General features: G+C 41.6%; 2 protein-coding genes across 6 annotated transcripts; both read right to left on the minus strand.

Moving 5' to 3' along the window:
• Positions 1–4,583: 4,583 nt before the first annotated feature.
• Positions 4,584–26,176, minus strand: sdcbp2 (syndecan binding protein (syntenin) 2). 3 transcript variants are annotated; one of them, XM_056586480.1, is made up of 9 exons: positions 25,986–26,176; positions 16,298–16,349; positions 16,028–16,127; positions 14,519–14,619; positions 12,068–12,226; positions 10,688–10,863; positions 9,090–9,261; positions 8,840–8,931; positions 4,584–6,253 (listed from the first exon to the last, which is right to left on the minus strand). In XM_056586480.1, the coding sequence occupies exons 2-9, from the start codon at positions 16,346–16,348 to the stop codon at positions 6,199–6,201; spliced, it is 906 nt and encodes a 301-aa protein (XP_056442455.1). In that variant the 5' UTR covers position 16,349; positions 25,986–26,176; the 3' UTR covers positions 4,584–6,198. The 3 variants fall into 3 exon arrangements, with proteins under 3 accessions (XP_056442455.1, XP_056442446.1, XP_056442436.1); XM_056586471.1 differs by lacking the exon at positions 25,986–26,176 and adding an exon at positions 25,204–25,974 and having other exon boundaries at positions 12,068–12,223; XM_056586461.1 differs by lacking the exon at positions 25,986–26,176 and adding an exon at positions 25,204–25,971.
• Positions 26,177–26,426: 250 nt separating this feature from the next.
• fkbp1ab (FKBP prolyl isomerase 1Ab) lies at positions 26,427–37,302 on the minus strand. Of its 3 annotated transcripts, none has more exons than XM_056586519.1 (5): positions 37,194–37,302; positions 37,030–37,077; positions 35,428–35,540; positions 28,552–28,706; positions 26,427–27,686 (listed from the first exon to the last, which is right to left on the minus strand). In XM_056586519.1, the coding sequence occupies exons 1-4, from the start codon at positions 37,228–37,230 to the stop codon at positions 28,578–28,580; spliced, it is 327 nt and encodes a 108-aa protein (XP_056442494.1). In that variant the 5' UTR covers positions 37,231–37,302; the 3' UTR covers positions 26,427–27,686; positions 28,552–28,577. The 3 variants fall into 3 exon arrangements, with proteins under 3 accessions (XP_056442494.1, XP_056442485.1, XP_056442477.1); XM_056586510.1 differs by having other exon boundaries at positions 26,427–27,689; XM_056586502.1 differs by having other exon boundaries at positions 26,427–28,706.
• Between the last annotated feature and the right edge of the window lie 34,787 nt (positions 37,303–72,089).

Here is a 72,089-nt window from a genome sequence, read left to right on the forward strand (position 1 = left end):
AACGCGCTTGGTGTGGCCGTAGCTTAAGGAACCGCCCCTGCTTCATAATAAGGTGACCAGATTTATGAAATGAAAAAGGGGGACATATCTTAAGCATTGCGTTTAGCATTCCATTTATCAAAGAAATAGATGTTACTATTTATTGGGGACATTAAGGGGACATTTAGCCATTTGGCCTTTTCTTATCATGGTAAATGTTGTACTCTAGTAAATTATAGGGCAAGTAGCTCTGATAAGGAATTGTTCTACATTGTATTGAGTCTATTGTTTATAATCCTAAACTATATACCCCTGCTTAGTGAGGTCACATCACAGCCTAGCAGATAGTCCTATTACCAACTGTGTACGGTGTCCCCGTACAACTGACATATTTGTACGGGGACACCCAACTAATTGGGGGGGGGGGGGGGGGGGTGGGGGGGGGGGGGGGGGGCAGTAGTGTACAGAGAAGCATTGTCTTTGGACTGGTGGTCTCTCAGTGGCAGATGGTAAGACTCGTTTTATCTAAATTCGGGAAGTCAAATCTCCTAACCTTTATGCAACCTTTCCTGAACCTTTGTTCGAAAATGTCATCGGGTCCAGCAAAAAAGCGTTCTTTCGATCCATGAGTTCTTATCTCAATCAGGTTGTTACCAACAGTGAGAATTACTGTTGGAACTACTTGGCCGACGGGAATATGTTAAGCCACTCAAATCCCAATTCACGTGGGAAAAAGAGGCTAAACTTATGTTGATGTTGAAATTAACTACCCCCAGTAGTCTTTCTTAAATGTGAAGTTGACGTTTTATTTCTTTATCTTCTCTTCTTCACCACGTCTCTCATGCGTCTTCGCTTAGAGTCGCTAAACTTTGTCGGTGGCCTGTTGCTTTAAATATTAACGCAGTAAAGGATTATGGGTTGCAAACATCTCCTTTCCTTTTGGTTGGTTAGGGGTAACCTATTGCCCAAGGTGGGTTAAATGTTGCATCGAGGCACCTTTCCTAGGCACTTTTAGAGTTTGATTTGTAGGCTTAAGTCCATGGGCAAGACCACATATTGGTACCATCTCAGGGCGTAAAACTTTACCTATACTAAGCTGTTTGTCGGATTGATATAAATCGATTCATATATATAACCCTTGCACAAAAGCAGCTTTTCATATTTTGAGCTATATTACCGTTTTCACTGCTAAGCGCTTTAGCGAAATTTCACAAAATTGCAGATGTGGTAATATCATCTTAACAGTGATATAATTTTGTTCATTAACCAGATTATTTGTAAATTATTTGCATAAATCAAATGTTGTAAAAATAAAGTTACATTTTTCACACACGTTTTGTTACGCTGTATACGCTTATGTACGTTGTTGTATTTGGATGACCATAATCGTGTGCAGTTCTGCATTTACTTACAGCAGAAGAAAAAATAAAATGTATTTACAAAGAAACATGCGGAGATAGAAACTTTTGCCTAAAAAGGGTGCTATTTCATGCACGCAAGGTGAGCTTCGTTTATGGGACCTTTCTGAAGATGCTCATCCTGCACTGGATTAAATCGGTAAGTGTCAAAAAACTTTCATCGCCTTCATTTCATTCATAATCATTACCTCTTTTTTCTGCTAATCAATCAAAACATAGCCACACCATATTCCTTGGTGCTTTGCGCATGACAAGCTGAACTACGCCCGTTTCCTGCCCTACTACTAGGCATCAATGACAAGACTAGCTGTTGACCAACCTGAAGTACATGCTCACTTCCTGCAATGTGGTTTCTCGGTCCAGATTGGTAGCATGAATCCCTTTGGGGAATTCCTGTGGACCAGACAATTGAGGACGCACAAACACCTGGTGGAACAAAGGGGTTCAGCCTCAAACCAGCAGCTGTCACCAAGTATTACATGACATCAGAGTACCGAAGTGACAACCTGCGAAAGCTAATGGGCATGGTGCGTCATGGTGATTCACATCTCACTCACCCAGATCTACAGTTGCCTAGGATCAGAAGAGATGAGGCTGATGTCCTGACTCTGTTTAGTCAAGACCACTCAGATGTTGTCAGCTTGTCAACAGCAACTGTTGCACCACCAGCTATAGCAGCAGATCTCCTTGGTGCTCACAAGCTTTCAAACGAGAATGACTAGAAGCTGGAACTACAAGTTCCATGACGAAATGTCAAAAATGAAGCTGAAAACATTCTCTGACATCCAAAAAAAGCCATGCATCCTAGGACAAGTCAAGCAAGCAGTTTGGAAGGCTGATAGAAACTTGTTTGGCCACATGATCCTAGTGGCTGAGAGCCGACAGCTTCACATGAGTGATGTCTTGGCTCATCCCCTTGGCCCTCTGCCATGGGCCCTCGCCAATGGCGATGGATCTTCGCGCAAGACCAATAGAGCTGCTCTAGCGAGAGAGCTGGAGAAAAGCGTTGCTCCTGCATACGTCATCCCAGAATCATCAAAAACCATCATCGATGGGATGAGCTTGGTGCAGTAGGGGAATGAGGATGAGAAGACTTTCGCACAGCTGGCAGAATCAGCCCTAGCCAAGGTCTTCCATGAAGGAGCCAAGAGCCAACGCATTGATGTTGTCTTTGACAACTACAAGGAGACATCCATAAAAGATGCGGAAAGAACCAACAGAGGTACACCAAGCATTCAGTTCAAGAACATAGCACCTGGCCACAACATCCAACAATAGAGGAAACTGCTCTGTAGTTCCTCGAACAAAGCAAGCCTTATCAAATTCTTGGTTGATGAATGGAAGGGACCCAAACAGAGAATAACTCCAGAACTAGACATTGTATGTTACGTGTGATGAAGTCCGCTACAAACTCAGAAAATAACAATTGGTGGAGGTAACAGAGCTCAAATCTTCCAAAGAAGAAGCTGACGCTCGCATGCTGTTACATGCTCTCCATGCAGCAGATTCTGGCTACAAAGCAGTTGTCATCACTGCTGAGGACACAGATATGTTGGTGCTATGCTTAGGATTCAACAAGAACATTCACTGTCCTATCTATCAAAAATGTGGAACCCAAAATAAGACCCGGTTCTTGGACATAATGAAGCTAGGCGAATCGCTTTGAAGTGGTGTCTCTGATGCCCTGCTTGGCATGCATGGCTTCACTGGTTGTGACACAGTCAGTGCCTTTGCAGGTCGTGGGAAGATACATAGGTGCCTTGAAGCTAGTTAAGTCTAACAAGGCCTACCAAGAGGCCTTCAGTGAGCTTGGATGTTCTTGAGATGTGTCTGATAAGCTTTTTGAGAAACTGTAAGAGTTCATAAGCCGTATGTATGTGCATTCTACCCGCACACAGATGTGAATACCCTTCGTCACCAACTCCCACCGTTTAAGGATTGCCTCTTCATGCATGCAATGCGTGCTAACTATCAGGGTGCAATATGGAGTCGGTCTCTGAAGACCCAACCCTCTGTGCCGGATCCCAAGGAGAGTGGGTGGACCATAGATGATGATGGAAGCTGGAGTGTTGCAGTTGCTCACCTGCAAGTGCCCAAGGTCATGCAAATTGCCAGATTGCACATTTCTCACCAATTGCCTGAAGTGCACAGATATGTGCAAACTGCAACGGTGAGTCCTAGGTTGAGGGTGTGGATCTAATATTTGTATGTAGAGTTCCCAATATGTCAGGAAAAATAAAACAAAACTATTTTACATGTAACATATGTTTGAGTGTAGTTTCATCAGAGTTATTGTGACCTAGGTTGTTTATATACAAACTGAGGGAGTACTATTTAGTTACATTTAACTTAATATTGTTTTTGAAGAAAGAAACCACAAAACATTATTTGAAACTGAAATTATTTGCAACTAATTTTGTAAAAGTAGACTATATATCCTTATAAAATTGATAATTTTAACTGTTCCAGTACATAGGAGGCCACTTAAAGTATTTATTGGTGGGTTTATTTCAATGGAGACGAGATAATAGTATATTGGTACAGTTATACACGATGACTGGAGAATTCATCATTCCGCGTTAGCACGATAGGGATCTATCTGTTCAAGAGGTGAAAACCATAAGCTGGCACTCTGAAAGGGTGATCCTATCAAAACATAATCTAGGGATGTTTAACAATTAAAAATAACTAGAATTTTCCAACCCAGATGGTACCGATATGTGAAATTTCAGGCTTTGGCCCATGAACTATTTCTTTCTTTCGGATTGATTCCATTTCAGCTTTCCTTCAACTTTCAGTGCCCGTTTTCCCTCCTTCAGCGGTGCCTGGTCATAGTGCCATGTTTAATTGTTCCTTATACCCGACTTCTAGATCTTCTGAACATTCTTCTGCCAGCTTCAGAGCTTTGTCTGCGCTTTGTTTTTGTTGGCTCATCTTTATTCTACGAATGACGTCTCAAACAGTTTCTTTGTACTTGAATGGCTCTATAAGAGCGAGACCAGTGCCATCACTCTAAAAGTCCTAGCCGTCTTGTTTTTTTCTAGGATATGCACAAAATAATTCATCCCTGTCTAATTGCTGCAAAAATAAAATAAAATATTTATTACTATTTTTATTACTTTTAATGTTCAAATACTTCACTTTAACTCAATGCAATTTAAGTAAAAATATTTAATTTGCCAAGAAGGGACAAGTAAATAGAAACAGAAATACTTTATTCGTTTATTGTTTGTTTTACAATAACTATCCGGGTTAAATTCAAACGTAACTTTTATGATTCTTATAATATTGTACAGAGTAATGACTACTTTTTCAGATTACTTCTCCAAAATCCAAAATGCCTATCCATGCATTAAAAAATGAACAGCATCAAAAAGCACAGCATTTCTAAAAATGGTTGGAAGGAAAATTGTGACATAGTTAGTAATTTTTAACCACACCAATCACAGAATGAAAAGAGTAGAGGGGATCCCCTAACGATGCATAGCAAAACAGAATGAAATGTATCAACTGGACCCTTGATTTAGAGGTAAATGCATTGATTTGACCATGCTACACTCTGCATAAAAACAAAATAAATTCCCTTTACTTAAAATAGAAAGTACACGTTCGTATTCAGAATCAATAGGGAACACAAATACCTCGATGAAGAAAATGAAAACCACTCAAAAGGTAGTGGAAAGTGCACTTAGTGGATCTGTCCAGCAACAATTTATAATCTCCCAAGCTTAACTATTCCCTTCGCAATGACATTTAAATGTCTACATTTACCATTTAGACTTTCAAATAAGTTGTCTCCGTTACCAATAGCAACCAACGCTAGCATGCAATGACATACTTTGATTTCTTTCCTAAAACGGTGCACTGAGGGCGTTGTTTGAGCTTCACAAGGGGACGTTGACACAACTTTTGTGAATAAGGCCAAAAGCTCAAGTAAAATAGGGTAGTGGGCTTTGGTGCTTCCCTCCATATTCTGTAAAACGTATCCCCTTCAAAATGTGCTATCAACTAATACAATTAAACTAAAAACTGTAACCCAAATCCTAATAATGACCTCAAGGGCAGGGATATGATTCTCCAGCATATCCACAGCCGTTTGTGGAATGGCCCTTGGAACAACAATAGTAGGTGTGATTGAAATGCACGCACGCGCACACACACACCTCAAGAGGGCAGCCAATTTGAATATTTCCATTCTCATAATGGAGTTTACCATAAACACACTCAGGGGCAAGTCCGGGGAATGGAGCACAGCCTTGATTTAAAGGAAAGGTTGGTTGAGGACTGACTATAGAGGATCACCAGCGTTTACAGCATTTTGACACAAAAGTGAAAGGTCACTCGCCTTATGAACCATCTCCATCTCATAAAGGAGGAAGCTCTGGAGTCATGGTAGCATGCTTTAAAAACAACATATAACTGTCCTTTATGTCACGTAATACAAAGGAAGGAAGGCATGTAAAGCGCAGACCACAAGAAAGTCCAAACTTTAAAAAGGACAATAAAGTCATGATTATGAAAGGCAAGGACATGGTAGAAATGGAACAGGCGTGTATGTAAATAAAGTAGATCGATAGCAAAACACATAAAATATAGAAAAGCCATAGTCATGTTAACGACACACAATTGTGATGTCGAACATAATAATGAAAAAAGTTATATGATACAATTACAGACAGGGTCAGGAGTAAATGGTTAAAAAAAAAGTTGAGAGGGGAAGAGACATTGATGAAAATCTCTGCATATACGATTGTGGACGTCCTGACTTCAGACATGTGATTGGGTAGACTTGGTTGTCCTCTCACACCTCAGGCACAGAGTGGTCCATGGCGGACCTCAGAAGACCAGAGGACATCCTGGTAATAGAACAAGAGCACATCAATGTTTAATGATAGTGGGTAGCTTTGACACATGATAACTTCAAATAGCTCAGAAATAAATGTTATACCTCGCAAACCATAAAACAACTTTTAGGTGGAAATGGATTGAGAAGGTTACATAGTAGTGATATGGATTGATCCTATCCAAATCTTGTATTAAATCAAGTGAAAAGAAATGTCAGATAGAACGTAAATATGGCCTCAAAGGGCCCTTTATGGGTTACTGGCAGTTTTCAAGCAGGTATAGAAAAGGTTTGGCGCCGGATGGGAAATGGGAATCCATAGGGACTCCCATTTCCGTTGGGAATCCCACTTTCATTTGTGGTCTTTTTAATCGAAGCAATCGCATTTCTGCGCAATGGGTAAAAAGCCAAAAACATCAGAAATGGGGTGCACAATCATTATTTTGCATGCATTTATGCCTAAACCTTAATGTCCGTCAGGAAAGATTTGGCTATACAGTGGAAATTTCGTAAAAAGTTCAAAAGTCGGTAGCTTCAAAACCATTGCTTTAAATGACAAACCATTTGGATAAACATGATCTATGGACTTGCATGATTACAATTGGTTGAATTTGTATTTATTATGTAACAAATGGTTGACTTATAGCATATTCAATATATGCTCATCAAATGTCACTCCAATCTATGACATTTGCTTGGCTGACAGTGAGGTTTGAGAGTAATTTTGATGGAAGTGACTTTAGTACTAAAGTATGACAATATAACTGAAAAAACATCAACAACTGAACAAATTAGCTTCTACCCCCATGTTGGAGCAGTAGATCAACCAAACACTAGCATTGGGGTAAGTAACCAATGAATGACCAAATCTGACTTTAAGACATCTTGGACATTTTCCTGTAAGAAGACTCATACAGTTTCATGAACTCTGATCAGTCACTATAAAAAAACACTCTCCAAGCATGTAACGATAGATTGAATGCTTGTTTCCCAACCATATTTTCAGACATTTTCTATTCTAGCCAAGCTATATGGAAGCATATATGGAGCAAAATTCAAATGACAATGCAATTTGCAATTTCCAATTCAATAAGTAATTACATTTTGCACTTGACAATTCGTTATGCAATTGAATAATGTAATTTGAAATTACGTTATTCAAAGTGTAGTTTAATAAATGAAAATGAAATCCTCCATTCAATTTGAAAAAGCTATAACAATAAAAATAGAATCTCATTTTTGAGTGCCTTTATTCAAATGGGAAAGCTATAGCGCCCCCATGATTGCACTGCACTTCTCCACGCTCCGTTTGTGTCAAAATTAAAATGACATTTCAAGCCGCAAAAAATGTTTTAAAAAAAATGTGCAAAGCGTATTGCAAAGCGTCTCAGCAATCACGTCTGGGCGGGAACTACGTCTATTCCTTGTAATTTCCTTGTTTATGTTCGTATGCATCAGCCATGGATGTCAGCGATGAATGAGATCGTCGCTACGCACCGAAGTTTGGCAGATGATGCGGAGAACAACCGTGTTGAAGACACAGATGCAGGTGATAGAGTGCACACTCTGGGAGATAGGATAGACGACAGGAGTATACTACTCCGTAATCCTACTCCGTAACTACAGAGACCCCTTGATGGTGGCAATTCGCCGCCCGATCGATCTTATAAGATGACTACCAACTATGTAAATAGTGTTGTAAATAAACTTCAAAAGCTATTCAAATCATATTTGGTGTTTTATTGGTCCTTAATGTGCAAAGTAAATAAGGTGCAAACTGATTCCGGAATTTATTTTGTTTGAGGACCAATCACAGCCCTTGCCGTCTCAGTCTGTCTCCGTTGCGTCGACGGATGGTTAAAAAATATTGGATGCGCACGTAAGCTACGGAGAGGCTCTCCAACAGGATCTCCGGCGACGGAGAGGGCTCTCCGTGTCTACCTACAGCACTTTACGGAGGACCATAAACCGGCCTTTACTAGTTGGGCTGACGAGGAAGTGACGTAGTCCCCGCCCAGATACGATTCGCTGATACGCTTTGCAAAACCTTTCGCAATACGCTTTGCAAAATCTTTTCCAAACCTTTTTACGAATTGAAATGTCATTTTAATTTTGCAACACATGAAGCGTGGAGAAGTGCATTGCAATCACGGGGGCGCTATAGCTTTTCCATTTGAATAAAGGCACTCAAAAAATTGGACTATAAATGCCAGTGGCTTTTTCAAATTTAATTGATTTCATTGAGATTTTGCATATTAATATACACTTTGAATAACGTATTGAATAACATCTATTTTGAAATTACATTATTCAATTGCACAATGTATTGTCATTGCATAATGTAATGACCTGCAAATTGCATTGCCATTTGAATTTTGCTACATATATGCTTCCATAAAGCTAGGTTGCCAACCAGAAATGGTTATCATACAAAAACATAATCTACACCCATATACCTTTTCAGTAATGTTAACCTTGTTTCCTCTCGAGTGGTATTGAATCTGGTCTGGCCCATGGCATATACAGTTCACTCACTATGGCAGGATTTGTTCTAGAGTTAATATTTCCTAAGTTAGGGAGATTTAACAGAAAATGGTACCTTTTGATCATGTGCTCATAGATGAACTTGGGCATAATGGTGATGGTCATTGCAGTCGGAGAGGTGCTCAAAATGTCCTTGATTTGAGAATCCTGAAAATTGAAAAAATTTTACTTTTGAAAACAATTCAAACTGTACCATATTTTTTTATTTAAGGCAAATTCAACCAAAGAAAATGGCGGTAATTTCTACTGGAGGTAAGCAGTAACAATGTACGATAAACATTGTACTGGAACCGTAATCAGCTTACCTTGAGTCCAATAACATTTTGCCCGTTGATCTCACAGATGTAATGGTCCGTCAGCAGACCGTTGCGGGCGGCAGAGCCATCCTTCACCAGAGAGGTGATTTTCCCAGACTTGTAGATGAATCCCACATGGCCGGAGCTGTCTTTGTGCATAGTGATGGTGCGCTGGAAGGGTCTAGAGAGGAGACAAATGGCAAAAGAAAATGCAGATATAAAAAAAATGCTCATTAACAATTAAAATATGCTTACTCACCCAACACAGGACAACAAGCCTTTTTCTAAGTCAAATTTTGTGCAATCTATATTATAGCATATTCAATGTCAGTGTGTTGCAAGGCTTTGTGACACATTCAACTTTTGCACGAGATTTTCTTATGCATATAGGCTACTTCCAGATGGGACCAGAACACCTGGAGGTATCAACTCCCATCTACCCAGTTCGTACTGCTCATTAAAACGGGACAATCTTGGCATTACTGGCCTTTAACAGAGATTTAATCCAACGGCACCTGCAGCACCAACGCAGAACACTGCCAACACCTAGAGGGCCTCAGAGTTAATTAACCACAAGGAATGGGTTCCCCTTTCGCTGTTGTCCTTTTGCAGGTACTGTGTGTTGTTTTTATCCCCCCTATCGCACGGAAGTGTGACGTGTGTGTAGCTCCACCTTTTTGGCAACCATTCAGACCACTTGGTACCCCAACGTAGGAGTACCGAAAATAGGAGCAGCTAAGCAAGCTTATTTTGGGACTCTGCCCAACTTTTGGCGGTGGAAACGCCAATATAATGCCTAGTTTCCAGCAAACGGTACGGTACGGTTCGGTAGGCTGCTTCCGATACGTTTTTGCTGGAGCCAATAACCAAGCTGGCTTTTCCCCCTGGCACTCTATTGGCTGGTTCAACACAATGACGTCACGGAAGCGACGGCAAGCAGCCAATTGCGTACAGAGTCATTTGAACTAGGCCAATTGATCACGCCTCTTGGGCTGAAGAAAATGACAGCAGCTTCCCCAGACCAACGTGCAATCTACGATTGAGCTTGGTCTGTCAATAGCCAGGCTACTGCAGCACCCTTTCAGACCGCTTGGTACCCCAACGGAGGATTGGGGAAAAATAGGTACGGCTCACCACGCTTATAACACAAATTGATTGTAAAAAACATTGAAATATACAGTGTATTTTAAAAACATCGGTTGTCTTTCAAAACGCCTGGGCATGAGCAGCATTCACAGCTTACAGTGGCCTCTGGCAACTGATATCAGATAAGCTAGTGCTGCAGTTGATGCAGATTGCCATATTAACTTCATAGCTGTTTTTGTTATCATTTTAGGTACTCCCTTTTACTCGCGTGCATTGCATCTTTGTCAATTTTTACATTAAAACCCTTTGTAACTACTTCAGACTTCTGACTTGGTTTTTGAATAAACAAGTAGACCAAAAATTAACCCTAACCCTTTGTAAGTATTAGTAATTATATGAAAAAAAACATTTATAAACACAACCAAAATTGATAATTTAAACAAGTGATGAATCTAATGAGACTCATGTTGACAAAGCGCAGAAGCCCTAAACCTCAATAAAGCGTTAAATACATAACCCACCTGTCCCTGACTATGAGCTCGATGCGGGTTTCGGAAGCGGCCTTCAGGGCCTTATGGGCCTTGTCCAGGCTCCAGCCAGCACAGTTGTGCCCATTAATCTGGAGGACCTGGTCGCCGAAGCGCAGGCCGGCCAGGGCCGCAGGGGAGTTAGCCTGGACCAGCTGGATGAAGACCCCCTGGAGGGAGGGACACAAGAGGGATACACTTATATAATATAAGGATTATTAGATAAATGGGTTCAAAAGAAAAAGCAGATCCAAAGCACTGAATGACCTAGAGTTATGTCGGCATGGAGTATCTTAAGAGATACATGGATCGATTCCCTGCATACTCCATTTTGAGAGTCAACATATTCCCACCAGAATGCTTCAAAAAGTTATATGCATCTAAATTGATATAAACATTAAAAGCAAATAAATCCCAATGTTTCATGCATTCTATTTAAGCAGGATGTTTACCGCTGATTGGTTTATCCAGCCAATTTACATTCCTGTTGAAGCTATTGATTTTATCAATTCACACACTCAAAGTAAAGAGAATAATTGTTATGCTGAGCAGAGCCAGTAGGAAAGATTTTTGAATAAGAAAATACACGACTTGAGTGTTGACACGTGTGTTAATGCATACATTTTTATTTAATCAAATTAAATTAAGATTACGTTGACGCATTATTATCCCTATCAACACACACACACACACAGTATGGTTATGTTCGGTATGGTTTCAACAAAAGAAATGCCCCAACATTTTCCAATTTTATATATATATATATAAACATAATGGATAACTTGGCTTCCAGTAGCATATGGAAATAAACAAAACACTAGGGCTTGGTTACACCAACATGGATTAACTCTTAAACTGGATTAAACCAACGTTTAACTGTTAACCGTGCTGCATGAAACTTTAAACTTAGTTAAATAAATCCTGGTTAAATTTAACCCTTTGTTAATCTAAGTGGTTCTCTAATTTTTTTTTGATTCAATTTAAATCAGTTGCATAAGTAAAGATGAGGTCACACAGCCATGCCTTTAACGAAAAAGGACCACTATTTTAAAGATAAGTATCAACATGAAACCAAAGTGTGGCTGAGCTTTGTATCTCCCAGTCTGGTGTAATAAGCTTTGCAATAAATAATAATGTAGTTCTGTAGCTGAGACTTCCAACTGTCTGCAGGTATCACAAGAGAAGGCTTTACTGACGACTCCATGTCAATTTCTCCTATTGTTTTGTTGTTGCACAAGGCAGGTATTGCTGTCTGGGGAAAATGTGTGCAGGGATTAAGTCGGCCATGTTACTGTACCTATCAACCTTTACTGTTCTTTAACTACACAGATAGTAGCTGCCTGCCGAAGTGGCCCTTCGCTGCGGCAAACTTACGTTGTCTATGGCCCTCAGTCGCAAGCCAATCTTCTTGTCCTGGTCCTTACACAGGATCACCTCACGCAGGCCCGGGCGGATCTCAGCCCTTCTGATGCCCACGTCAGCCCCGGTCACTGGCCGCACCATGCCCCCATAGCCAGACACAGCAGCCACCTGCTGCATGGGAGTGACATCAGTGGACGCCGGGGTGGTTTGGGAGCAGGGGGCAGAATGGAAAAGGGAACAGCACGATGAAAAGGTAGGCCTTGTGTGCAAGTTTTATTTTTTTCACTTTAAAGTTGAATTGGGTTTTCGTTTTAGGACTAGTGATCGACCGATATATCTGTGTTTTTTACGTGTATCGGTATTTTTACTTATTTTTTCTTCAGCATGATTTACAGACCGTTCAATATGTAACATTTGATATCATCATTGTGTAATTTCTATGATGTAAATTGAGGAAGGCTTTTGGTGTTTGAATCCTTGGACGCCAGCCTTCTGAGTTGCACGTTTGACGTCACTTCCGGTCTCGGAGCATTTATAACATTCATTGGCTAGTCGTTGTTTATTGTTAGCTACATTAGCCTCTTAAGCAAACCACCCCGAAAACAAACAACACAACTTTACATTGTATTGCACGCAGATCAAGACCATACAATGTATACATTAACATGACCTACGTGGTACAAATACAAAAAGAAAATTCTCTTCACGGGCGCAGACATTTTGTTTGAGATTGTCATCACTGCTCTCGGTCTACTCTCAGATTTGGGAGAAGACTGGGAGACTGAGATCTTCGACTTTCGACTCGGAAGTCTGGCATTCGAGGATTCAGGAACACACCATTAGCCTGGAAATCCAGATCCACATCTAGAAAGCTGTGGGGTCTAGCAACGAGTAATGAAAATGGCCCAACTCGCTTGGTGGCACCAAGCATGCATTTGAAAATATCACTGGATAACACACATTGGATAACACTACGACCAATCAGAGGAATACAAGGGGTGACGTATCCAGACCAGTGGAGCTAACCAATAGATAGACTCTTGCCGTATCTGGTCGGTAAAACAGCAACGCTTTTGGCCCGCCTATATTGATACATTGATGTCATTGATTAATGTTCTGGCCATGGGAGGCCCAGAAAATGCCTGGAGCTATTGCGCACTGACAGAGGGACTGAAATGTTCACCTCGACAACATGCTCGTCTTTTTGATATTTCAACTTTATTCTCATGTTGACTTTATTCTCGAAATGTCGAGATTTAAGCCAATATTTCGACATTAAGCTCGTCATGGTAAAAAAAATGATAAATCATCATGCGTGTTCCTAATACGCCTTCATATAGGAGTGACATTGTGTATGACATTTTATGGTAATTTTAACTCAGTAATTTCAATAATGCATATATTTTTTGGAACAGTATCATGAATGAAGACCCACAATTCAATATTTGTTTATGCTCCAGTATTCCTGTATTGAGTCATATTGGAGTGCAATAATACCTGAATAAGAATGTATAGTATGGAAGAATGTATAAGAATGCATATATAACTATTATATGTATAAAAAATATCCTTCTAGACTTCATCAGTCAATTGTTAGAAGGTATGAACTATACTATTGTACAAATTAACTGCCTGTTTACAATTCCCAAATCTGTGGTGTTCCGTAAATTTTATATTCAACCCACACTGAGTGAGTCAATAAAACTATCACTAGGTCTAGTTTTTGCTCATTAAGTACATTTGGTGAATGTAATGTGAATGATATGATGAATGATGATGTGTCATGATAATGTGTCATTCCATTTGATAATCTCATTTAACTTTAATTGGCATGGATTTAAAATAGAATTTTAAAAGTACGATTAATCGCGAGTTAACTCACCAATACTATACTTTTAATTGTTGCCCAGCCCTAGTTTTAAGTGATACAAAAAACAACACACACGTATCCCAAACAAGATACTTGATATCAAATAGCATTGTGAGACAATCACAGGAAAGTGTACCTCTTCAGGTATTAGGTATATTAGCTATGTTTGTAGATCCAGCCACCTTATTTATTAATTTAAACCGGCTGCATTGTTGAATTCAAAAGTTTTTGTTCATAATACACTGCGGGATACAGTACATGGTTCATATATGTGATTGGTTAATTTATTCAAGTTTATATCTCTCTCCCAGGGTGCTGCAAAGATCTGTTCAGATTTTGTCCTTTCAGTACATTCCCTGTTGCAGTAACAGTACTTACTAAATATACAATGTAGGCCTGATGTAGACTGTGGGTCATGTAAACAAAACGTACATTGATGTCACTGCTTAGGGGGCAAGTCTTATATTTTGAGCACCAGTTTAGAGGGTTATTTTACATTTACAGCATAAATTCTATCAGAATAGAACTAATTTAGGCAACAAAAGAAGATTTGATTTATTCACACACAAACCACCCAAACACACTTTACTTACATTGTCTGCCACGGGCACCAAGGCCAGGTTACTGTGCACCTCATCACTGTTAAGGCTCAGACCCATGTACTCGCCAAGGTCCTCCAGATTGGGGTACAGGCCTGGAAGAACCCACAGCAATAGTGAGTACTAGCGCGCGCGCGTGTGTGTGTGTGTGTGTGTGTGTGTGTGTGTGTGTGTGTGTGTGTGTGTGTGTGTGTGTGTGTGTGTGTGTGTGTGTGTGTGTGTGTGTGTGTGTGTGTGTGTGTGTGTGTGTGTGTGGACAGAGGGATGAATGGCAGGTGTTGAGGGATTTGGTAAGGCAGATTGATCAGAGAAAAGGAAAAGGAAGTGAAGCATGTTTAACTTGCAGTCTCTAATCGTGGACTGCCCGACCACGGATAGAGAATGAGTATCAAGTGCAGTATTTTCATCTTGCTTTTAAGTAATTTTGTCAAGTTTGGGAACCATCAGATAATTGCAGACAACAGATTTAAAAAATGAGTTAAAAAAATTATTCAATCAAGGCGTCCCAGCCCTACCTTTTGGCTTATTTTCATGAACTCTGTTTTCAGCCGTATATCCCATAATTTAAAATTTTAAATGAAACCTGAATCAGCAGTATTGGGGAGCATTCCATCAGAGTAGTAATATGGCGCAATACGGCACCAGAGTAGTCGAATGCGCCAACACAGACAGCGAAGGACGATGGAGGAGCCTGTATGGCGTCATGATGGTGTCCACTATCCAGCTCCACTAGCGATGTTTCCACAATCGTCTAACCCATAATCCGTTCACCAATACAAAGAAACAGCTGTTCTGACCAGATTTCTTCCCAACAATAAATTGTTATAGTTATACAGATAACTTATTCTGTTATTTTGAATGCCGTTTGCCGTATATTGAAGACATAACTTGATACCCGGTATTCTGTAACCAACCGTAAAGTGTGACCTCAGCTTTCGCTGTTGCACATTGTCTGCAAAATGCACACAAAAGGCCCACCAACATTCGTAACAATCAGTGTTTAACTAAGTTGATTTACCTTTAGAATTGACAACCACTTGTATGTTCACCTTTGTATGTATCAAGAAAGAATGACGTGCATGTTTCTGCATTTTAACGACTTCATGGCCGTCACACTTTAAACTCCTGCACGTTGCAGAAAATATGCAACAGCAATGGTGTTAAACTTTATGATGGGTAACCGACTACGGTCTAACAACGGCCTGCAAAAATATTGTCTGACATAGTACCGGTCTATGCGCACAAAGCTTCGGGAACGCTGTTCTATAGGACTAAGCTTCACTCCCATCCCTTGACTTTTCTTGGCCTTAGAATAGCCTCAATCAACAAAGACAGACCACCCATAGAGCAACATTGAAAAAAAACAAAAAAAACATCCATGCCTCAGACACAGAATACATTAACAATAACAGTATAAAGGGGAGAGAAGATGGACAACAAACAATGAACAATGAAATACGAGGGCTAGTACAGATGGAGACAAATGTTTAACATAGAACTCACTTGATCCTGGCATGCACTCTGTAGCGGGTTGGGGCTGTGTGTTTCCCTCAGTGATGGCAGCCATGGGAGTGGGGCTGGTCTGGGCTAAATGGGCCTGGGTCTTCAAACAACCAAGTAAACATTTAACTTTCATTTTGCCGAGAAAGGAAACAAACCATCAACTTCACAGAAATATCAGTGCCTGACCGTCTTGCCATGAGCATCAAACATTACCTTTAAAATAAGAAAAGGCAAAGGCATAGCATTCTCATACATGAGTGAATACTTTACCTTCAGCACCTTGTCCACCTTCAGGTCCTCTAGTGATGGATAAAGAGACATACTGCAGAGAGAAAGAAAAAAATAATTAACATGTTTATCTTCATAATGGTGAATAGGGTCAAGAGACAGACTGTGACACCTTCAATGAGAGGTAGTGTAGGGGGAAGTGAGGCAGGGCTGTACAGTGCGACAGTTTTGATCGCATTTGCTATTGAAATATTTAGCGTGCAAAGATAAATACAATTCCACTCGCACCGGTGCGAAAGGGTGAGAAGGACCCGTGCTAGGGTTGCCGCGGTGTGGACATTTTCACACCGAGTAATACGCTCGTGTCAACACCGGTATTACCGGTATAAACGGTATTGACTTTGAAACTATAGGTCAACCGCCATCTTCTCCGTCAACTCTCCTCTCACACTCGGTGACAGCGTCTGGCAGCGCACCAATTCTCGGCGTCTTATAACGTTCTATATATAATAGTATATATATAGTATAAGATAATTGTATATATCATAATATCACAGCGAAAAGCTCTGTGCGCCTCCGGATAGCCGTAGCGCGGGTAGCTCACGTAGGGATTGGGCTCTGCGGGGTTTGTTTACCGGCGTTGCTATGGTTACCGGTCTTGTAAGGAAGCACGTCAATTCTCGGCGTGACAATTCTCCCGCACAGAGCAGAACTGTGGCCTATTCTACACATTTGAATTTTCCTAATTGTAATTATATTATTCATTTTTACTGAATTTGTTTTTTATCACTGAAAAAAAAAAAAAAAAAACGGTGTTGCCAGTGTGCAACGCCGAGTAAACGGTGCTGGCCTCAACACCGGTAACAACGGTAATACCGTATACCGCGGCAACCCTAACCCATGCCGAAAAAAAATACGTCTTTCTGTACAGCTTTCAATGGCACCACTAAGCGTGAGTGTGTGGGAGCATGATGGGAGCGTTGAATGTTGGGAAATGTATTTTGAGTTATAGGCTCGCCAGTTCCGCTCGACTTCTAAAAAACTAAATTTCCCGAACATTCACACGTTGAGGAAGAGGCTTTGTAACGGTCGCGGGAAATTCACTTTGTAAGCAAAACAGAAAAATTAAAAGGTATTTCCCTGTATTCTGAAGTTCTTCTTCATCAAATAAAGATGGAAACTTGGAAAAAAAAATCCACGTATGGAAGAGATTGACTAGCACCAGTGCTACCATTTTAAAAAGTAAGCGTACAGCCCTGTGAGGCCATAATTGTTGGGAGATAAAACCACTTTTACCATCTGGTCAACAACATCAGGGTCAACACTGTACAAATGGTGGGCCAACCCAATGCTGAAACAACAGCATTGCATTTTATAACTTTGTATAACTGGTTATGGCAAATCCAGAGTGGCACTGGGCAGATCCAATAGTTTTAAACTTCAACAGACACCCGCCTTCAAGTGAGTTAACGTTTGTCAATTGAGTAGGTCGACTGTCAATACAAATGAAACGACGTACGAGTCTGGTAGGACCAAGTAGGTAATGTTTTTTATCAAAGGCTTATTTTAATTAATAGAAAATGAATCAGATTCGTTCATATTTCATCAAATCGCACCAGATCGTTAGAACATTGAATCGAATCGTTCTATACGAAAATGTATCGTCCCTGAATCGTATCGTAGCACATGTATCTAGATACAGTACGGAGGGTCAATAGAGGGCGCTAGGGCGCCGCCCCTCCGTGAAATATTCACTTGAATATATCTGCCAACTATTAACCAACAATTAACCAATTATTATCCATCGCGTTTATCCTCGTTTAATTGTGTGATATACTTGTCACTGCCAGCAACCATTTAAATCCGTCTGAACGTCAATGATTTGGGCTAGGCTAGGTATTGGTCATTCGAAATAAAGCCCTCCTCCAAGTCAGGGGCGCCGGCCACGTTGAAGTCATGTAGCTTGCTAACTTTTTGCTGTCTATCAAGCAGATAGACTTTTCATTGGCGCAAGAAAACTCGCCCTCGGGTCGCACCAGTGTGCGCCCCAGGCCAATGGAATCGTGTTTCTTTCTTGTTAACACCACATGATTGGACAATTCAGCAAATCAATCAAATAGGCTTCTCCCTCAGCAGCATTCGCGCAACACAACTACATGTAGGGAAGAGATAGATCGCTAACTAGCAAAGAGTTGTAAGCACTTTCCACCCTTTTCAGTGGAGGAATTGGACTCCCTAAGCAATGTTACACTTAAAAGGAGCAAGTAAGTTAAATATTAATTTAGTCTTTCGGCCTGTAGCATATAAACAAAATGAAGCAACTGTCCATATTTCTAACTGCATTTGAAGTAGACATTGAGACTCACAAAAATGGACACTATAGGACAGTGATCATGATTTGTCTCAATATCAAAATAACAACAATGGGTAAAATAGCAATGGCTGGTGGAATGGCCATAAAGTAGGTCTGTATATGCAGTGTAAGCTTGTCAGGTTGTAGGCTATGAATCTGAATGAATAGTAGGTAAATAGGTAGTGGCCATCCCCAAAATGCACCAGAATACAGGAAATCAAATCTATTAAATAAAAAATAAAAATTCTTGTCTTATTAGTAAGACAAGAATGGAATATTTCAGAACTTCGTGGCTGTGTGCGCCAAGTCTGATATCCCATTAGAAAAGCTAAAAAGCTACAGCCGTTTCTCGTCAAGCATTGCAAACAGGGGGGAGCGTTGCCGGAAAATACGAGATGCCTCTGGCAAACCCACGGATGCAAAACATCTGTGGGAAGGAGTTTGCAGTGTTTGTTGATGAGACAAATAGGTAAGGGACTGCAGCGTTCTAAACAGTCATTGGTGAGTTGTTCGCACGTAAATTGGGATCTTCCATTCCATCCTGATAAAATATCGCGATGGTGCTAGCAGCTGTCTGCCTCTCCATCTAGCTAACCATCACTGTATTTATGCTGTGTTTAAACTTGGAATTGTAATAACACTTTTAATAATAATAATAACACATTTAATTTATGAAGAGCTTTTAAGGGTATTCAATTGACAATATTATAGTTTAAACAATTTAAGTGTTTCCTTAACAGTGTTTCCCCCAGTAAATGTCTCAGTCAAGGTGGTAAGCAGTCGGTGGTGTTGTTGGCCGCGGCGCTTTGCGCCGCGCCCGAAAAATTTTGGGGGTATTTTGCTCAAAGATGCCAGTACGCATGAATGAATAACGACTGTTTATTTCCATATAAATAAACAACAGTAGGTACAAATGTTGTGCAAACATGCAGACACTACAAAATAAAATTAAAGAAAAGTGCAATTAAATACAAATAATGGACAATACACTTAACTTTTGTATGCAATTCAACTATTTACAGTTCCTTTTGGATCTTATTTGCGGCACAGCTGACAAGAGGCATCAGTGCATGCAATTCTGCGTGGCTGTGCAAAGAACAGTCTAGCGCCCTGCTGTAATTGAACTTCGACACTGGTGGCCATTGATGCTGATCTTCATGCAGGCTGTAAGACTCTTGCCTGCAGTTTCGCAGGTCTGTCTTTATCTACACATAGAGTGAATGAAGTCAATGTTGTATATTTAATATTTTAAATTTGGAACTAAGATAGTGAGAAGATGATGGGCTTACCCTATTCATGGCAGAAAAATCTCACTTTTTTTTTTTTTTTTTTTCAACTTTTTTTTTTTTTTTTTTTTTAATACATTGGTAGTCAAGGCGGGGCCCTATTCTTGTTAAGGCGGGCCGCCTTAACAAGACAGTGCTGGGGGAAACCCTGCTTAACTCACTGCATGTGTTGAAAACCTCTACTTTCTGGTAGATGTCATCTGCATGGACAGATACAATTACTCAACATTTTCCCAAGCTATACTAGCTTTCCTCCACAACAACAAGCTGAACCTTGATGATACCTGGGCAGTGGTCACAGATAATGCCTCTTACTGCCTGAAGGCATACAAGGTTCTGAAAGGAGTGATGCCCAACAGAGTCGATGTAACCTGTCTCTGCCATGTCATACATTGGTGAGACTTGGTAGCACTAAAAAATACTTCTCTGAGGCTGAATCAACTTGTGACATGGATGAGAACTGTCTTTTTCAAGAAGCCTGCCAATAAGAGAAGATGGGTGAGCTTCCTCAATACGAGGGAGTTTGTGCATGCCTCCTGAAGCAGTGAGCTCCATAGGGAACAGCTGGTTTGAGAAACTGAAGTACCATGCAGAGCATGTTCATCTGTATAGAGTTTTTCCTGGGCAGAAAAGTCATCATCCATGGCAGTCAAACATCCTCAGCCAGGAGGAAACGGATGAGAAGATGCAGGCCCTCGCTGTTTAGCTAACAATATTATGGGTTCTTACCTGAAGAATGAGATATTAGTAAGACAGATGAGCTCTTGAGAAATATGAAGATTGGAGAGAGGAGGGAGGTGCTTGACCATCTCCATGATGCATTTCACTTTACTTCAAAATGTTCTCAAAGCACTTGGACATAGATCAAGCCAGAGAGGTCTACAGGTGGGCTAGTGTGTTTGATCCTAGGCACGCTCTAGTCCTGGAAAAGCAGATTTAAGCCTCCACACAACTGAAACCCATGGCTAGCCCATCAACAGAGCTCAGTGAAGAATGGATTGCCCATCAGCACTGCGTGTCCAGGGAGCCTTTGTCAACTGCTTTGGAGCTTGGTGGGGCCTGAGAGTGATATTCCCAAGAGTCGCAGAAGTGGCAGTGCCCTACATATACTTCCCGGTCAGCTCAGTCGACTGTGAGAGGAGTTTCAGCAATGTATTGTATGAAGGCCAATTGTGTGAGAGAGTATGAGTCTCTTCTCACAGACCAGAGAGAGGCACTCACCGAGTTCAATACAAAGAGGCTTACAATCATGTACTTCAATGGAGATGTCTGTGATGGATGGAAAAAGTACAATGGACAGACATAGGAGCTCATAATATTAGTTCCATAGTTATACTTCAAAGTTGGTGCATCCTTAAAAATGCATGGTTATATCTTTAAATTGTTGACGTTGAGAACTTTAATTCACATTTGACATTTTTTCTGATGATAAAAATAGCAAAAATCTTAAAGATGACGTATAAGGGTGTTTTCCCAACAAGTAAACATAGTATATAAGTTCCAGAAAACATCTTGCCTACTGCTATTCCCCTGTTTCAGTGCCTTCAGAATGTGCTGTTTCTGGTGTCTGTTGCTTTAATGCAAATTAGCTGATGCCCATTGCATACAAATGAGCTGTCCGAATGAACAACAGCATGGGGGAGAGGTGATTATTGCCATTTGCGGACTCCTGGAGCTCTATTATCAAAATATATATTTATTATTTTTTTGATATAGAGCTCCGGGAGTCCGCAAATGGCAATAATCACTTCTCCTCCATGAGTTATAAATATACATATCAGGTAGGGCTGCAGGATATATCGGCTATGTACGATATATCGATATAATTTCCAAGGGGATACAAGATTTGATAATATCGTTTATATCGATATGCGTTAAAATGGTCAGTTTCCCGCTCAAGCGTCTACAGCATTTGCCTTGGAGACTGTGAGCGCGACCCCTCCCCTCTCACTCTGTCTTTCCGAACGTGCCGTGTGCAAAGACGCCTCATTCCCACCCCGCCGCCCCCTCACAACACAACAAGCATGGATGATACCCGTAAAGAAAACGAGACGGCGGCGGGAGACGAAATTGTTTCAAAGAGGAGAAACAACGGCTCCATAATGTGGAAATAGTTTGGGTTTAAAAAAAACAGATGAGCTGCAGCTGCAGGTCATCTGTAGAGAGTGTAGCAAAACCGTTGTGACTAAAAGTGGAAGCACGACAAATCTGTTCCACCATTTACAGCAGCGGTACAAAGTGCTGCATCACCGGCCGCGACAGTTTCTTCTGCCCCGAAACCAGGGCCGGCGCTCGGCAAATGTGTTGGGAGCGCCCTCTGGTGACGCTCTTAATTAATTAATTAAAATATACGAAACAAGCGAAATGAAACCAAACATGTTCCCAAATGGAACGGAGAAGGGAGGGGGGGGGGATTAAAGTTACGGCGCACTGAAACCCTCACCGTAGTACGCAGGACAATGCGACGAAGCCAATGCTCTTATTGGTAGCTAATGTGTGTAACCTACAGCTTTATAATGTTTTGCATAGGTGATTATTTTGTGAAGAAGGTGAAAAACGTCCCTTTTTTTTTTAACATGTTCACTCTATTCTGTTGAAAATAACGATACAAAATCACATGTTGCAGTCATACTGACCTATGTTTTAATAAAAGTGCTTGCAACATCTCACATTTGGCTTTTGACTTAGAAAAAAAACATCTAACCCGCTCTATCGAAAATATCGAGATATATATCGTATATCGCCATTCAGCCAAAAAATATCGGGATATCATATTTTGCCCATATCGTGCAGCCCTAATATCAGGGTTATCTCAGCTATGGTTGAGAAGAATTGGGGGAAAGGAACTTTGGCTTTGACTCTCCGCCGGAGCCCCGCTGCCCGCTGCCGAGGCACCAACTCCGCGGGGCGGTGGTACCCAAAACAGTCGTTTGAGATTCATAATTACGCCTGGAGGCACACAAAGCTTTTGGCCGTGATAATATACCGGTATATTATATGATATGAATATCTATGCATAATATGATATTATTTAGATACAGAGCTCCAGGACTCCCGCCGGAGCACCCGGAGTTAGGGGTGTACGGTATAAACGAAGTCCCAAAGGTATTTTTTGTATTAAGAAAAGTGTAAAAAGGTGTAAAACAATCACATCACCGTGATTGCCTGGGGGATTTTAAATCCATCTCATCACCTCTATCATGTGGTGTTCCCAGGGCTCTATTCTTGCACCTATCCTATTTGCCCTATACATGCTTCCGCTAGGCTCCATTTTCAGAAAATATGGCATCTCATTCCATTGCTATGCTGACAACACACACATTTACATACCTCTGAAAGGACAAGAATCTACCACTATTAAATGTCTCTTAAACTGTCTGGAGGATGTCAAAGCTTGGATGGCCTTACATTTTTCTACCCATATGTCAAGTCCCATATAAGAAGCTTGGGTGTAATGCTGGAAACGAATCTTACTTTTGACAAACAGGTTAAGTCTGTTGTAAAATCAAGAGTTAACATGAAGTATGGATTTTCTTCTAAAGTAAAACCTTTTCTGACTGTCCCTGACTTTGAAAAAGTAATCATGCATTTGTAACTACCAGGCTGCCGCTGGACTACTGTAATTCCCTATATGTTGGTCTCATCAAAGCCACCCTCTCTCGCTTACAGTTGGTACAAAATGCTGCAGCTCTCCTACTAACGGGCACCCGTAAGGGTGAACATATTTCCCACATCATAGCCACCCTTCACTGGCTCCCTGACCACCATAGAATACATTTTAAGATCTTGCTACTAACATCTAAATGCTTAAATGGAAAAGCCCCGATGTACCTATCTGACTTACTAGTCAAATACACTCCTCTAAGAAGTCTCAGATCCTCTGACCTGCACTTACTGGCTGTTCCCAAAAGTAAACACAAATGTAGAGGGGATAAGGCATTTGCTGCTGTTGCCCCTAAACTATGGAACAGCTTGCCACTGCATATTAAATTGTCCTCCACTGTAGCTATTTAGGTGAGTGCTGAATGCAGCGCTCAACTATTGTTCTTCATAAGTTGTATTCTTTCTTTCTTTCTTATTCTCTACAAACTTTGGGGCCTATCTCCTTCTTCATTAAACAATATTTCCAAATCTAGCCAAGTTGGCCAAATGCTACCTGGCAGTACCTGCCACCTCCATGTCAAGTGAAAGTTATTTTTCAACAGCAGGTTACATAGTGACAAGATCTTAGGATATGTATATTTGTATTGTACGTGATTGACACTGCTAGGAGGGACAAAGGAGGTTGGAGAAGAAAGGGTTAACCCCAACTGAGGGGAGAGTCCACCCAACAGGCTACTATATTAAAACCTATATTCTTTCTGAACCATTATTATTCTAAACAAAAATTGAACACCCAACCAATCAGGTTGCTTCTGAAGGAAACATTGTGTATCTAATTGAATAGGGATTGAATATTTTGAAAATAAAACGTTTTTTATTTTCTTAAATATTTTGGGGTGTAAAACAAATGTTACTTAATAATAATTCATTAAAAGTTTCTTCATCAGGGGCCGAGCACCCCTAGAGGTCTCATGGTAGACCCGCCCCTGATATAAAGGCCATGGGGTGTGTGGAGGTGCTGGTTCTGGGTCATTGATTTCGATGTATGAGTCCGAGGGAGGGTTAGGCTTCAAGAAAAATAAAAAATAAATATGTCCAGAGAGTACCGTCGTTGTACATGAGCGTTATAATGAGTGACGTTCTGTATGAAATAAGCCGCACACATTGTAGTTGTACTATTAGTGTCTGAGGTACACTCGACGCGAACATCAGGATAAATCGCTGCTCAGATGGAGCTTCACCATCCTAAAGCCGTAGCTTTATACAGCAGGTGTTCCGAGTGGCCTAACTCTCTCTCTCTGACGCTAATCAACGGCTCCACGAACACTGGCCTTATCCGATGGGTGTCCGATAGGCTCAACGCTCTCGGACAGAGCTCCACACTCACACAGCTTACCGCCGATGTCCTGGGTAGTGACGTATGAGGGCCTTTCCTAGGCCCTCGACGTCTCGAAAAGAAGCAGCATTGCGGACCGTTTACACACAGTCAGCAGAAATACAGTATTTCACTGCCTGTTTCCCGAAGTGACCGTCTTATTTAAATGACAGTGACGTAATAACAGATTACTATGTTGACGACCATATAAGATAACCACACAAAGAACAAACTAAAGATATCCAGGTCCACTGGCTCTTTGAAGACATTCAGTTGTTGTTTTTCCGGATTGTTTTATATTGCGTCACACATTAGGGTTACCGTGTCTTACCTTTTGTTCATATACATTTAAGTAACAGTGACTACAACCGACTATTGTAAAGATAAGATCAAACTTCAGTGATCCCATATGGTTAAGGGTACAGAGCCCAAGGGATGAAACAATAAGAATAAAACTAACTGTTAGCATTGGCCCTCCCTCACTCCCTCACAAGTGACGTGATGCCTGGCGCCCCTTCTGGAGGGAGCTAGGGATGGACGAACCCTAACCCTAACTTGGAACACTGTGTTACCACTGATACTGTTGACAGTCGTTATGAAGATTATATTAAGTGATACATCTCGCTCGGTAGCACATCATCTGCGAACAGGGAGCAAACCCTGGCTTCGTTTAACTCGAGGTAACGGAGATGTAATGTCCTGTCTGAACATAGGTTATATGCTGATACACTACGTATGAAGAACAATTACAAAGATATAACACATCACTTCGCACTGGCTCAATCCGAAAGCATACCATTATATTGGGCATACTGCAAGTTATTGTCAAAACACCAAATGAGACGCTTGTCGATCCCATTTAAATGATTAAGGTATTGGCTAGGAGATAAACATGATCCTATTTTAACAGTGACGGGGAGCTAACCGTTAGCTATGGTACTATAGTTACATAGTACCATAGCTAACGACTAGCTCTCCTAGTGGGTCCAGACGGTGACTGTATTACTATACAACTATAGTACTAGTTAGCTATATAGCTACCGTTAGCTTGCTATGTAACGTCTGTTATCATAGGGGTCTCACCCGCTGCATTAAGACACAAAAGAGACGTACCTTCACAGCCTGGATGAAGCTCGGATTGAAAAAAAAAAAAAAACGTATTCAAATGGCAATGGGATTAAACACCGAAATAAAGTTGGATATATTTCTCGGCTCGTGAAAACGATTGCCTTAGACCCAAATGCAAAAAGGGAAGTCACTACTAGCTTCCTGGTCCACGAACACAAGGCAAGCTGACGTTACAAGTCCCACCCACTAGGGTTCTTCATCAGTAACACATAATATACCAAATGCCCCACTAGGGCTTTCATCTGTCAATCATATTATATCAAATACTACACGAGCTGACCTTATCTATATTGACATCCGTTTGAATTAGGTTTGCTCCTTTATATGCTATGCATATAAATACTTTCAAACCATGTTAGACATTCAAAAACAAACAGGTGTTTTAACATTTACCAAGGTTTCTTTATGTTCAGTATATTGAAGAATATGAATACGAAGAACGAGCCAACATTTTCAAGTCAGGTGGAGAGCATTTTATTGCAACAGCACATTTTAAATGTCTCATTGGCTCAGCCTGCATCCAGTAGGCTATGTAACTAATTTGCACATGACATTCTACAGTGCATGGATAGTTGCCGCTGCCAATCTAATTCCAGAACACACCCGGAGCCAAGTACAGTATTTCCAGTCAGGCCAGCATATCCGTTGTCTTAATTTATAGCTATTAATCTGTCATATAAAACCATTATTATGCCTAAGGAATATTCCTATTTAAACAAGGTTTAATCAGGCAGTGTGGTATGATACTGATAAAAATAAAATGTACAGTTATCACAGGTTAGTCACATTTCAATTCTCAGAGATATAAAGTTGGCATCTTAAAAACATGCACAAAACAAGTTTAAAGGGAGGTCACCTTTAAAAGGATTCCCCCCCCCCCCCCACCCCCGGTATTTCGGGCATTCCCCTTTTCAAAGAAAAGCACAAAAAACTTGAATTTATGTGCGTCACAGCTTTCTGTTCTCAACTACTAGTGTATGGATTTAAATAGGTCTAAAAGGTCTAAAAGAGATGACTGGATAAAATGGTAATAGGATCCATGCAAGTGAAATGCAAAGTTTTAAACATGTCTAGACTAGGCATTGCCTATATCGTGCAACACTTGTGAAGTACTGACCATATGCCTGGCAATGATTTTTTAAACACAGCAACACAAGTCATTCCTATTTAGAACTATTACTGGTTCTTAATGGAATTCCTTCTTTCTTATAGTAATTTTAAATATTGAAATGTAAAAGAAAACGGCATAGTTGAACTGTCCCGTCTCTAGTATTTACTAATTTCAAGTTGTAATTACCTGCTCTTCAGCTTTATGGTAAAAATATGTGCTTTTCGTATTCTCTAGTGTATTTTCTTTTCATTTGGTTATTATAATGAGCATCTGGCCTCTGTGATACCACTTACCCTCTGATGAATGTCGCTGCCAGTAATTCATTAGTTTCTCTCATCATAACCACACAGACATTTTACAAAAGCAACTATAGCACAAATATAAAATCAGGTTACCAAATACCTAAAATTAACAACATGAAGGTCTGTCAGGGTAAGATCCATAAGTTTATGCGATAGGATGAAAAAGAATGAAAAATGTATTAATAAAATATTGAACAGTTGAACTATCGACTAAATGTATAGAATCAGTGCAGACTCTGAGCTCTTCCTTAATTAATCCAGTTAGGAAGTCAACTGCTAAAAAAAAAAAAACTGTTAGGCAAAGGTCAGCCATAAATTAGATATTCTGGCGTGATAAAGAATATTTATACGTAAAATGTATGTAGTCTCACATCTACAATATGTTTTTCTTTTTAATCAACTATTACTCTGCCACTGAACACAAATATGTAATTTGCATGCGAATGTTCAATTGTTAGTCTTATTGACACATAACACATTTAGATAAAAAATATTTATTGTTTCAAAGAGGAAATCTATTTTAAATGGACAATTGGGCAAACTTGTAGGCAAAGTAGAAACTAGTCCACAAAATACAACATAATGCCCTTAAAATAAATAGACCCATTACAAAGAGGGTTACAGGCTGATTGACTAGGGAGCGAGTCATAGCTAAAAAGGGACTATTCTTCATCAGAGGATTCTCATTCTGGGGAAGGAGTGCTGTTGGTGCTCCAAGTCATGTGATTTGTTAATACTTACTCATTATATCATACTTACTCATATATATATATAAATAAGATCATTAATTCATGACAATGCCTTGCTTCAGAAATGTAATCCTTTATATTTAAGAATCTATTGCGACACAATTATTATCATATCAAAGCTGCAGTCATGTAAACTTTACCCATTCACATGATATAAATGATCTATAAGTTAGGCATTCAACAGTTGTGTAACCTTGAGTTACTTATGTATGGTTACATCATGTTATGCAATTACAAAAAATAAATAATCTTAAAGCATCACTTCTTTGTCCTGCACGGTTTTCAAATATTAAAATCTAGGTCTAATGGCTTTACTACAAACAAAAAAATGTTGAGAAAAGGAATGCCTGTAATCTTAAAATGGCAACAACATGATTCTTATTTCTTACATAATGATACAGGCAGTTGATTTGTTTCATTCCAGGCTCAGCAGCTCAACGTCAAATATTAGAGTTGCGTTAGGTGGGATGATCCCAGGATGACCCTTGTTTCCATAGGCAAAATCCGGAGTGCAGGTCAATTTGGCCCTCTGACCAACACTCATCTGTAATATAGGGAGGAGGAGGGAAGTCTGTTTAAGATCACCATGATGCAAACGGTGTTCGTATTTTGGAAGACTTTAATCCTTTAAACAAGAAGTGCTAGTTGTGCCATTGTAGGTCAGTGTCAAATGTTCTAGACCAGCCTTTCTCAAAGTGGGTGCCGCGGCACCCTGGGGTCGCCCCGTGACTGTGTCAGGGGTGCCGCCAAAAAATTACGTATTCTGACATTTAATTAAATAAAAAAAAAAAATAATAATAATCTGACATTTCATATATGACATATATGAATATATTGAATACATAAATACATTCTTACATATGAATGGATTAATAAAATTGTAAAGTCATTTTAGTTAAACAATATATAAAATTAACCATAAAAATCTGTCTCACGTAACGTGACGTCCCCACCGGTGTCAGCGTGACAGAGCAGCACACAGCACATTGTTTTATAATTTAACCGCGAAAATACATTTCACAAAGAGCAAGGAACAAGCATCATGGATCGTTTTTTTAAAAAGAAAAGCCCCACAAGAACCAGACATGATTGACTGTGAAATGGAGCCTCAGCCTACTACTTCATGCGAGCCTTCGTCCACCAGCTCTGAGTCTGCACCAAAGGTCGCAAAGGTAGATAAGGCTAAAAAGAGAACATACAACGACAATTACCTCAAACTTGGCTTCATCAGTACTGGGGATGAAGCATGCCCTCTCCCTTTGTGTCTAATATGTGGGATGAAACTGTCAAACCAAGGGATGGTTCCGAGCAAACTTAAAAGACACCTGACCACTAATCATCCATCACTTGCTGACAAGGATGCTGAATATTTTGTTCGAATGAAAAGTCAACACAGCCGTCAAGAACAAATGATGATTAAATCTGCAAAAGTCTCGGAGAAGGCACTGGAAGCTAGCTACCTCGTAGCTGAAATAGTAGCTAAAACAAAGACGCCCCACACTATTGCAGAGACTGTAATTATGCCAGCCTGTACAGCAATTGTAAACAAAATGCTAGGGCCTCAAGCTGCAAAAGAAATTTCAAAGGTCCTGCTGTCGGATTGTACAATAGGGAGGCGAATCAATGACATGTCTGTGGATATTGAAGCTGCCGTTTTGGGGAAAATCAAGACAAGTGGACTTTTTTCTTTACAACTTGATGAGTCAACAGACGTGAGTGGGCACGCTCAGCTCTTGGCAAATGTTCGGTTTGTGGATGGGGACCGTATTAGAGAGATTTTTCTATTTTGCAAACCGCTGCCAAACAAAACGACAGGAGAAGAAATTTATCGTGTGACAAATGAGTATCTTGAAAAGGGAGGATTGAGTTGGAAGAACTGTATTAGTATCTGTACGGATGGTGCGGCTGCAATGACGGGCTGTGCCAAAGGTTTCATTAGCAGGGCCAAACAGCAAAACCCTGACATCCGCACAACCCACTGCTTCCTTCACAGAGAGGCACTTGCTGCAAAGACGCTCCCAAAATAACTTTCGGACATACTTGACAGAGCAGTGGACATTGTTAATTTCATAAAAGCGCGCCCGTTAAAGAGCCGCCTGTTATCGATTCTGTGCGAGGAAATGGGGGCAGAGCATCAGAGCTTGTTGCTACACACGGCAGTCCGCTGGCTGTCACGGGGGAAGGTTTTGGGCCGATTGTACGAGCTAAGAGAAGAACTCAGAGTCTTCTTGACAGAAGAGAAATCTGCATATGCAGAGCTGCTCGCAGATGAGCAATGGTGCGTAAAACTCGCGTATTTGGCTGACATCTTCAAGCACCTCAATGAGCTGAACATTAAAATGCAAGGCAAAGAAGAAAACCTCCTCTCCTCGTCTGACAAACTGCGTGGCTTCAGATCTAAGCTCACACTCTGGCGTTCCTTTGTGGAACAGGGCAGGCTGGATATGTTTCCCCTGTGCAATGTGCATGTAAACAGCAGCACGCTTTCTGACCTCATAGCCCAGCATCTGAAATCTCTTGACGAGCGATTTAATCATTATTTTCCATTGGAGTGTTATGCACAGTTTGACTGGGTCCGTGATCCATGGAGTTCACGCGCACTGGAGAGCGCAACGGACTGGCCACTGCCAACACAGGACCAACTGATGGAGATCAGGGAAGACCGCACATTGAAAATGAGATTTGGTGACATGGAATTGGACAGGTTTTGGATATCAGTGGAAAAAGAGTATCCAGTGGCTTCAAGTAGCGCTGTTGCTATTTTGCTTCCCTTCTCCACAACTTATCTGTGCGAACAGGCTTGAAAAGCCTGATGTATGTCAAGCTTTTCAAGCCTGACATACATCAAGAACAAGTACAGGGAGCGACTGAGGACTGTGGACCAGGAGCTCCATGTCTGCCTCTCATCCATCCCTGCCAGGATAGGCCGGTTGTGTGCGTCGCACCAGGCTCACGTCTCTCATTGATTGTGAGTCACACCCCCCTCTCTCTCCCCTCTCTCTCTCAATTGTGGCTTATTTGTGTGCGTATGCGCGCTGCATGCGCGAATGTGAACCTCTCTCTCCCTCTCTCATTGCGGATTATTGTTTGCGCGTGCGTGCGTGCGCGTATGGCACGGATGGCACGGATGGAAACAAGCACTATGATGGAAAAACATTCCTGCTATCTCTGCATTTCATTTGAGTTCTCCTGGTCTCAATTTGTTGGGTTCTTGTATTGCCTGTGTTGCTGTATAGCTTGGGCGGTCCACCTCTTATGGTTTTATGGCATTTGTGTCTCTGATTTATTGTTTTGTGAAGCACTTTGTAAACCTGTGTTTTTAAAGGTGCTATAAGGTGCTATAAAGTTGTTATTATTAATATTTACAGTTGTATTATGCTCTGTTCATTACTGTCCTGTCTAAATAAACAGGACATTTGCATTTACGTTTAGGCTATGCAGTGTCGTTTTTAATCATATTTTACACTGGGGTGCCTTGAGATTTTATGCACTTGAAAGGTGCCCTGGCTGAAAAAAGTTTGAGAAAGGCTGTTCTAGACAGTACTCAAAAATACATTTTGCATGAATACCTAGAAATGGATTGGATTGATAGAACTGAATTATTCTACAAATGTATTATTATATTACACTGATAAGGTTGAGGTCATTTAATAAGTGTTCTGAAGAGCTATAGTATATCAGGGCTCATTTATGCTGAGCAGCATGTGTCAATCAAAACACCAATATAATAAGATCCACACGGACTGCAGGAGAAAGTGGACTGTGTTTTACGTTTTTTTTGCGATAGTAGTTGTGGTTCTGTAACAACAAATACAGTAATGGTATTGGTAGTAATACAATATTATTAGACACCACAGCGGACCAGATAAAACAAATAAATACTACTTACAAATATTAGCCCCACTGATGTCTACTAAGTATATAAATCAAGTAAGACTATAAATGCTTAATCGTAAATAAATATCATAATATAACTTATCGTCACAATATACATGCCGCCGACATTCACGGCCACGAGTGCAACCAAACTCCCAATTGCAATCAATCGAATACCAAACGACCAATCAATGGACAACCAAAGGACAGTGAAAACTTTAAGTGGGAACTTGCAAATAAAGCACGGACGCACAAATCAAACCACCATAACTCCACAAGCTCCACAGGGCCACCGCACAATGTTTGTTACAAACAGGTAGAATCACCAGGAATGTCAACAACCAATCAATTACTCTAGCCAATCAGTGCAGTTACTCCAAGCCTTTTATAAATTAAGTATCTGCACCTTATAAATACAATCATCCAAGTTAAGTAGTCAAACATTGTGCAGCACTCAAATTGTTGGCAGCCAGTGTAGCCCTCTCTCAATAATGTCCTGCGTTATAAGAACTAGATACACAGCACCACCGCTCTTGAAGCTAGTGTGCATGCTCAAAACGGGTCATTCAATTACATTTTTCCCTGGCCAGGAGGAGCGAGTGTAAGGACACACTACTTCAAGGATTTGCTCCAGACTGGTGGGGGTAGGGACTCTATTGGGACAGGGCATTCAACTTGAGAGGGGTCTGGTTGCAACCCACGGTCAGAGGTCCACTGCAGACGACCCGCAGTCTCAGGCAGGGAAGTTACATCATCACAGAACTACATCAAAGGTCATGGACTTTCTATACACAAGATCCATTGCTGTGACCGTCAGAACCTAAAAACAGTCATCTAGGAGTAAAACGTAGGAAACGGTGACGCAGATTCACACTGAAACGCCAGTTCAACCATTCCTTCAACTCGACATCACCCTGTTTTTCTTTTTCTGGTTGGTTTCTGATGAAGAGAAACTTATTTTTAGGACACGTCGGCCAAACGAACCTCCTTGCGATGATGGGTTTAGCTGAATCTGACCATGCCCGTCAGCTGCCGTCACGGCCAGGACTCAGTGAGTCGAAGCCAACGGGATTAATGGACCACATGTTGGCCATGTTTCATTTTCAAGGAGCTTATCCTACAGCAAAGGCCCACATCAGTCAGGTTAACCTTGGCAAACACAGCCACATGAAAGTATATCGGGCATGAGCCAGAGAGCCCGATGGGTTTCACTCCGCTACTTGAGTGCCCTGCGCCCATTCCGGTTGCCACTTTGGTTGTGCCACAACACAAGGTCCACTGGCACAACCAGCGACCCCGGCATGGTCTGCCGTATTTTTCCACAACCAGTTCAGGACGAAGGAGGAGCCACTTGCCATGGAACCTCAGCATGAAACACGGTGCCGGCATTCAGGAACAGCTGTGAAAGCCAGCTGTTCAGACTAGTTTTTAAAATGGCCGAAACCATGTCTGGACGGCGTTTCCTTTGCAACACAGGTATCTGGCAAGGAGGAAATGAGCCGTCACGGGAGGCTGCCAATGGTAGCAAGATTCAAACCTTTGGGGAATGGCAAATTGTGCTTCCACAGGCGACTGTCCACCTCCAATTTCGTCATGGCGAAAGCGGTGAGCCCCCTGCAGATTGCACCAAAGGCCTCCTGGTGGACATACAGAACCGACACCTCGTTGTCTACAAAGATTGGGTCTCTCTCCCCAGCTTCTTCAGTGGATTGTCCACGACGACATTGGTCAGTGCACTGTTGGAGAGTTCCCTGACCGCATCATGCACAGGTTTAGTCACTGCTGTGACCAAAGTCAGGGTGGAACACCAACTTCAAAGAACAGGTCCCCTGTCCCGCCCTGCAACTTGAACAAGCACATGCTATCACGAAGGCCGAGTTCAGGAATATGGAGCGCCTAGGCCTCGTCCGCTGGTCAAGCAGCCAAGCTTCCCCCCTACACGTGGTGCCGAAGAAAGGCCGTGGCTACCGGCTAGGCGCGTTGACAGCGCCGTGTCAACACTCCACTAGCCCAGGCCTGTATCCAGTCTAGGGATGTCAACAGTTAATCGTCTAAATGCAGAGATTTTTTTTGACAGGTTACAAATGTGTCAATCTATCGGTTCATTTGCATATACACGTTGCATATCCAGGGCTTCGATAGCTAGCAGTCTGAGGTAAAACGATTAGTTAATTCATTCCAAAAGTTCATGTCACTGCAAGCCGAGGGGAGAGAGTGTACAGCGCACCGGAACCGAGGCCATCACCCAGTTGGTGTGCCGAATGTTTGAGAAATTCTGCCAAACAGTGTGGTAGAGGGCGAGGGATTGAAAGAGCCAGCTCGGTACCTTGAGCCTGAGTAGGTCATGCCATCGAGAGCTTGCATGCAGCTCTAAACTTCAGTAAAGCAAACAGAAAGTATTATAAAAGGCAAGACAATCACAACACAAAACATTCAAATGAAAAACATTCCACCCCATTAAACCATAAACATGGCGCAAGCGGTTCACAAGTTGGTTCACTTTGGTGCGATAGCAAAGTTGAGTGTTCCCCCGAGAAAAAAAGGCATGCATAAAATGGCATATTTGGCAGTGTAAAAACGCTCAGTGAGAGAGGGCTGAATCTGACGGCTCCAAATAAGCAAAAAAGTCAGTAAAGTGCCAATTGTATTCTCTGTGTTGTTCTCCATTGTTGTTCTAAGCAGCGGACACATGGTGATGACATATAAGGGTACAGGGCAATTTTGCCTAGTGTGAGTGCGCCCTCAGTCTATCGAAAGCTAAATTAACCTAATCTCTTATCCAGTCCCACGCATCCTGGACTTTTTGGCCCAGTGGGCTGGACAGGTGATGATTATTGAAAAGGCTTTTTCAGGCTTCAGTCAGAACCTCAAAATATCCCTTTAACAAACTCATACGCTGATATTGTAATAATTATCGTATCGACTGACATTAAAAAATATCTTGTGACACACATTTTTGGCCAAATCGTCCAGCACTAGCTGGACAAACCAATCACCCATCTATGGAAGCTGCTAAACAGTTGTTTGAAATAGTATTTATAACTCTATAATGTATAACTGTCAATAGATACACGTTTTTTTAATGGTCAGCCTGTCACAACCACTCCTCAACTGTACTGTAGTGAATCATGATTAAAAGAGAAAAAATTTCCAAAGTAAACAAGTTAACATCTTTTTTGAATTAATATTAATGTTTTAAGGACTTAGTAGGCTTATGTATTTTCATAAAAAACTGTCCACATATGTTCGCAAGACAATACATTTAATACAAATTCAAAGGCTGATGCAGTACATTGTGATGTAATTTCCTTTCTGTGAAGTAGCTTCCTTTATGAAACTGCGGTTGTCCTCAGACACGGGTCTAAACCAGACCCTATTGTATGACTCACCTGCACTACACCCTCTTCCCAGCCTCGGATCACTTCCTGTTTGCCAATCTTGAACCTAAAAGGCTTGTCCCTGTCGCGAGAGGAGTCGAACTTACGTCCATCTGTGAGGGAACCTTAAGTGGGAGACAGGGAAAAGGATTAGAGCCAGAATCTTAGAGCAAAGCAACTGCAAATGTTCGCCATCATTCTGCTGGTTTATGGTAAACTGTACGATTTAAAAGGCAGAGATTAAGCCATGAAGCATTACAATACCCAATACATTTGTTACAAAAATGTTTGACAGGTATTCCAGTAGAAAATTCAATCTTAAAGAAACATGTAGCATAACTGGGTGAATGTCGTTCTTAACAATAAATTAACTAAATCCAGTAATGTGCTCTGCTTTTAGGTCGGCCATCTTCCCTGCTGTGTGTATATTGAGAGCACCAATAAGGGGGATTCCAACGATTGCAGAAATAGCCGCTGCAGCTGTCTGCAGGGCTGTCTGCAGGGCTGGGCAGAGCTCTGACAGCTCTAGAGAAAGAGGGGCTCTCCAATCATCAGTTCACAGAATGGTATTCTACCAGTATTTGCAACAATATAATTAGCCTGCTGCTATCAGCAGGAAAGCCAGCATGCAGAAATGTTATATATGGTCTGCACAAGCTATAGCTGTCTGGCATGGTGGTATGATGTTCCTAAACTATAACGAGTATGTGTGAGTGTGTAGGCCCTTTATACAAGTCTAAAGTGGGGTATTTGATGACGTGTGCCAGGCTGGAAAATGGCATGAACAAGTTGGCAAGAAATGCTGCTTTCTTTGCATAAAGCAGCAAACTTTTCTTTTTCCAATCATTTCAAACAAATACACCTTTTATTTCAAATGTAGGGTCAATCAATGGCTATAAAAACGTCTCCTGATTATCGTTGCAACTTTTATTAAAACTTATTAAAATACTTTGATACATGTTATTTTTTAATACCTGCTTTTCTGATCTCCTTTAGAAGAGATATAACAAGAATGATTGAATCAGATCTGCACCGAAGGAAATCCTTGGATTATTTCAAGTTACATAATGGTAAACCGATGGGCTTGCATTACAGTTGATGGCCGTCCTCTACTTATCCTAGGCTACAATTAGATTAATGGTTCACATCGAGCTTTAATTGATAATACTATATAACCTCCGCTCAGACTAAAATCCCATATACCTAAGCCACCAATCTCCTCAACTAAGGCAAAAGAGAAAAGAGAACCAGACAGGAGTTAACCTGGTGTCTGTGGTCCTGTCTTCTGGATGTGCTCCACAGTGAACCTCAGATCGTTGCTTAATCAATCAGATGGCATTTCCCAAATCCATGAGCCCATAAGTGTCACACTACTCTGGCTTTAGACCTCCGGTAGGGAATAATTAGTATTTTTTTATCTTGCCTATTGCAGCCGTTGATTCACTGTTAGGAATATATATAGAATAGAATAATACGAAAGAAAATGTGAAATTTAAACCCATGGCAATCCTTAATTTGTCTTGGAGAAGTTAGGTCTTGGGTAGCAGAATAATTTATCAATACTATCGGTATTATTGATCGTAAGGCCTACAGCCCACTGCTCATGACACTCACCAACATAATGCACAACACACGTCTGTCCTTTCTTCGGGAAAGTCCTTCCTGTGGAGATAAAGAGTTTGAGATCACGGGGATCGAGCACGACGGGTTTCTGCAGCAAAAATCAACGAACGTGCAAATGAACCAAGACATGATCTGCATTGGAAGAGCGACTCTACCGTCGCCGGGGGTGATGGTCTCGATCTCTACTCCCATGTTCGATCTCCGTCAGCCAGGCTGAACTCGTCTCCTACTGTCCAGCAGAGCACTCAGCTGTCTGGGGGATGCCACTTCACGCTGCAATCAATGTTGCCAGATTGGGCCAGATTTCCGGCTCAAACTGGCAACGCTTGGATGCAGCGCGCTTCAGACATGGTTGCCATATTGGGCCGGGAATCTGGCCCAATCTGGCAACACTGGCAGCAAAGAGAAAGGAAACGTCTCCCACGTGACCTGCAAATCGACCGGGGGGCGAATTTACCATGGACCTATTAAAGGCCGTGTTGCAGGGTTTATTTTCCAACGAATTTGTGCAATTTGCTGACCAAAGCCGCATTGAAGCGATTGAAACCCTTGAGAGTAGAGACTAGTAAGAGTGTTCAGCGGATTATACAGATACATATATAAATACATAGATATTATGTATAATTAGTATATGCTACACGTGAACCTCCTAAGATGGCGCAATTTGATTGGTTCGCTATCTCGTGATTGACATCTCAAACTCTATTGTTTTCATCGCAAAATATCCGCTAATAACAAATAAACCTTCGGTCTCGGCGGCTATTCCCAACTATTCACTTCGCCGAATAATTGTTGACTAATAGCCTAGATAGAAAGATAGCCTAGTCAAGTCTTTATTAATACCAAACTACACAAATAGTCGGTAATTCATTTAGGTGATTCGGCTCACACAGTATAGCCTACAAGACCACACAGAACAAGGTAGACAACAAGTCTGACTGGACATACACAAAATAAATCACATTAAAACTAGACACATGCGTTGATAGATAGATAGACTGATAGAAAGATAGTTAAATATGTTCTATTATTTGCCTTGCGGAGCCAGCCAATCCTGTGCACTTTAGCCATGTGCGCCTAACACAAGAAAGAGTTGAGAAGTCATACAAAAAACGGATAGCAAGCGAAAGCTAAACCAGACTGTATCAATCACATACTTTGGTTCCATTCTAACTTATTGTAAGAGGCTTGTCTTTAAATCTTTGCAGTGACTGAATGTTGATGACAAAAACGGATTGTTTTGCATAAGATGAGTGTGTGCGATTGTGCGTGTGTCCTTTCCTGCTTCGGCATACTGCTTGGTTATGAAGGCCTTGTAGTTAGTTGTGGTCTTAGTGAAGCAGCCTAGCCTTGGAGTTGGATAAGTTGGAGTGATTGTGTACGGGCGTGCGAGAGTGAGAGAGAGAGCACACCCACCGTGGTGATGTTTGGCTTATTGTGGGCTCTCTGTCAGCATCCGCCGGTTGGACGGTGTGCTTTCCCACATGAAAAAATTCTATAGTTTACTATAGTAAATAAACTATAGTATACCCTATATACTATAGTAAATATTGTAGTGTTTTTTAACCTTACCATAGTAGTTTTACTACAGTAAACTATAGTATACTACAGAAAATTCTATAGTTTACTATAGTAAATAAACTATAGTATACCCTATATATACTATAGTAAATATTGTAGTGTTTTTGAACCTTACTATAGTTTTACTACAGTAAACTATAGTATACTACAGAAAACTGCAGTTTTATTACTACAGTATACCACATATATACTACTACAGTAAACTATAGTATACTACAGAAAACTGCAGTTTTATTGCTACAGTATACTACATTATATACTACTACGGTTTACTACATAAACTACAATCTACTGAAGTAAATTACAGAACTTTTATTATACTTTTATTTTGCTATAGAATACTACAATTACGATACCATAGTACTATATATTAGGGATGTCCCGATCCAGCTTTTTGCACTTCCGATCCGATACCGATATTGTAGCTTTTAGCATCGGCCGATACCGATACCGGCCAATCCAAGCATGTATTAAAGATTAAAGATATTTACTTATTTTGTTGTACCTCTCATGTTGAAAAGGGTTTTACTCTTAAGAACAACTAGCCAACTTAATTAGGTTAGTTTGAATAATCCTCAATAGTTGGTAATGAGAAGCTGCCCTGTTTATTCAGGGTTAAATAAACACAAAATAGACAAAATAATAAATAGTCAAATTACCACAAACACACTGAATTGGCATCAGTGCTCTGTTCTTGAACAACAAGAGTGTAAACAATATTGTAAACAATATAACATTATATATAAAAGCAACACACACAAAACCTGAGTAGAAAATAGTCAAATTACCACACACACAGTGTGCGCTAGGTAGGTGTGCTAGATAGGTGTGCTGAACAACGCGGACCGGATTTGGGGGGAAAAGCTGAAAAGAACTGGAATGGATTACCTACATTGGTGCGAAAACACGGACCGGAGTTTTGAAAACAAACTGGATCGGGAGTCCGGATCGGGATTTTCCCGTGCAGGCCGATCCGATATTGATATGCATTTTTTTTTGCTAATATCGGCGGCCGATCCGATCCAAATATCGGATCGGGAAATCCCTACTATATATACTACTATATTACAATAACTGCAGTATGCAGTATTTTGTTGTTCTTTTAACTATGTCATTGTACTTTACCTAATGGATATTTTCAACTGTATCACTTTTTGTTGTTGCCATTTTTAACCATAGTCAGGGCCGTCGATAAGGGGTGAAAGGTGATGACGATTCTAGGGGCCCACAGCCCAGGGGGGGCCCACAAAAAAAAAAAATAATAATAATAATAATATTTTTTTATTTTACTACCAGCCCATAGTACTACCATAGCGTCCCCCCCCCCCACCCCCCCCTCGTCAGCAATTGCTCCCTCGTCAACAATTGCTCTTTCCACCCCCCCCCCCCCCCGTCAACAATCCAGCGCAGGGGGGCCCATCAGTAAATCTTGTCTAGGGGCCCAGGAATTGTAGCAACGGCCCTGACCATAGTGCTATAACAATAATTCACTGCACATAAATTAGGCTTACAACCACCATTAACAGTGTTTTCTACAGACTGCTAAAATACAAAAAAAATAGAACAAAAGTTTAACTTTCTTTAACAGTTGATAATTTATTGTTTCTGAAATTTGGCAGCATTGTTCAACTTTTGTCGTATAAATGCTTTTGTGTTCGTATCAGTTACGTAGGTGAACTTCAACTTTGCAGCATCTGTGGGAATACGAGCAAGGTACGTTTTATTACTCTGTTTTTTGGGAATAATTGACATAAGCAGAAACCAGAAACCAGCCGTTTTTTCGTTTTGTCCAAAAAAACGAAAATCAAGATTTCTGTTCGTTTATTCGTTTTTTGGTTCTTCTTAACAAAACGGATTTACCACTCAATATCTGGTTTCCGCCGGTGGGCGGGTCCTCTTATTGGCTAGTGTGCTTCGTTGCCCTTTGCTCTTCAACATAAGAGTTCTTCAGTTTGATAATGTCGACAAAAATATTACCGTATTATAGACACTAGCAAACACAGAGGACCACACCACTCACAGTCAAGACTGACACGGCTTCAAATAACAATAATAGTATTCATTATCATTTGAAAATGAGAACTTCTGAAGTTATGATGACTTCAGTGCAGTTGATGTTTAGACACAGAGTAGACCTGAGGGCTTTACTATGACATCATTGTCCGGCTCTGCGCTCTGTGCGCGTTCACATCAAAGGACCTGCGATCGCGGGCTGCTGATTTCCTCACAGCCTGAGAGCTATGAGGAATACAAGTGATCACAACACATTTCTGACAGCTGAAAATTGCGCATTTGTTGACCTTTATCCATTTACAGTAAACTAATTATTTTTTCTTGTTGAAAGATATTTTATATTGTTTTCATATTATTATTTACTGATGGTGTTTACAGAATGCGAATGCGTGTTATATTGAATGCGAGGCTGGGTGTGCCTATGAATATAGGCTACAGCAGTGGCGGCGCCAGAAATAATTTGTTGCAGTTGCTTAACAGTTGCTGTATGAATTCAAGAGGTTGCTGGTCAAAAAAAAAAACCTTGATCAAAACACCTGAATTTGGCAGAGACACGGCCGGGAAGACATTTTCGGCACGGGTTGGGGTGGTTGCGGTCCCGTACGAGGCAAGTTTACAGTACAGTAACAACACAGACTAATCGCACCACTGTGATTGAGTGTGATCGTATCATTTGACAGTTCAACGTGCGCTATCTTTCTCCCTCTCCCTCACACACGCACAGACATAAAGACGTAAAGACATAGAACAATATAGAGGAAGATCTTTAAGAAGGCCAACATGAAAATAGCCCAGCGGCATGTACACATTCACTGCTAGTCCAGGTGGCACTGCGGCCACACGATAACAAACAACATAGTTCTCTCAATCAACAGCCCGTCAGCAGTCCCCCAACTACAAGGTTAGCTGTCCTGTCAATAGTGGTGAATTGCACATCTCAGACCCACCGTCGCCACGGTACATTCCAAAGCATTCACATTAGTTGCGCGATACGTCTCAAATGTAAGCCTATGTGGAACATTAATACAATAGTTGCTATTATTGTTGATACTATTATACTTCATAATACTTCTATTAAGGGCGGATCATACCAGGCTACGATAAACCCATCCTTTGGCATGAGCCAAACCTATAATCTAGTTCTACTTCAAAACAAATCACATGGGCCCCAAGTCAATATGCTGCGACGGGCAAACTTAATAACCAAACGGCCTACCTTAAATCGATGTCTTGATCACAGGACTTCTTGCAATATTCCACTTTATCCATACGGTTTAACACACCAACATTGCTAGCAACCATGTGATAACATTGTATTGCTAATTCAGAACTGTGTAGGCTACAATATTTTCTTCCGTTTCTTGACCTCAGCATAACCCCCCTCCGAACAACTACCAAGTCCAACACAAGTCTGGCTATTAACGAGCCCATCCTCAGCCTCGCCATCGCGAGTCGTGTTTGAACTTGATTTCTTTCGAAATAGTAAAAACTTGTCCATATTTTTTTAAGCGCCAACGAGCCGGCAACGAACATCTCTGACTGATAATCTCGCCGCGAGATGTCCGCATATTTGAAATGTTATTTATTTTTCGTAAGACTATGCTATTAATGAAATTATTGTTTCATGTACATTAAATAATAATTAATTAATATTGTACATATTGCTTGGGATAGTTTGTGTTAATTGTGCGTATGTTTTTTTTTAATCTGTTCATGTCACTTACAGAGTGTGCGCATGCCCAACGCTCGGGAACTGGATTTGAACGACAGTCACGGCCCTGAAATTTTGACGCTACTCACTTATGCACTTAATCTGGTGATTCATATGACAGGATTGGTCGGTATGGTGACGGGTACCGCATTCGGCCATAGGTTTAGTTGAACTTATTTAATACCATTTTACGGAAAATGGCATTATTTCAAATATGTTTGTTGAGTTTGTCAAAAAATCAGGGGTTGCTCTGGGGTTTCTGAGCAATTGCTTGGGGTTGCTATAGCAACGGCAAGCAACCGCTTGGCGCCGCCCCTGGGCTACAGTGAGTTTTTTAAGGTACAAGGTACAAGCAAATCATATCGTCTACTCTGTACAGTGACAGGGAGTGTAAAGTAACCTACTTCATTCAATATCGAATAGGCTACTGTAGCCTACACTATGTACAAATGGTTTTGCTCTTTGCTCATGGCAGTTGTCATTTTAACGTGTCAGCAGGCAAGCTTCACTCATTCCTGGATGCATTATGCGTTGTCCCTACTTGTTTTGGAATGTTTTGGAATGGATCTATAGTAGCGTATAGACATTTGCTCATAACAGGCCAGCTGGAATACAAAGCAAACTCTTTGTATTCCAGCTGTTTTTTTTGTGATTTTTTATGATGTTTCAATGTTGCGTTGGTAATGTGTTAGACAGCTTAGATGTTCTTAGATGTTTTGTTAACCTGATTCCTATCCCACTGTTTGGAAATTACTTTTAATGATGTTAACTAGATCTCATAACTGGCCTAAACACATCAAATTTGTATATACCCTATACCGTTTGACTATAAGACCTCTATAAGAATCTCCTCTATGCAACTATTGATGTAGTCAGTCAATGATCAAACTAGTAGCATGAATATGAATTACAGTCCAAGCGGTTTAGGCAAGGCAGAGTAAAAACTGAGTAAAAACTCCCAGGAAAACCCAGGGGAAAAATTGCAGTTGGTTTAGACTGGGAGGTCTAAACCAGTTTAGACTGAGCTGTGGAGAATATGTGGATATTAATATGTGACTGCATACAAATTTGTCCACAGACATGGTGAATGTATGATAGTTGGCATTATTGGCCCTTAACACTAATATTCAGAAACGACACTGCCTCAAAAGGATATTGGCCTAAGCAACACCAGTAGAGGCATATATATACTTTTCCCTGAACTTTTAAACATTGCAAACGTGCAAAACCTATAATTTATTTATGTGGCATTCAGTCCAATGCTTAAACATATATCTGTGGCATTCAGTAGGCCAATGCTGTGGTAAAGTGTGCAAAGTATGAGTATGAATATTTGATGGAGTATGAGTAAGTGTTTCCTTCTGTTACATAGATAGAACTTTAACAATCCCCTGCAGGAGAAGTGTGTTAATGTTTGTCCCTATAAAACAATAATGGTAAAAAAAATTATACAAAACATGACGGTAACTCATTGGAAGGCTTTACTTAACCACTCCCCCTACTCACTTCCACCAATGCAAAGCGAACAGAACTGAGTAGGGGAAGGCGTAGCCAAACTAGTTTGTGACAGACCCAGAGGAACACAACGCAAATTAAATGTGAACATGTATTGAGGCTTTAATAAAATCCCGGACAATTTTGAAATTTCACCCGGATGCATTTGATTCATACCCTTCCACTGTTAAATAGCGGCGCAAGTTGTGTGGCGTGTGAGCGTGTGCATGGGTTGAATTGCGTGCGTCTCATCTCACGGAGAGCCCTGCGCAATGTTCAGCTGTCAGAAATGTGTTGTAATCACTTGTATTCCTCATAGATCTCAGGCTGTGAGGAAATCAGCAGCCCGCGATCGCAGCTCCTTTGATGTGAACGCGCACAGAGCGCATTGTTCAGCGCCGGACAATGATTCGGAGTAAAGCCCCTCAGGTCTACTCTGCATGTATTAACTGTGGCTAAACATCAACGGACTAGTCATCAAACTTAAGAAGTCTCATTTTCAAAATGATATGAATACTATTATTGTGATTGGAACCGTGGCAGGTCTTGACGTGGGTGGTGTGCCTCTGTGTCTGCTATTTCTATAATACAGAAATATTTTTGTCGACATATCAAACGGAAGAAACTTTTATTATGAGAGCAACAGGGCAATGAGCACGCTAGCCAATAAGAGGACCCGCCCACCTGCGGTAAACCAGATATTCGTTTCGCTAGTAAGAACGAAAAACGAATAAACGAACTGGAAATTTAGATTTTCGTTTTCATTGTCAAAACGAAAAAACGAAAAAAAACGGCTTTGTTTTCTGGTTTCTGCTTGCGTCAATTATTCCCAGAAAACAGAGTAATAAAACGTACCTTGCTCGAATACACACACACACACACACACACACCCGACACACACACAAAAACACATACACGAAAGATGAGCATGAGAATGAGGGTATCACTCAACCAACATCTTTTCTCATTTCTATATGCCTACCTGTTATTTCAACAAGGTCCTGTTTGGCTAGGCCAGGTTTCCCTTCTGTGCAGCTGCTGGATGAATGTCCAGTCACTGAATGGCCTGCCATATATCCTGCCATATATTCTCTGCTATACATCCCATGTAGGAGATAATTTATGAACTTCTGGGGGCTTTGGAAGGTGCAGCGCTCCACAAGTCCTTTTGGAATGACCTTTAAAGGGGTAGTTCGGAATTTTGGACATAGGGCCTGATTCCGAAGTGAGCATTGGTATTCTATATCACTGGAGACAGTTTTCAACACATTTCATTCAGTCCTTCTAGTTGCAGAGTTCGCTCGTGCTAGGCTAGCGCACGTCAACGGGCAATACTAGCCTGCTATTAAAAACAGTCTTACCCACTCCACAGTACACCCGAGGTACATCAATTATAACGCCAGACTATCGATTTAATGGTCTGTGTTGATTGAATAATGTTAGAAATAAAACTAACCTTGCATCGCATGAATCATCGAGGGACTACTTTCTCAGCAGAAGCGGAATTCTACTATGCGCTGGTTAGGTTTGTAACCGAATCACGACAGAAGAACGTAAACAGAGAAGCGTGGGACAGAAGCGCTATAGAGTGGCGAAGTCACGCCCCTTCCGGTAGGGCTCATGGGACCTATGAGATCGAAAAATATGAATGGGTGTCAATGGAGAGAAAATAATTATTTTCTGGTCCCGGTCTTTATATGCCCTGGATTACACATATGTTGTTTTTGGATTTAAAGGAATGAAATGTGTTGAAAACTGTCTCCAGTGATATAGAATACCAATGCTCACTTCGGAATCAGGCCCTTTGTCCAAAATTCCGAACTACCCCTTTAATGCAAGTAGATAACATTACCACAAATCTACTTCAACATACAGCAGACTAGTATGGAGTCAGAACAGTCATTATTAATGAATGCACAGAGAAGGATTCACAAATGTATTTTGTGATTTATATATAAATTACTCTCTTCTCACAAATACATTTCAATGCACACACAAATGGATATCGGCATGTATAAATGTAAAATAAATCCATAAACAAAAATAAGTTTCACAAACATATTTCTGATCCACACACAAATATGTCTTGTTTTAAATAAAGGTAATATAAATCCATAAATATATTAATTTAAAAAAGATTTGCAATTTCATCAAAATGTATTTGGATGTTGTTACATTTATGTACAAACTGTTAAACTTGAATTTACAAGACGCTTTTCATTTGTGAGCTTGTTTGCATTTGTGTGTGAAACTGTCTGCATTTATGTGTGGATTTTTGAGACTCTCCTGACGTCGCTAGATTCACAAATGCATTTTTTTCAACAAGGAACTCTCTGTAGCCAATCAGATGCCTCCCTCGTTTTCAGCCAATCACATGGCTGCAGTTACGACCTCTGAGTCCAGCCTCCGAGCCTCCCGGTTCTCTGTCAAATGTCTACTCTATCGGAAAAGACATGTTTTTTTGAATGATCGTACACTAACAATCTCTAGGTGGTGAAGAAGTAAATGCTGCGTCACGACACTTTTTCCATCTAATTTTGACTGGGTTTTGGGATTATCGGTGCCGTTAAAGTAGTAAACGGCACCGACGTAAAAACCCAGTCACAGCAGTCATGTGGTTGACTGAAAACGAGGGAGGCATCTGATTGGCTACAGAGACTTCCTTGTTGAAAAAAATGCATTTGTGAATCTAGCGACGTCAGGAGAGTCTCAAAAATCCACACATAAATGCAGACAGTTTCACACACAAATGCAAAGAAGCTCACAAATGAAAAGCGTCTTGTAAATTCAAGTTTAACAGTTTGTACATAAATGTAACAACATCCAAATACATTTTGATGAAAATTGCAAATCTTTTTTAAATTAATATATTATGGATTTATATTCCCTTTATTTAAAACAAGACATATTTGTGTGTGGATCAGAAATATGTTTGTGAAACTTATTTGTTTATGGATTTATTTTACATTTATACATGCCGATATCCATTTGTGTGTGCATTGAAATGTATTTGTGAGAAGAGAGTAATTTATATATAAATCACAAAATACATTTGTGAATCCTTCTCTGTGCATTCATTAATAATGAGACTGTTCTGACTCCATAGACTAGCGTTTACCTCAATGATATATATATGCATTTAGATTAGGCCTAAAAAATGTTTTGGTTTGGTTCCGGTTTCCGACCGACCCTGTCAATTAATGTGCGACCCAAATTATTTTATGTGCGACCCAAATTATTTTATGAGCTATATAAAAAAAACAAAAAAAAAACGATTATTATTAGTTTTTTAATGCAAACTATAATTACGTTTTGGTACAGCACCTCTTCATTCTGTACAAGGATGAGCGAATTTTCTCGTTTTTAAATGAAAAGCACCTACCTATCATTCGCTGCCGCTGGAAAAAAATAAAATAAAAAAATAGAATAAATTCCCTACCTACCCATGACCTCAACTGACAACCAACAGGAACCAAACTTTTTTTTTTTTTAGGCCTTAACCGAGTGTACGGCTGATGCATTTAGAAAAACAGTGCAACTGAAACTAAGTAACTTAACCTATACAAATAAAGTCAAACAGATTCTTACAGAGTGGCCAGGGCCTCTGTTGCTGATGCTGATGATGGACCTGGAGCTGGTGATGGGTCTTCTGTTGCTGGTGCTGGAACTGCTTTTGGTGCTGGTGATAGTGTTGGTTCTGGTCTTGGTCTTGGTGTTGGTGTTGGTATTGGTGTTGTCATTGGTCTTGGTGCTGAGCGGAGAAACTCCTCCATCTTCTGCAAAACGTCTGGCAGCACTGAGCAAAGGATTTATAATAGCCTTTTAGCTAACATGTAAAACAGAAAACCCTTGTGTAAAAAAAAACAAAGTTTTCAACAATGGCATTACATTTCAATGTTGCTATTTTTGCCTTGAGAGAATCATTTTCCCTCTGCAGCCTGTGGTTGTTCTCCCTCAACAGCTCACAAGATGGGTGATGGCACTGAAAATAAAAATTCCATTAAAAAAACAAAACTGACTCACATACACCTGGGCAAATACCTACAGAAGCCAGTTAGAGGGTACAAAGCTTACGGCTGATAGATTACAGGAATATATTGCTGTATCTATCCCTATACTATAGAGTTAGGAAATAAAAACTTTAATTGTAGGTAGAACATTAAGTGCAGACAGTTTATTGCATCAGTGGATCTTACTTCATTCCTGGTTTCATTATTGAGTTCAGCTGACATGATCCTATGACAAACAGAAGATGTACATAGAGTTAAGGGTTACCTACATCAAGACTGTACAACAGAGATCAGCAGGGGGGATGAGCCTGAGCGAGTAGACAATGCAGGCGGAACAGGAGATGAATACTCAAATCTTATCTTGTTAATATGCTTAATAAGTTGACAGAAAGCAAAAAGTCAAAATGATCTGACAGGCCAGGCAAAGCAGGCCAGTTGGCGACCCCATGGTGTACAATATGACAGACAACATTAGGCTACATCACATAACAATAATTCACTGATGTTAAGAAGCACTTCCATACGGTGAATATTTGTACATCACTGCACCAATACCTTGCTTTTCCAGTTCCATTAAGACGTTAAGACCTGTGTTTTTTTCTCTTCTTCTTCTTACATTGACTTAACTGAGGATCCTTTAAATCATAATGAAGTTTAGTTTTTCAACGATTTTAATTTAACTCATCCACAAGGCCTATAGATGACATTTCTGTAATAAAACTTTAGTTACCTACCAGCGATTCGTCGTCGTCAGAATATCGACTTCCCCCACACTTCCCGCGCCTCACATTATAGGCCGCGAGCTAGGGGGCCTTATCGTGCCTTACCGTTGCGAGCTTAACAATTAACAACGTTTTTGAAGCGAAAACGTTTACCGTGATATTTGAAATATTACCATATGTATGTAGTTATGCACATATTTTATATAAAACATAGTCAAAGGAGAAAAAAACTTGTGTACTTACCACTGACTGATATAATCCGTCCTGGACATGACACAATCCTTCCCTTGTTTGGCCAATTAACTTTATACATTACAAAAGGATCTTTTAAATTTACTCTCCCTACCCACCCATGATATTTCGCCTATGTCCACAAGCCCCTTCATCCGGAAAGTCAAATAGTGCATATTTTGCCATTTTCTTTATTTTTTCCGTAGCAAACTCACGACTAAAACTCACGACTCGACTGTCAAATATTCAACGGACGTCTCACACGCTGCGAATGCGTAGCATATGTTTACAACCGCATTCGCAGCGCGTGAGACGCTCGCGGGTTTACACTTATCTTTTTCAGTTGTTCAGTTGGTGTTTTCAGTTTAAATTTGTCTGCACTGACAGTCGTCTGAATGCAAAATGTCAGGAAATTATAAACGATATTTGTCCGATTTTCTATACCTGTGCCAAAAACTACAAGATTGTACAGAAGTCAATTGAGAACAGAGGAACGGCCAGCAAGTTCGACACCGAGGAGGTAAGAAAAACTGGAATAAGAGCGCCTCCATGCGCACTTTGTCAAAGAATTCCCTACAGCTAGGCTAACCTCTATTTGTCCACTGGCTTCCAGATTGATTCAAGGCCTTCATTTGAAGCTGAATTCTCTGATGACGAGACCATGATGATCAAATGAATACACAGTCTATGGTGTGTACACACTAAACAACAAAGTTAATTATGAGGAAATGGATGGTAGAAATATATAACTGTACAATTGTAATTTAAGTTCAAGCTGCCAGCAAACAGGTACGTTTCTATTGCTGTGGTGTGGGTATCCTAATCCTCATTGGTAAATTTGGCTTTTCCAGATTGACTCTTCAGATGAAGCGGAAATTCCCCTGTGATGATCCACCAGACCATGTTGAGCAAGTTGTACACACACAACGCAACACACCTAGTTGAAATCGGGGAGAAACGAGAGTGGCATATAAGAATTTATGACAGAATTCTGCATTGAGGATTGAGTAGCCCTACTTTATAAGTAATGTTAAATTGTGTGTCCAATCCTTTACTAAAATTAGAAATATACATATTGTGTATAATACACTATAGCCTATCGTAAATCAGCACTCGAGTTGAGGGGGGGATGGGCATCCCCCTTTGGAATGAAAATGATCAAAATCATCAGCTGTTATTTTATCAATTAATGTGGAAATATTACCGTTCATTATAGCGGTTTCCTTTTTCAATTCGGCGCAACGTAGGGTTGCCGCGGTGTGGACATTTCACACGAGTAATACACTTGTGTTAACACCGGTATTACCGAGTATAAACGGTATAACTTTGAAACTATAGGTCAACCGCCATCTTCTCCGTCAACTCTCCTCTCACACTCAGTGACAGCGTCTGGCAGCGCGACATTTCTCGGTGACAGCATCTTATATCACTCCGCGCCTGGAAGTAGAAACAGTTACAAAGTAAAACATATGTTGGATGATGGAGAGGGTGTAAATGTTGTTACTTCCGGGAGTGAGCAAGGCGATGGAGAGACTAACGAAAGCTTAGGGCACACGGCGAGTGAACTGCTCCATAGGATAAATTGCCGGCGAACCGCTCTAGCCGAGCCTTCTCTCGGAGGGACGCTAAAGTGTGTTGCATAGCGACCGTCGTGCATTTTGAAGGGGGTCGCCGGCCCTCCGCTGCGCGTCGGGCCGGACAACGCCCCTTAACAGTGGTATAATGAGCACATACCACAGCCTGTCGTGATCTATTGCTTAAATATAATATCACGGCCAAAAGCTCTGTGCGCCTCCGGATGGAGGTAGAGCGGGGAGCTCTAGTAGGGATTGGGCTTCGCAGGGTTTATTTACTGGCGTTGCTATGGTTACCGGTCTTGTGTGTTCCAACGGTTTATTAGGTGGCCTATCTATTATTATATCTATCTATTATATAAAAAAAATATTTTCTTAATTATAATTATATTATTAATTTCTACAGATTTTTTTTTTATTACTGGAAAAAATAAATATAAATAACTGTTTCCGGTGTGTCCTCAACACCGCTAACATCATGAATACCGTATACTGATATACTTTTCCCAGGGACAGATTTGACAGCAATACTGCCTTCTCGGGCAGTATGCCATTGCGCAAGCACGCAAGCGTACTTGCGCAATAGTGCCTTCACAAGCTCAATTCCACACCGTACGAGACAGACACTGATAGCGTGAACCTGTCTCTGCATCTCAGACATCGCTTCCGCAGGCAACTCTGTCCCCTTTTCTCCCCTTCATTCCAACCCGTGTTTAACGCCAGTCTCCCTTCTCTGCCCAATGATTTTTTGAAGAATAAGAATCAGTTTTTAATATCCTTAAATGTGATGTATGCCTCCGAATCGTGTGATGCGTCCGATCAGCTGCGTTTTTGGGGATAAAATGAGAGCGATGACATGACAGTAGACATCTCTCTTATTTTATCCCCAAATATATATAATAATATCATCATTATTATTATTATTATCACACCGTGGGTCTCCCACCATATGCTGTCATCATCACAAATGATCTGTCCCTAAAAGTTAATATCCACCATCCCCCCTGGCTTTTTTTTACGACTCGACCACTTATCGTAATAACTCGAGAACTGTGGGTCTGGGTCTGAACATGCACAGAACTTTGACACTCATTTTCAATTTAACACAGCCCGACTTGACACCAGAGGATGGAACAAATGAAACAGAATCCGCTGAAATGGATGACGATGAGCAGTGTTAACGACAATAAAATCACGAGTTACGAAATGCAATGCATTGTTTCTGTCTGCATCTCTTTGCACAGAACATCTTCAACGATCCTGAAATCCAAGAGCAACCCATCTACTCTGGTGCATCAATTAACCGTGGACAGATACTGTGCCTAATTCTGGCCTTCATCTTGAAGCACAGCATTAGTGGCAGTGGATTAAAAGATTAGTTGGATCTTTTAAATATTGTAGCACCTGGATGTGCCCCCACAAGTAAATACTACTTTGACACATTTTTCTTTAATTTGGCAAAACAATTCGAAATTCACTTTAAATTACTGTAAAATTTGCTCGCAATATATAGATAAGTTGTTTACCCCTTGCTGCAGTGACGGAAATGTTGAAAGAGTACCGTATTTTCCGGACTATACGTCGCTCCCGAGAATTAGTCGCATCAGTCCAAAAATGCTCCATGACGAGGAAAAAAACATATATACGTCGCATCGGTGTATAAGTCGCATTTATTTTTAAACATTTAAACAAAAACGTTTAGTCTGGAGAGACTGAATAAAATTGCAATAGCAATATAGGTGTGTCGGTCCCACTCGTAGTTCTGAGAGTATACCGAATTCAGTGACACCGGGATTCCACCGGACGCGTATGCGCCGCGGTCCTAAATCTGAGCGCACGATCGGGAGGTGGAAGTTGCGCTTTAGATGCCTTCACAAGTCCAGCGGAGGGCTCCAGTTTTCGCCGGCCAAGTCATGCGCTGTGATATGTGTGACAGCTATGTTGCACAACATTGCAGCTAAGGCTGGGGTAGCTTTGGTTGAACCGGAGGACATTGAGGACGATGACGACGAGAATATAATTTATTCGGTGGTGCAGTAGGCTTGCAGCGTTCAGTTGTAGGCCTAATGAATGACGGTGCCATCTTGCGGCCGAAGATTAAGTACGCACAATTTTGGCATATAAGTCGCTTCGAAATATAAGTCGCAGGGCAAGCCAAACTACAAAAAAACCGCGACTTATAGTCCGGAAAATACGGTAAACAAAAATGAAGGGTATTATTTTCTCGTAATGCCCTTACGGCAACAACTGAAGGAGCTCTTCCAAAACACTACTTTGTACAAGTTCTTAAACGACAACAAAACAAATATGGGCATGGGCACATTTACAGTGGAAGTATGTACACCTCAAAACTTAAAACCTTTGTTGATACCCTTGACAACATTTCACTTTCATTTAATATTGATGTGGCTTCAGTTTTTAAATCATCCAATTACTCAATTTGGCCAATTATCTGCACAGTCAATGAACTTCCATCTACTATCCGTGGAAAGTATGCTCTTCTACATTCCCTTTGGTTTAGTTCTAAACCCGAAATGCCAACACTGTTAAGGCCATTTGTCAAGGAATTACAAGATTCTTGTACTATTCACAGAAGGGTTTTCTTGGCATGACAACACTGGTCATAAACACACCACAAAAGTTGCCCCAGGTGTCTGCATATGTGATGCGCCAGCCCGTGCCATGGTACAGGACATGAAACAATTTAACGGCAGATATGGGTGTGGGTTTTGTCTGCATATGGGAGAAATAGAACCAAAGGGAAAAGGGTTTACACGTGTATATCCTCACTCTACTGAGTATCCTCAACTAAGAACACATGATCAGACTACCCATCAGGCATCTGCTGCAATACAATCAGACACAGATGTTAATGGGGTTAAGGGACCTAGTCAACTGCTGCTACTTCCTAATTTCGACATTATCAAACATTTTGTCCCAGAATATATGCATAGTGTTTGCCTTGGTGTAACAAAACAATTTGTCAGTATTTGGTGTGATTCAAAAAACTGTTTTCTATTTACAACAGAAAATAATCCAACAGATTGACAGTTCTCTCCTCACCATACACCCACCACAGTAAGTCAAAAGATGTCCAAGGTCATTGTCCGAGAGACACTATTGGAAGGCATCTGAATGGAGGGCATTTCTTTTATTTTATTCCCCCATTCTTTTGAAAACAGTTTTACCCCTGTTTTATTATAATCACTGGCTATTACTTATCTTCTCCATCTACACACTCCTCCAGGATCATATCCAAAAAGCTGAGCTTTTGCATGCTTCCTCTTGTCTTACGCGTTTTGTTGTCGAGGTACAAGAGCTTTATGGAAAATGTTATGTATCTTATAATGTTCACTGCTTAACCCATCTTAGCAACGCAGTTGACATGTGGGGTCTGCTGTGGGCCAACTCTTCATTTGTTTATGAAGACACAATTGGCACTCTTCTTGAAATGTTCAATGGTACACAGGCATTCCCTGAACACATTTTTAATAGATTTTTTAACACAGAAAAACACTAATGCAGACTTCCGGTTTGGCGATGATGCGATAGGCAGCAGTTAAGTAGAGCTCCCGGTCAAAATTAGTAAAAAACGGTGTAAAACTCCTCAAATTATCTGAATAGGACATGGATAAGAATACAAGGGGTCAAGAGAAAGACAAAAGGCTTAATACGCCAAAACCCGAATCACAAAGTAAGAAAAAGATGACGACGATGCCAAAGGAAACCAACGAGGGCCACGTGCTAACAGCCAACGCTGACAGTGACGTAAGTTACGCAAGTTAAAATTGACGCTGGCAGGCAAAATATGGAAACTAAACTGGACAAGATAAGTGGATGATACTCTGAAAGGAGTTCGAGACGAGATGGCAAGATTGAGAGAAGAAATGGGTCAAATCAGAAGGGAGACGACGCGGAGCCTGGAGAGCTGCAGGGAGGAAACGAGCGGCAGAATCGCACGTGTTGAGGTGGATATTCGTGATCAACGGAAAGACATGGGATTGGTAGAGGAACGTGTGGGAGAGACAGAAGAATGGAACACCGAGGCTCAGGACGTTATCACGACTTTGATTGAACAACAATCCAAACTTCAGGAAAAACTGACAGACCTCGAAGGACGATCAAGAAGAAACAACATCCGTATATGGGGAGTGAAAGAAGGGCTTGAGGGGGCCTCGACCATAAAATACATTGACGAGCTAATTCACAAGGAGCTAGATGTACCTGTAGGCGAGGAGCTTCAGATCCAGAGAGCACACAGGGCACCAGCCCCAGACCAGCTGAAAACAAACCAGCGACAGCAATCATTGTGAACTTTCTGAGCTTTGATGACAAAGAGAGCATCCTCAAGACGGCGTGGAAGAAGAGCGTGCAGGTGGCCGGGCAACGAGTGACATTCGATCATGATTATTCTGCGGAGATTGCAGCCAAGCGTCGGGACTATGCTGGTCTTAAAAGGATTCTCAAGGAAAAAGGTCTCCGGTTCCAATCACCCATGGCCACGCTGAGGTTCCACTGGGGCGACGGAACCAAGATCTACAACAACCCACAGGAGGCAGCCAGGGCGATGCGACAGAGAGGCAGTGACGTGCGGTGAAGTCAGTAAGTGGGTAGGCACTGAGTTATGAAAGCCAGATTACCTCATTTATTGTTTAGGCTAATAGGCTACGTGACAACAGTAGGCTATGCACAAGCGCGGCGCACAATCCGTTTGAAACGAGCGAACAATTTTCGGTCCCTTTTTCTGCAAGAGTGCATCAAGTGTTGGCATAGGCCTCCCTTTTGCCAGTAGCTAATTTTTGCTAGTAAAGTTGAGTTTAGAGAAATTTCTTAGCTCTAAAATATCGGTAGATGTTGCTTTTGTCATTTTAACTTTTTGAGTTTCGCGGGGATTACGTGTAGCCGGTGTAATGACGTCAGCTGCGCAAATGTCCAGTAATATCTCGATTTCGATTGGTCCATGTTTGATACGTAGCGTAGATGATTACTGGCATAACATATTTACGTACAAAGGCACAGCAGAGTTGTGCCTTTCGGCGTAGATGTTAAAGAATATAGGATCGAAGTGCGCATGCGCCACATTAGTTTTTCGTTGCCGTTCAAATGAATGGACAGTAAAGGCACTGCTTATTCTACCGGTTTTTGTATTTGATGTTGCGTAACTGATACAATTGTCATCGTAACGTCTAAACAATTGGAATACCGTATATATTGCATATATAAAACACAAGAATACTCGGTACAAATACAAGTTTATTAAATACAATTATTTAATAAACATTTTTACGTTTGAATTTTGTCAGGGTAGGCAGTGCCTACCTTGCCTACCCTGACTGCACGTCACTGCAGAGAGGATTGGAGGTACCAGTTCGGAGAGAGGAAAGACCTACGCTGCTGCAGAGAGCCGAGGCAATACACAAGTGGACCAGGGTCGGGAGACGAGAGCGCGGAGATCCCCCCAGTACGCGAACAACGAGGGACCCGAACTGAGGATAAACAATGAGGGACGGGATGGGAGCGTGACCTATTGCTTACCATCCCCGACTTGAGGCTTCTATGGGTGAGCAGGAAAATGATTATAAATCGCAAGTGCACATTCTATTTTGTAGGATAACATATATAAAGGACACCAAGCGATTAACACAAAGGTAAATATACCTACGACCGAGTGCAAGGGATATCTTCTTATAGATGACCTCAATGTTATTTGATCTGGCTTTGTTGCCCATAATGTTCAGACTATTTGATAAATTTGACCCGAAACAAGTTTTGACCGGGAGTTACGGAGTTTAATAATGTTGGACAATCTTAGTGAGCTTGGGAGACCCATAACATTGGACGTCTTCGCCACTAGGGGGGCCCCATCCACTAGGGATGGATTTACCCCCTGCCCTCCAACAGGGAGAAGAGGAATAGTTTTCCAATCCTCGTTTACCTTGGGAGACCGAACCATGTTCTTTTGCTTTTGGTTTGTTTTTTGTTTGTTGAGTTTAGCGGTTGCTGCTAATTTATTATTTGGGACTTTTGACATGTGGGGAGCTGATGAAGGACACTCTGAGAAACTGTACAATGGATAGGGGTCTGCAAATGGTGTCTTTAAATGTTAATGGAATGAACAACCCAGTCAAAAGGGCCAAGGTGTTAGCACAATTTAGGAAGGAGGGGACCGTGGTCATATTTCTGCAAGAAACTCACTTGTCGTCACAAGAGCATGACAAATTAAAATGGTTTGGATATGATAATACATTCTACAGCTCGTTCAAACAGACCAATAGGAGAGGAGTGGCCACCCTAATCAAGAATTCTGTTAAATTTGACTTAACTAAGGAGATATGTGATAAGGAGGGGAGGTATGTGATGGTTAAAGGGAAGATGGAAGGGCAAATGGTCACGTTACTCAATATCTATGCACCACCGGATAGTGATAGAAAATTCTTTAAGACTATATTTGATATCATAGCGGAGGAAGCAGAAGGTACTCTTATCTGCACAGGGGACTTCAATGTAATAAGAGAGAAGTTAATAGCACAAACATCTCTCCTCAAACGAGCCAGACTGGAGCTCTATCAAAACTTAATCGGACAACTTAAAAAACTGGAAAAACATCACCAAGAACTGAAAACCATCGAGACGCTAAAGAGGGTTAAGGAAGTCAGAGGAAGGATTGATCAGATACTATTGACAGAAGTAGAGAAGAAGGCCAGATTTGTGAAGCAGTCTTATTATGAGGGAGGGCCGAAGGCAAGTAAATTATTAGCCAGAAGAATAAAGATGCAACAAAAGTTAAACACTGTACATAAAATTAGGGATCCCACGACTGATGAGCTAGTAAGAGAACCAGAGGACATAGAGAGGGTGTTTGTCGATTACTATAAAGCGTTATACACACAACCCACAGCAGCAGAGCCAGATAGGATGAAGGATTTTTTAGAAGGACTGGAACTGCCATCAATAGGAAGAATACGGAATTACCTCCTGACCTCAGTTATAACAGAAGAGGAATTAGAGGAAGCAATAGGTAGACTGAAAAATGGCAAGACAGCAGGTAGCGATGGATTTCCATCAGAGTTCTATAAGGTATTCAGGCGGGAGCTGAACCCAATATTGATGGCATCATTAAGGTATACGATGAAGGAGGGCAAAATTCCGGAGGAATTTGGACACCCCGTTGGTGTCCAGGGTCCAGTTGCACCAGCAGAACGTAAGGTCCCACTTAGCTTAGTTCCACCGTAAATTGGCCTTACGGAGGAGTTTAGGAGCTACTAATTGTTACAATGTTGCACCACACCACATACGTCCAACGTAGGCTTAAGTTATATCCTAAAACTTACACCTCCTACTTAGTAGGTGTAAAGTCCGCCGTTAAACCGCCCGCTACCGTTGGCATGGCTTTTCATTTCGATCGGTTAGAAAGGTTACTTCAAAACGAAGAAAATGAGGAAGGATATTGTTTACGGAGACAACGCGTTCTTCGTGATCGGTTAAATCCATTGGACATCTACGACGACGTAGATTTGTACATGCGTTTTCGATTTCGTCGCACAGAAATAATGCGGATAACGGACACACTCGCTAATGACTTAAGACATGACACGGACAGGAACGGGGCCCTTTCTCCATCTTTACAAGTGTGTCTAGCACTCAGATACTTTGCCACCGGTTCATTTCAAAGTCTTGTCGGGGACTCAATACAGGTACACAAGTCCACTGTTTGTAGGACAGTCCGCTCTGTGGCACTGTCATTATGCAGACGCATTAACACCTTCGTCGGTTTCCCATCCCAACCTGACCAACAAATCATCGCACGTCAGAAGTTTTTTAACATCGCTGGCTTCCCTGACGTGCTGGGCTGTGTGGATGGGACTCACATCAGGATCAAAACCCCCACGGAGCATGAAAATGTATTCGTCAACAGAAAAGGCTACCACTCGATCAATGCCCAGATAGTGTGTGACGCTGACCTCAAAATAACAAACTGCGTGATCAAGTGGCCTGGGTCTAAACACGACAGTTATATTCTAAGGCAATCCAGGCTTTGGGGGGAATTCGAGGCAGGCACTTATCCAGGGAGACTCCTGGGGGACTCGGGCTATCCTCTCAGGCCGTGGCTGATGACTCCATACCTCAACCCAGCCAATTACCACGAAGAGCGCTACAACTCAGCGCACATAAAAACCAGGAATGCGGTGGAGAGGTGTATTGGAGTTCTTAAAAAGCGCTGGGCGTGTCTGCATAGAGGTAATGCCTCTCATGGTCACAATTTGGCATTAGCAGAGGCTAAACCATTCATTTAATTTCCTAGACTACAGTCACCTGCTTTAAGTAAAAAAAATAAATAAAAAGATGCCAAGCTTAAACCAGCCTTAGAGTTAATGTTACATACAGCTACTACTACCTTTGGTCTAGCGCACCAGCGCCACCTACTGATAAACAATTACAAAGTTAGAAAATGTCTGTAGTGCAAAGTAGTTACTTACAAACTAGTTTCTAAATGACATGCATGTATATTGTTTTTTGGGTTATTGACAGGCATAATAATGGAACCAGATAGAGCTGCAGTTGTAGCTGGTGCCTGTGTGGTGCTGCATAACATGGCCATGGCATGGAATGTACCACTGATGGAAAATGCTGCTGCTGATGATGATGGTGACCTGGATGTTCCCCAAGGCATGGAAAACAACCTGCATGCTGAAGCAGCTACTGTTCGAGCGTACCTCGCAAGAACACATTTTAGCTAGACACAATAAAACGTTTTTTGTCCCACAAAAAAAATATTTATTTGGATAACAGTATTTAAGTTTTAGATAGATAACAATTAGTGATATAACAAAGAGAAAAAGAAAGATTACAGCTCAAGAGTTGTGTAGCCATGTGCTTTCAACTCTTCTTGTAGTTTTAAAATTTCCAAATTTAACTTGTATTTTTCTAGATCTATTTTTTCCTTTTCAGCTCTTATCTTTAAAATCTCTTCCTTGACCTTTTCAATTTCGACGCTTATGAGTTCATGTCTCAGAATGTCAAGGTCTTCTTTTCCCTCTCTGGGTCGCTTTAGGCGGTAGATGGAGGTGGCAGCAGTTGAGGCTCAGAACCTGAGCCTGAGCCTGTTATGGCAGGCTCAGGTGTTGGTGATTGTACTGGCTGGTGAGATGGTCCAGGTGAAGGGGGGCAGTCTTCCAGAGGTGGGGTTGGTGTTTCCTTCACTGACACGCCACTCTCCACTCCACCTCCTTCAACACCAATGAGGCAGGGAGAATCTTCCCCTAGGATGTCCAGGACCAGTGAAGAGTATGGCCCTATGTCTTCCTTTGGCCCACCCCCAGTTGAAACCGACTTGGGAAAGTCTTCCGTTGCTTGAATTTTTAAGTCAGTCCACTTCTTCCTGACATCTTTAGCCTCTCGGAGCGCAACTCCTTTGGCATTAACGGCCTCCGTTATCTCCTCCCATACTTGTAGTTTAAATTTGTTGGTTATGAAGGTGTTAGATTTAGACTCCAGCGCAGATTTGTTTTCTTTATATTTTGTTATAAAAATTATGACCTCATCATGAGTGAAATTTTTCTTTCTGGGTCTGCGATCGGACATGGCCAGGCCTGAAAAACACAACACCACCACGTTATATAAACACACCAGAGTAGGCTATATAGCATATGTTTTCTGCCCTAAAAGTGCAGAGTGTCAAAAGGCAAAGTGCAGCAACTAACTAGGCTACTATTTTACAATATTAACTGGTGCCCTCAAATGATTAGGTAAAACCATACCATATTTGTCATGTCTGCTTTTATTGAAACATGGAAAACGAATTATTATGAATGATTATGAATGCAACACTGAACAACAAGCTGTCTTAATGTGGCATAGACATAGGGTAATGTGTAGAAGGGGGTGGGGGTTATTTATTCAGGTAGGCTAAATTCCTTAAATTAAATAAATAAATTCCTTAAATTCCTTTATTTGATAGCTTGGTCAGTTAGCCGACAACTCTATATTTGACCATCACCCTATGAAAAGTTACGTTTAAACATGAGTTCAACCAACACACACACACACCTTAATATTGTTTATATTATTAATATAACAAACTTACCGGCAAAGTTAGCCTACTTCGTTTGTGTTGGTATTCTTCCTTTTTAGCGCTTGCAAAGAGCTCTTGGTTTATGGTAGTAGATAAAACCAACCGTTTAACTTTAACTTACCGTTAAAAAATCCGTTAATTCCGTTGTTTCACTTAAGGATTGTTGCTAGACAACACAAGTCAGGCTTCACAGAAAATTCTAAACAATACATTACATTACGTCTACAAAAACCACAACACAACACATGCATGACAGTGAGCTACTCTTTATTGTAAGACATCAAATTGTTTTAGTTACAAGTTTAACGTTGGACATTCATGTAAACTATGGCCAAGCAGTGACACGGGCTAGTATCGATGTTTAAAAGTCGAAATTAGCCATTTCTCCTTCCACTTATAACGCTGGACGATTTTCTCAACTCACATCGGCTGCCGGTCCAAGACAAATGCAGCATTTCCTGTTTACGTTGTGTGCTGCACTTGATTGGCTTGAAACTATGCAAGCGTCATTAAATGCGACAACAGTTTAGTAAGGGCTGGTTTACGCCTCACTAATAAAGTTATATCTTAAGTTATGGTGGTGCAACTGAAATTGAGAACGGCGTTAGTTTGAAACTATCTACGGCGAACGTTAGGTTAAGACGGACTTTACGCTCCAACTTACGAACAACCTTACTTTCTGCTGGTGCAACCGACTGCAGGGGAAAAGGGGGGAGCAACAATGAATATAATACCAGGCGTTTAAAGAACAGAAGAGTGTAGCAGGGTTCCGACCAATATACCGTTTATTGTATAAATGAGTCTTACGTTAACACAGACAATAACCAATAGCACCAATAACCAATTACGACCCACCCCGTTAAAGCACACTACACAGAATCAGGACCACCAGAATTATCTCCTCCCTTTTAACGTTTTTCTTCTTCCTTACCCACGGGACAGGGCATCAGCTACCACATTGTCGGTCCCCTTCTTGTGCCTAATCTCAAGGTTGTAACCTTGCGCCAATAGAGCCCAACGCATCAGTCGCTGGTTGTGGTTGTACATCTGCGTCAGGAAGACAAGAGGATTATGGTCTGTGTATACAACCACGGGAGACGGACTGGCACCAACATATACTTCAAAGTGTTGAAGCGCGAGCAGCATAGCCAGGGTCTCCTTTTCAATCGTGGAGTAGTTTAGCTGATGATGTTTGAACTTGACCGAGAAGTAGCACACTGGATGACACACGTCACCCTCCCCACCCTGTATTAGCACAGCACCAGCTCCTGGAGCACTCGCATCAACCTCCAGCTGAAAGGGACGGAAGAAATTAGGGGCCGCCAGCACAGGTGCACTGCAGAGAAGGGACTTGGCTGCCTCAAAGGCATATTGACACTCGGTACTCCATACAAAAGGAATCCTAGTGCTACACAGGCTGGTTAGAGGATTAACTACCACCGAGAAGTTTTTTTTTTTAACACCGGTAATAACCAGCCATACCCAAAAACCGTCTTAGTTCCCGCCTTGACGTGGGGGCCGGATAGGACAGCACGGCCGAGATTTTAGCGTCTACGGGGCGGACCTGCCCGTGGCCGACCTGCTTCCCCAAGTATGTAACCACGGCTCTACCAAACTCGCATTTGGCTAGGTTAAGGGTCAAGGACGCTTCCACAAGCCGCTCAAACACTGCCGTCAAGCTAGCAACATGACTGGCCCAATCGCTTGAGTACACGACAACATCATCAAGGTAAACACTACAGTTCCTGACATTCCCTAGCACCAGGTTCATTAGCCGCTGAAATGTGGCAGGTGCATTCCTCACCCCAAATGGCATAACGGTATACTGCAGGAAATGGTCTGGGGTAACAAATGCTGAGATCTCAGAGGCTCTGGGTGTTAATGGAACCTGCCAGTACCCTTTCAGCAGATCGAGCTTTGTAATAAATGTGGCTGGCCCAATACTATCGATACAGTCCTCCATGCGAGGCAAAGGAAATGAGTCTGACACCGTAACTGCATTAACCTTACGATAGTCGGTACAAAACCGTGAGGTGCCATCAGATAGGTACAGCTAAACCATTTTCCAACAGATAATCAGCCTCCTTTTTCATCAGCTCCCTTTTGGCTAGTGGACAATGGTATGCATGCTGTTTAATGGGAGATGCAGTACCCACATCGATGTCATGTTTTAATACGTTGGTGCTAGATGGTACGTCACCAAACAGGGACAGATGGGAGCGCAACAAAGAAACTATCTCCTGTCGCTGATCCACAGGAAGATGGTTCAGATGGGTGTCTATTTCAGACAAGAACCCTGTGTTAGGCAGCCTACCAGTCTGCTGATCACTGCCCAGTACCGCCAAACCATCGTCAGACCAGGATCCACACAAACCAGGGAAGTAGATGTCTCGCCGGGGGCAGTAGTCTCCAGAGTTTTTTCCTGCTCCCCCCGGACAGCTTCTCTGGAATGATAGGATTTGAGCATGTTAATGTGGCACAATCGCACCTTACGCCCGCGCTCAGGTGTGTGGATGACGTAGTTTGTGTCAGACACTTTGCTCTTTATGACATACGGGCCTGAAAAACGGGCAGTAAGAGCAGAGCCCGGCGTCGGTAACAGCACCAAAACTCTCTCACCCGGTTCAAACTCACGCTCAACCGCTTTCCGGTCAAACCGCTCCTTCATACTCTCCTGAGAGGAGCCACTTTAGCCAGCGCAGAAGCATGACGTAAACGCTCCCTACACCGTGACACAAGATCTTGAACAGTAGTTTGCTGAGAAAAGTTACACAAGAACTGTTCCTTTAATACCTTCAGTGGGCCCCGCACATCATGCCCGAACACAAGTTCAGCCGGGCTGAACCCCAGGGACTCCTGTTTGACTCCACGTATGGCGAACAGTTCAAACGGGACACCCTCATCCCAGTCCCTCCCTGTATCATGACAGTACTTGCGCAGCACAGACTTAAGAGTCTGATGCCAACGCTCAAGCGCCCCCTGCGACTGTGGATGATACGCACTAGAGACTGAATGAGTGATGCCTAGAGACTGCAATGTTTGCCTAAAGGACCGCGACATGAAATTAGTTCCTTGATCAGTCTGCACAACTTTCGGTAACCCAAACGTGGTAAAGAACTTGATCAACAAACTAATTTCATGTCGCGGAAGGTAATGTAAGGAAGCTAACATTACCACGACCCTAAATGAAGGGAAGGACAAAGACCCATGCAGTAGTTTCAGACCAATATCCATACTTAATGTGGATTATAAAATATACACCTCAATACTGTCGAAGAGGTTTGGGACATTCATGCCCGATGTGGTCAATGAGGGTCAGACTGGATTTATAAGAGGAAGGCAAGCACAGGACAACATAAGGAAGGCTATTCATATTGTGGATGAGACGCAGAGGAGCGGAGAGAGTGCGGTCCTGGTGAGTTTAGATGCTGAAAAGGCCTTTGACTGTGTAAACTGGACATACCTTTTCACTGTGTTAGAAAAGTTAGGATTCAATGATAGTTCAGTTAAATGCATCAAAGCATTGTACCAGGAACCGACCGCAAGAGTGAGGGTGAATGGGAGTCTATCGGATAGGTTTATATTAGGTCGATCGACTCGACAGGGCTGCTGCTTATCACCCACGCTCTTCATGGAGCCCTTGGCCCAAGCAATTAGACAACACCCAAGACATCAGGGGAGTAGAGATAAGAGGGACAGAACATAAATTGGGTCTATTTGCGGACGACCTGCTGGTATACATAACGCAACCAGATGTAAGCTTTCCGGCTTTAATGGGCTTACTAAAGGAATATGGAAACTATTCAGGGTATACAATTAATGTGACGAAGACACAGATCTTGACGTTAAATTACTCACCTCCGAAAAGGCTCAAAGAAAGTTTCAAAATCATATGGGACTCAGACGAAATGAAATACCTGGTGGTATACATCACAAAAGGAATAGACAATTATTCTTATCAAGATGCCTGTATTAGAAAATGTTTAAAGTTAGTAAGGCTTCAATTGTACTCTTTCATTGTTATTATATTCTGGCTGTTGTAGCCTATGCATGTTGTGCATTATGTTTTATATTTATGTGTGGTTTATGTTTCTACAATAAAATCTCCACACATTACAATTATTTGGCTTATGTTTCACATATTCATTTCAGGACAAATTACAGAATAATGAAAATATATATAAAAAAAAGTATATTATAGTTAACTATAGTAATCTATACTGTACTACACTTTGTAGTGACTTACTATAGTATTTACCATATTACACTACAATGTCTGGAAAATTACTATAGTAAATCCCACACTATATTGTAGCATAGTATAGTAATCTATAGCAGTGGTTCTCAATCTGTGGTACGCGTACCACTGGTGGTACGCGAGCGCCATCTAGTGGTACGTGGAGTATGCGCGAAAAGATTTAAGCAATCGGTAATCGTTACATAAACGTGAATGTCCAGCCACACAAACACTAAACACATAAGTCACACGGTTTCTAAATGGAATTAAAATTAAACTAGGCTTTATTTCTCCTTATTTCTTTCTGTGTGTATGTTGCCGTTGTTTTTCGTGTGCGTGCGCACCGAAAAGAGACGTTACTACGAGCCTCTTCTTTGAAGCATGTTAAACCGGCATAGTTATAACTGCTTTAATGATGAGTGGGGGAAGCAAAAATACTGCAAACTCGTTGCAATCTTGGCTCCAAGGAAATATAAGGAGTAGAAGTGTGTTACAAAATGAAGTTGCCAACAGTCAAGGTGATCCTAGCGCTAGTGCTAATAGTGCTTGCAGTGATTTGCGCAGTGAGGTTTCAGCACCGGATAGCAAACGACGCAAAACTGTAAGGAAATACCACTCGAATTACATTAATCTTGGATTTACTTGGACTGGGGCTGAGGATGAACCAAGACCACAGTGCGTTGTGTGCGGAGATGTTCTCAGCAATGAATGCATGAAGCCATCACATCTCACTCGGCATCTTTCCACCAAGCATCAATCACTGAAAGAAAAGCCAGTTGACTTTTTCATCAGAAAACGCGATGAGCTAAAGCAGTCAAAATCAACAATTAGGCACAGCATTACACCCGTTGCCAAAGCTCAGGAAGCTTCCTATCGTGGCAGCCTTCTTATAGCAAAAGCTGGTAAGCCGCACACGATTGCTGAAGAGCTATGTTTACCATTCGCAAAAGAGATGACGAGCATTATGTGTGGGGAGAACGTTGCGAAACAGTTAAGCTTGGTGCCGCTCTCTAATGACACAGTGTCACGGAGGATACAAGCGATGTCAGAAAATGTTAAACAAACACTGGTGGAACGCATTAAAGACAGTCCCTACTTTTCTATTCAACTTGACGAGACCACCGATGTTGCAGATTTGGCCAATTTGCTTGTGTTCGTCAGATACGAATATGAAAAAGCAACTCATGAGGATTTTCTGTTCTGTCAGTCTCTTCAGACGAGAACTACAGCTGAGCACATCTTTCAGCTCGTGAATGCCTTTTTCCAAGAGACTGGGCTTGATTGGAAAAAGTGCGTCGGAGTCTGCACAGACGGTGCAAGGGCCATGACAGGTCGCCACAGCGGAGTGGTGGCCCGAATCCGGGAGGTGGCACCTGATGTGCAATGGACTCACTGCAGCATTCACCGCGAAGCTCTTGCAGTGAAGAGAATGCCCGCAGAACTAAAGGCTGTTTTAGACACAGCTGTCAAAGCAGTCAATTTCATTAAATCCAGACCGATGCATGCTCGCTTTTTCCATGTCCTCTGCGATGAGATGGGCAGCGAGCATGTCCAACTTCTGTTGCATACAGAAGTGAGATGGCTCTCAAGAGGGAAGGTGCTGTCCAGGCTTTTTGAGTTGCACAGGGAGGTCCAAGTGTTCTTGCAGGACAAAAGCTTCCCCTTATCAGGTGTGTTTGATGACACTTTGTGGCTCAGTCAGCTCGCCTACTTGTCTGACATTTTTTCCCGAATGAATGAGCTGAATTTGGGACTGCAGGGACTCTCTACCAGTGCCTTTGATGTCCAGGACAAAATCAGTGCGATGCTGAAAAAGCTTGAATTATTCCAGATAAAAATACGGACTGGTGATGTGTCTGCGTTCCCTAATCTGGAGACGTTTCTCTCTGACAATGACCTCAGGCTCGCTGATCAAGTCAGGGACAACATTGCTGAGCACCTGAAATCTCTCCGACAACAGTTCGCTGAATATTTCCCTGCGATTGTGCAGGGGAATACATGGATGCGCAATCCGTTTGTTGTTAAGGCTCATGACGTCCTGGAGGAGAACCTATCGGCTCTTGAGCAGGAGCTTTTAATTGAACTGTCCTGTGACGAGACATTGAAGTCAACTTTCAGAGGCCAGACATTGCTGGACTTTTGGATGCAGCGACGAGGCGAATATCCGGCGCTTTCGGACAAGGCCGTGCGCTTTCTAATTCCATTCGCCACCACTTATTTATGCGAGAAAGGATTCTCTTCTCTCGCCTGCATTAAGAATAAATATAGAAGCAGGTTGGACGCTGAACCAAGTCTGAGGCTAAAGCTAACCGCAATCGACCCAGACATCGCTGCACTCTGTTCACAGAGCCACGCCCACCCCTCTCACTAAGCATGATAGGCCCAGGGTCGTCATTATCCATTTCCATTCTATTTTTTTTCTTCTTCTTATAAGTAGCCTACATTCCATTTAAATGCATTACTCAAAAATATCACAGTAGGGCCTACTTTTCATAATTTTCAATGTTCAATTTATCTCTGTAAATGGTTTATACAAGGCAATTTGCTTATGTTGTTTGACTCCAGTATTTTAATATTCGTGTTTTGATGCAGTACAATTTACACTTGTTAAACGTCACTAGACTGACTGGTATTTTATATCCCCATTTGCTGGGTAGGCCTATATTTTGATGCAGATCAGTTGTTAGTATTGTCACGTTGTAAGTTTTTTAAATACAATACATGAGTTTACATTAGTTGCTTCAGTCATATGAACAATAAATCATTAATATTAATGCCTTCTGTGTAATCTCTATGTAGTTACTGGCCTACGCTACTTTATTTTAATTCTGGTGGTACTTGGAGAGCCAAATCATTTCTAAGGTGGTACTCATGGTAAAAAGTTTGAGAACCACTGATCTATAGTATACTACTGTGTAGTAACTTACTATAGTATTTACCATAGTACACTACAATGTCTGAAAGATTACTTTAGTAAATCCCACACTATATTGTAGTATAGTATAGTAATCTATAGTATACTACACTGTGGTAACTTACTATAGTATTTACCATAGTACACTACAATGTCTGAAAGATTACTTTAGTAAATCCCACACTATATTGTAGTATAGTATAGTAATCTATAGTATACTACACTGTGGTAACTTACTATAGTATTTACCATAGTACACTACAATGTCTGGAAAATTACTATAGTAAATCCCACACTATATTGTAGCATAGTATAGTAATCTATAGTATACTACTGTGTAGTAACTTACTATAGTATTTACCATAGTACACTACAATGTCTGGAAAATTACTATAGTAAATCCCACACTATATTGTAGCATAGTATAGTAATCTATAGTATACTACTGTGTAGTAACTTACTATAGTATTTACCATAGTACACTACAATGTCTGAAAAATTACTATAGTAAATCCCACACTATATTGTAGTATAGTATAGTAATCTATAGTATACTACACTGTGGTAACTTACTATAGTATTTACCATAGTACACTACAATGTCTGAAAGATTACTATAGTAAATCCCACACTATATTGGAGTATAGTATAGTAATCTACACTGTGTAGTAACTTACTATAGTATTTACCATAGTACACTACAATGTCTGGAAAATTACTATAGTAAATCCCACACTATATTGTAGTATATTATAGTATATTATAGTATACTATAGTAATATATAGTATACTGTAGTAAATGCTGTAGTAAACTATAGTATTTTTCCCCCTGGGTTGTGTATGTGTTCAATGTACATCTGTCTGGTCGTATTTGCGGTAGATTGATTGTTGAATAATGTCACACCACGATCGATTATACTTGCAGGCACTCATTTGCAAGTGCACTGATTGCGTGTCCGATAGGCTAAGTTAGCCCATAGCTAGAATTGTGCCTTCTTTTTCTAGATCTTCTGACTATATATAAAGCCGTTCCATCAACGCAGCTCAGCCGCTCCTTGCTCAGGTTAGTTCAAGCCAGTCTTACGTTATCGTGGATTACGCGATTAAGGGATCACCATAACCATTAAAGTACAGGGAGGTTACCTGGCATCAAAATCGCAGATCTGTTGAATGCGTAAGTAGTATTAAGCTTAACATATTTTAATTGAATATTGACCGTGGATTTTTTTTAATGGGAATAGTCTCGAGTTAATGTGTCGGACTTGCAACAGGTCGTCCGGGGGTTCAATCCCCACACAATTAGGAATTTAGGAAGGATTACTGGAGAAATCAAAGAGCTTTTCATGCCATTTATTTTCCATTTCTTTGAATATTATAAATTGACTGACCATAGTATTTTTCTCAACAGAAGTGGTCTTGGTTGCCTGCCGAGAAACTCACCTGAATGGAATTTATGTGGCTGCAATTTCCCATGTAGCAGTGTCTTTGTCATTGTGAGAAAGGCAGCAGCCAGACCCCGGTACTTGTCCCCCCAACCGCTTGTTCGTTCCGGACGCTGTTCGGCCCAGGGTACTGGTCTGGGCTCATTCCTCCAGGCTCACCTGCCACCCGGGGATCACCCGCACATTGGACTTCATCCGCCGGCGATTCTGGTGGTCTACCATGGACGCAGACGTCCGTGCGTTAATTGCGGCGTGCGCGACCTGCGCCCGGAATAAGACCTCGACCCGTCCCCGTTCCGGTCTGCTACGATCCCTACCCATCCCTAGCCATCCTTGGTCACACATCACCCTGGACTTCGTCACCAGTCTGCCCACGTCCGAGGGCAACACCCCCATCCTCACCGTGAGCGACCATTTTTCCAAGGCCGCGCACTTCGTTGCTCTCCCCAAGCTTCCCTCCTCAAGAGAGACCGCAGCAGACCTCCTGGTTCGGCACGTGTTCTGCCTGCATGGCATCCCAGCGGACATCTTATCCAACAGAGGTCACCAGTTCACCTCCAAAGTTTGGCGTGCGTTCTGCGTGGCTCTAGGTGCCACACCCAGCCTCTCCTCCGGGTTCCATCCCCAGTCCAATGGACAATCTGAGGCCAACCCAGTCGAATGGACAATCTGAGGCCAAACATCTCCTGGCCAACCAGGAGATGGAGGCAGCGCTCCGCTGTATCACCCACGCCAGCCCCTCCTCCTGGAACACTCAGCTTCCCTGGGTAGAGTATGCCCACGACATGCTAGTCAACGCATCCTCTGGCTTATTCCCTTTCATGGCCTCGCTGGGATACCAACCACCCCTGTTCCCCGATTTGGAGGACGAGATCACGGTCCCGTCGGTCCGGGCCCCCTGGGCAGGTGCCAGCGCACTTGGAAGCGCACACTTTCTGCAATCTGCAATCTCATTTTCCCTGTTCTCCTCATAACCCTCTTCCCTAGTTCTCCGTCCGTCACCCTGCCTACCTGTCGCTGAACCCCTGCCTGTCTGACTATCCGCCTGTCGCCAAGTCCTTGCCTGCCTGACTGCCCAACCCAGTCTCATGGAATACGTGACACTGTCACGTCACGTCATTTAATCTATTCATTCGTGATCTGGGACACGTCATTTCTATTTTTCTATGCCAAAAGCACAAATTTCAAACTCATTCTAAAAAGAAGGGATGAAGCATGAAGGTTTGCCTACAGAGCAGCGCACCTGCATTAAATATATCCGTGAATTGTCACAATTTCTCAGATTCAAAGGTGATAGTAGAAATGGGTGGCCAAAAGCTGTCATATTGTTAGAAATTTGTGCTTTTTGGTACGAAAAAATTGAAATTACGTCTCCCAGATCGCGAATGAATAGATGAAATGACGTGACAGTGTCACGTATTTCCGTGAGACTGGGTTGGACTGCCTGCCTGCCGCCGAACCCTTGCCTGCCTGACTGCCTGTCGCCAAGTCCTTGCCTGCCTCCCTGTTACCGAACCCTCGCCTGCCTGACTACCGCTTGCCTAGCCCCAGCTTTTCGTCTACTCCTTGTCCCAATAAATCCCAAATATACGCTGTTAGTACTTAGCGAGAAAATATAACACATTTTCAGAAAAAATTCTAATTCAAAATATATAGGCCTAATTAGGCCTCTGGGCATGGTCTGGGCACGGTCTGTGGTGCCCGTGGTTCCCGGGCTGCAGTGCCCGCATTGCCCGGTCTGCTGTTACGGTGCCCGCAGTTCCCCGTCATTCGTTCACGGGGCACGGCGGGAGTGCCCGGGCCACGGTGAATGAATGTTCAATCTTCTCTCTCCATCGTTGCTGTTGTCATCGTCATCATCTACTATTTGTGTAGTCGTTGCTGTGCCTCTCTCTCTCTCTCTCTCTCTCTCTCTCTCTCTCTCTCTCTCTCTCTCTCTCTCTCTCTCTCTCTCTCTCTCTCTCATATATTCATTCATTCATATTTATTTTCAACAAAACCGACTCAGAGGGCATTCATTGCTATTAGTGACCACCGCAAAATCAATGAAAAATGATGCAATGAAACCTTTAAGCAATATAACACAAGTGTGAGTGGGGTTGTTCATTTTTTAAAAGAAAATGTATGGGGGGGAGGGCCAGAGGATCAGGGTAAGGTCAGGGGGGCGTTTGCTCAAAAAAGGTTGAGAACCACTGTGCTAAACGATGTACTGGTGGTGATAACTTCAATACATTACATTAATACAATAGTTCATTTTATAATTACATATTGATACATTAAATATAATCCAGCATCTCAAAATCTCTACATTAAGTCAAATTACATTATATAATTTCCTATTTACATATAATCCAGCATCTCAAAATCTTTAAATTAAGTAATCATGACATGAAGAGGCTGCTGATGGCAGCTGAATCTGCTAAACTATGTATTGGTGGGGATGACTTCAAGACATTTCATTAATACATCAGTAAATTATATAATTACATATTTGCATATTACCTATAATCCAGCATCTCAAAATCTGTACATTAAATCATCTTGACATGAAGAGGCTGCTGATGGCAGCTGAATCAGTTAAACTATGTCCATTGCCCACACACCACTCTCCAATACTTTGTTCATTTCATGTCTGAAAGCCGGGTAATTGTCATAATCAATTGGCAACTCCAAGTAGCATCCACATGAGTGGGCGATAGGCCGTCTCTGCATACCTTGCAAATGCGTGAAGCTCAAAGTTATGGTCTTACCAAGAAACAAATCAGAGCAAGTGCAAAACTGAAGGAATAGAGACAGGTGCTGTGAGTCAGATCCTCTAGGTAAGTGCTAAGATGCTTTCCTATGTTCTTCTGCTGGTCGTTAATAGTAGTTGGGGTAAGAGATAGACCTAATCCCCTTTCTCATTGTTGATTCTCATGAATCTCATGAAGATTTACATACGCTTCTGAAATGCCTTCTAAGGACGCACTCACACTAGGCCATCTGGCCGTGGCCGTCGTAACTGTGGCCTGGCCACGGTAGGCTCTTGTACATACGTCATCACGTCGTAA

The sequence above is a fragment of the Gadus chalcogrammus genome, chromosome 1, assembly GCF_026213295.1.
Source record: "Gadus chalcogrammus isolate NIFS_2021 chromosome 1, NIFS_Gcha_1.0, whole genome shotgun sequence".
Lineage (NCBI taxonomy): Eukaryota > Metazoa > Chordata > Actinopteri > Gadiformes > Gadidae > Gadus > Gadus chalcogrammus.

Bases quoted from the DNA above. Each gene is read 5' to 3' on its own strand.
- sdcbp2 (XM_056586461.1), bottom strand. The intron at 16,128-16,297 runs GTAAAGTATTCA...GGTTGTTTGAAG, and splicing joins AGGTGGACAAGGTGCTGAAG to ACCCAGGCCCATTTAGCCCA. The intron at 14,620-16,027 runs GTGAGTTCTATG...GGGTTCTTCCAG, and splicing joins AGAGTGCATGCCAGGATCAA to GCCTGTACCCCAATCTGGAG.
- fkbp1ab (XM_056586519.1), bottom strand. From the start codon at position 37,230: ATGGGAGTAGAGATCGAGACCATCACCCCCGGCGACG. The intron at 37,078-37,193 runs GTAGAGTCGCTC...TTATCTCCACAG, and splicing joins GACCATCACCCCCGGCGACG to GAAGGACTTTCCCGAAGAAA. The intron at 35,541-37,029 runs GTGAGTGTCATG...CTCCCACTTAAG, and splicing joins GTGTGTTGTGCATTATGTTG to GTTCCCTCACAGATGGACGT.